This window comes from Bos grunniens, chromosome X, assembly GCF_055505025.1.
Source record: "Bos grunniens cultivar Pamir isolate PY7600 chromosome X, Bosgru_T2T1.0, whole genome shotgun sequence".
Lineage (NCBI taxonomy): Eukaryota > Metazoa > Chordata > Mammalia > Artiodactyla > Bovidae > Bos > Bos grunniens.
Window position 1 is genome coordinate 92931026 of NC_141194.1, and position 72089 is coordinate 93003114.

Sequence of the window (72089 nt, forward strand, 5' to 3'; positions counted from 1 at the left end):
AGCTTTTATCATGTTAATAATGCACCCCTGATTCCTATTTCTTCAGTTTTCTCTTTTTTAACATGAATGCCTATTGAAGTTTCCCAAAGATTGGTTTGGCATCTGTGATGATAGTCATATGATTATTGTTCAGTTGCTGTTGTCACGTCTGACTCTTTGCAACCCAGGCTCCTCTGTCCTCCCCTATCTCCCAGAGTTTGCTCAGATTCATGTGTATTGAGTCAGTGATGCTGTCTAACCATCTCATTCTCTGCTGCTCCCTACTCCTTTCGACTTCAATCTCTCCCAACATCAGGGTCTTTGTCTTTAAATATGTTACCGTGGTGAATGATATGAATGAAATTCCTAATACAGAGCCAGCCTTGTATTAATGGAATAAGTCCCACTTTATCACAGTATCAGATCAGATCAGATCAGTCGCTCAGTCGTGTCCGACTCTTTGCGACCCCGTGAATCGAGGCACGCCAGGCCTCCCTGTCCATCACCAACTCCCGGAGTTCACCGAGACTCATGTCCATCGAGTCAGTGATGCCCTCCAGCCATCTCATCCTCTGTCGTCCCCTTCTCCTCCTGCCCCCAGTCCCTCCCAGCACCAGAGTCTTTTCCAATGAGTCAACTCTTCGCATGAGGTGGCCAAAGTACTGGAGTTTCAGCTTTAGCATCATTCCTTCCAAAGAAATGCCAGGGCTGATCTCCTCCACAATGGACTGGTTGGATCTCCTTGCAGTCCAAGGGACTCTCAAGAGTCTTCTCCAACACCAGAGTTCAAAAGCATCAATTCTTCGGCGCCCAGCCTTCTTCACAGTCCAACTCTCACATCCATACATGACCACAGGAAAAACCATAGCCTTGACTAGAGGAACCTTTGTTGGCAAAGTAATGTCTCTGTACTACTTTCTAAATGTATTGTTGGATGTTTGCTAATATTCTATTCAGAGTTTTGGTATCTATGTTTATGTGTTAGTATCCTACTTGCTTCCTAAAAGAAATTAGGGACGTTTCCTTGCTTTCAAATGTTCTTAAACAAGTCACAAAGCTTTGGGACTATTTGCTCTTTGATGGTTTACTAGAATTCACCAATAAATATATCTGAGCAAGGTGCTTCTTGGGTGTAATTCTTGTAATAACTGTATTCATTTCTTCTGTGAAAATTGGCTCATTTAAACTTTCTAACACTAGATTTAAACTTTCGAAGCAAAGGAGAAAAGAAAAGATATAAGCGTCTGAATGCAGAGTTCCAAAGAAGAGCAAGAAGAGGTAAGAAAGCCTTCTTCAGTGATCAATGCAAAGAAATAGAGGAAAACAACAGAATGGGAAAGACTAGAGATCTCGTCAAGAAAATTAGAGGTACTAAGGGAACATCTCGTGCAAAGATGGGCTCGATAAAGGACAGAAATGGTATGGACCTAACAGAAGCAGAAGATACTAAGAAGAGATGGCAAGAATACACAGAAGAACTGTACAAGAAAGATCTTCACGAGCAAGATAATCACGACGGTGATTATCTAGGTGATAATCTAGGTGATATCTATCTAGGTGATAATCTAGGTGATCACTCACCTAGAGCCAGGTATCCTGGAATGTGAAATCAAGTGGGCCTTAGAAAGCATCACCAGGAACAAAGCTGGTGGGCGTGATGGAATTGCAGTTGAGCTATTTCAAATCCTGAAAGATGATGCTGTGGAAGTGCTGCACTCAATATGCCAGCAAATTTGGAAAACTCAGCAGTGGCCACAGGACTGGAAAAGGTCAGTTTTCATTCCAATCCCAAAGAAAGGCAACTCCAAAGAATGTTCAAACTACTGCATAACTGCACTCATCTCACACGCTAGTAAAGTAATGGTCAAAATTCTCCAAGCCAGGCTTCAGCAATACGTGAACGGTGAACTTCCAGATGTTCAAGCTGGTTTTAGAAAAGGCAGAGGAACCAGAGACCAAATTGCCAACATCTGCTGGATCATGGAAAAAGCAAGAGAGTTCCAGGAAAACATCTATTTCTGCTTTATTGACTATGCCAAAGCCTTTGACTGTGTGGATCACAATCAACTGTGGAAAATTCTTCAAGAGATGGGAATACCAGACCACCTGACCTGCCTCTTGAGAAACCTGTATGCAGGTCAGAAAGCAACAGTTAGAACTGGACATGGAACAACAGACTGTTTCCAAATAGGAAAAGGAGTACGGCAAGGCTGTATATTGTCACCGTGCTTGTTCAACTTATATGCAGAGTACATCTTGAGAAACGCTGGGCTGGAGGAAGCACAAGCTGGAATCAAGATTACCGGGAGAAATATCAATAACGTCAGATATGCAGATGACACCACCCTTATGGCAGAAAGTGAAAAAGAACTAAAGAGCCTCTTGATGAAAGTGAAAGAGGAGAGCGAAAACGTTGGCTTAAAGAAAGCTCAACATTCAGAAAACGACGATCATGGCATCTGGTCTCATCCATGGCAAATAGATGGGGAAACAGTGGAAATAGTGGCTGACTTTGTTTTTCTGGGCTCCAAAATCACTGCAGATGGTGACTGCAGCCATGAAATTAAAAGACGCTGACTCCTTGGAAGGAAAGTTATGACCAACCTAGACAGCATATTGAAAAGCAGAGACATTAGTTTGTCAACAATGGTCCGTCTAGTCAAGGCTATGGTTTTTCCAGTGGTCATGTATGGATGTGAGATTTGGACTATAAAGAAAGCTAAGCACTGAAGAATTGATGCTTTTGAACCGTGGTGTTGGAGAAAACTCTTGAGAGTCCCTTGGACTTCAAGGAGATCCAACCAGTCCATCCTAAAGGAGGTCAGTCCTGGGTGTTCATTGGAACGACTGATGCTGAAGCCGAACGTCCAATACTTTGGCCACCTCATGCGAAGAGTTGACTCATTGGAAAAGACCCTGATGCTGGGAGGGATTGGGGGCAGGAGGAGAAGGGGACGACAGAGGATGAGATGGCTGGATGGCATCACTGACTCGGTGGACGTGAGTCTGAGTGAACTCCGGGAGTTGGTGATGGACAGGGAGGCCTGGCGTGCCTCGATTCACGGGGTCGCAAAGAGTCGGACACGACTGAGCGACTGATCTGATCTGATCTGAAGTGGTAAAGTCATGAAACCAGGGATCCAGTTTAAGATATTTAATGCCATTACCCCCATCTACTGAAAGATGGCATTATATGGCAAAAATTAAAACAGTCATGGATGGTTTACTTCTTTAGCGGCAATTAAAAGAGTATAAGAAAGAAATGTTGAGAAAAGAAAACAGAAAAACAGCAAACCTAAACTAAAGCAAAGTAGAAACAGCAACAAATCAGAGAAACGAAACATACTCAGAAAAACTAGGATCAAATGCTAGGTGTCATGAAGAAAAGTAAGCCTTGGCTAATGAGGTGAGCAGAGAAGTGAACCTAGTAAGGATGGTGGTTATAGGAACATCTGTGGGCAAGTTGTTACAGGAAAATACATAGTGGTGTGAAAACATGCTTGCTGAGTTAGAGTTAGGGTCAGAGGCACAAAAAATAGGCTAGTATGGCTGGAGAACAATTCATTGAACAAATGTTGAAGTATACATTATACCAAGCATTACTATAAGGATATGTTAATGAACAAATAAACAAAGATTCCCGCCCTCCAGGAATTTATATTTTTCCACCAGAAGGAGATGGCCAAATTAGAAAAAGAGCATATAAATAAAATGTATTGTATTCTGAAAAGTTTTAAACAACTGGGAAGAGAATAAGAAACCAACAGTGGAATCAGGATTTCAGGGAGAAAGTGAAAGTGAAAGTTGCTCAGTTGTGTGCGACTCTCCGTGACCCCATGGACTACACAGTCCATGGAATTCTCCAGGCCAGAATGCAGGAGTGGGCAGCCTTTCCCTTCTCCAGGGGATCCTCTTAACCCAGGGATCGAACCCAGGTCTCCCACATTGTTGGGCAGATTCTTTAGCGGCTGAGCCACAAGGAAAGCCCAAGAATACTGGACTGGGTAGCCTATCCCTTCTCCAGTGGATCTTCCCAACCCAGGAATCGAACCAAGGTCTCCCACATTGCAGGCTGAGAAGGTTGGACACAAATACCCTGAATGCCCCTTGCTATTAAAGGGGCGGCAGTTTTCTCCTTCCCCAGAGAAGGGCATGGCCTCTCACTCCAGCTGTCTTGCCTGGAGAATCCCCTGGACAGAGGGACCTGATGGGCTTCACAGTTCATGGGGTCACAAAGAGTCGGACAAGACTGAAGCAACTTAGAATGCATGCAGTTTTCTCCTTTATGCTGCTTTTGTCAAATGTCAATGTCACTGCTATGCTGGCTTTACTGCACAGAGGCCAGAATACATTCTTCCCTATCTGGTGTGGACTCAACACCTTATGTACCGTAGGAGAGCCCTGTGGACACTAAAGTTTGATGGCTTTTTTCATCAAGTGCTAAGTCGCCCACCAGGCCCCTCGTCCATGGGATTCTCCAGGCAAGAATACTGGACTGAAAAACAAAAACAAAGGATACTGGAGTGGGTTGCCGTGACCTCCTCCAGGGGATCGTCCTGACCCAGGGATCGAACCTGGACCCTGACATCTCCTGCATTGGCAGGCGGGTTCTTTACCACTAGCGCCACCCGAGAAGCTTCTTTTTCGTTAAGGGGCCAATTGTTTTTAAGTTCAGTCTCTGTTGCAAAGCCCATCGATGTGGACATCAGTTCTCTGAGTTTGAGCCCTGGCCTGGCAGAAACCCTGGCCAGGCGGTATCTAGGCCACACAGAGAGACCTTGTGCCCAGCTTTCCACCCAAGGGGTTCTAGAGCCGAGGCGCTGGCGCCTGAGGGGAACCTTCTCACCCATAAGCCTCTCTGCTATGTGGGCGGGTCTAGAACTTGGCCCCGCCTCCCGGTACCTAGCTGATTGAGTGAGTGGGTGGCATGTGACCTGAGCTACACCAATCCAAGTGCTCTTCTGGCGAGGACCCGTTAGGACGCCAGTAGCCTCCAGCGCTGCGGCTTGTTGGCAGCGGCCTGTGGAGAGGGAGGGACGCGCTGCCACTGCTCGGGTCTTGGACGTCTCAACTGTTTTCCGACTCTTCTTCCAGTCAGGTATCTCAACGGTATTCTTTCTACAAACTCTGTCTCTACTGATATAAATGAAATTACCTAGGACCAAAGTTTGGGGATTAATAAGAAAGGCAATGGATTGAATTGCTCGCCGGCCAACTCTCCTGTCCACCCTCTGAGTAACCCTCTTTCCTCACCTGTGATTAGCTTCAATTTTGTGGTTAATCATTTCTTGCTCTCTTTAAAATCCCTCGATCCAAAAAAAATGAAATAAAATCCCTCGATCATGTTGCGCTCCTCTAAAAAAATCATATTTGTTTGCATCTAATTATTTTTGTGGTTCGTATTGATAATGCCCAGAAATCGAACCCAGGTCTCCTTGATTGTAGGCAGATTCTTTACCGTCTGAGCCACCAGGAGCAGATAAATATTCATCTACACCTTGGAAATGGTTGCACTTTCCTTTATATTAATGGGCCCTCTAGACAGGACATGACAATCCACTCCAGTATTCTTGCCGGGAGAATCCCATGGACAGAGGAGCCTGGCAGGCTACAGTCCATGGAAGCACAAAGAGTCAGACATGACTGAGAAACTAACACTCTCACTTTCAAACCACTTTGAAATAGTTTTTTAATGGATCACGAGACACGAACATTTATCCATCTTTATATCCATCCTCCTAACCGTATTTCAATTGGTTAAACTAAAATTACCTTACTAAAAGGTAAGATTTATAGTATAACCGTGGGGCTTCCCCTGTGGCTCAGCTGGTAAAGGCCCCACCTGCCAATGCAGGGAACCTAAGAGACTTGAGTTTGATCCCTGGGTCAAGAAGATCCCGTGGAGGAGGACATGGAAACCCACTCCAGCATTCTTCCCTGGACAATGCCCTGGACAGAGGGACCTGATGGGCTACAGTTCATGGGGTCACAAAGAGTCGGACAAGACTGAAGCAACTTAGAATGCATGCAGTTTTCTCCTTTATGCTGCTTTTGTCAAATGTCAATGTCACTGCTTTGCTGGCTTTACTGCACAGAGGCCAGGATACTTTCTTCCCTATCTGGTGTGGACTCAACACCTTATTTACCATAGGAGAGCCCTGTGGACACTAAAGTTTGATGGCTTTTTTCATCAAGTGCTAAGTCGCCCACCAGGCCCCTCGTCCATGGGATTCTCCAGGCAAGAATGCTGGACTGAAAAACAAACAAAAACAAAGGATACTGGAGTGGGTTGCCGTGACCTCCTCCAGGGGATCGTCCTGACCCAGGGATCGAACCTGGACCCTGACATCTCCTGCATTGGCAGGCGGGTTCTTTACCACTAGCGCCACCCGAGAAGCCTCTTTTTCGTTAAGGGGCCAATTGTTTTTAAGTTCAGTCTCTGTTGCAAAGCCCATCGATGTGGACATCAGTTCTCTGAGTTTGAGTCCTGGCCTGGCAGAAACCCTGACCAGGCGGTATCTAGGCCACACAGAGAGACCTTGTGCCCAGCTTTCCACCCAAGGGGTTCTAGAGCCGAGGCGCTGGCGCCTGAGGGGAACCTTCTCACCCATAAGCCTCTCTGCTATGTGGGCGGGTCTAGAACTTGGCCCCGCCTCCCGGTACCTAGCTGATTGAGTGAGTGGGTGGCATGTGACCTGAGCTACACCAATCCAAGTGCTCTTCTGGCGAGGACCCGTTAGGACGCCAGTAGCCTCCAGCGCTGCGGCTTGTTGGCAGCGGCCTGTGGAGAGGGAGGGACGCGCTGCCACTGCTCGGGTCTTGGACGTCTCGACTGTTTTCCGACTCTTCTTCCAGTCAGGTATCTCAACAGTATTCTTTCTACAAACTCTGTCTCTACTGATATAAATGAAATTACCTAGGACCAAAGTTTCGGGATTAGTAAGAAAGGCAATGGATTGAATTGCTCGCCGGCCAACTCTCCTGTCCACCCTCTGAGTAACCCTCTTTCCTCACCTGTGATTAGCTTCAATTTTGTGGTTAATCATTTCTTGCTCTCTTTAAAATCCCTCGATCCAATAAAATAAAATAAAATCCCTCGATCGTGTTGCGCTCCTCTAAAAAAATCGTATTTGTTTGCATCTAATTATTTTTGTGGTTCGTATTGATAATGCCCAGAAATCGAACCCAGGTCTCCTTGATTGTAGGCAGATTCTTTACCGTCTGAGCCACCAGGAGCAGATAAATATTCATCTACACCTTGGAAATGGTTGCACTTTCCTTTATATTAATGGGCCCTCTAGACAGGACATGACAATCCACTCCAATATTCTTGCCGGGAGAATCCCATGGACAGAGGAGCCTGGCAGGCTACAGTCCATGGAAGCACAAAGAGTCAGACATGACTGAGAAACTAACACTCTCACTTTCAAACCACTTTGAAATAGTTTTTTAATGGATCACGAGGCACGGACATTTATCCATCTTTATATCCATCCTCCTGACCGTATTTCAATTGGTTGAACTATTACTAAAAGGTAAGATTTATAGTATAACCGTGGGGCTTCCCCTGTGGCTCAGCTGGTAAAGGCCCCACCTGCCAGCGCAGGAAACCTAAGAGACTTGGGTTTGATCCCTGGGTCAGGAAGATCCGGTGGAGGAGGACATGGAAACCCACTCCAGCATTCTTCCCTGGAGAATCCAGTGGACAGAAGAACCTGGTAGCTTACAGTCCATAGGGTGGCAAAGAGTCGGACCATACTGAAGCAATTTATCACACAGATATCGTTATGTTTCCTTTTAGCAGTGAGTGAATCTGTCAAAAAATGTTTTTTTGAAGTAACTTTAGACCTAACAAAAGTTTGCAAAAAACAGTATAGAAAACCTTCATCCAGATTTCCCTAATGTTAACATCTTCCATAGGCATATAAAAATTATGAAAATTGAAAATTAATATTGATGCAGTACTATTAACTAATTTACATACTTTATTTGAATTCTATCATTTATCCCGGTAATCTCCTTTTTCTGTCCCAGCGTCCCATTCCGGATACCACATTTGGCCATCATTTCTCTTTAGTCTCCCCCACGCTGAGAATTCCTCAAGCTTTCTGGGTCTTTCCCAACGGTGACAGTTTTGGAGATACTGCTCAGGTATTTTATACAATGTCTGTCAGTTTGGGTTTGTCTGGTGTTTTCTTAGGATTAGATGAAAGTTACACATTTTTGGCAATAATACCTGTTTTATTTCCTCTCCTTCGTTCTAATGGTGATGGAGTGATTTCTACCATAGGGATCTGGGGGTGGCTGCTGAACATACACACCTGACACTGGACAGGTGCTACCCACAGCAGCTTCTCAGTACTGTTCACTCACTGCCTGAGGGAAGAGGATACTACTGGCTAGGTCGAGCCTCAGGGGAGTCATGCTCCGGAAGAGAATGAACAAGCAGGGCTGTGGGAGGTTACCTGTGGTAACAAGAGATGGTGGTGACCCTTGGTTCTCAAGGAAGGATGTGATTAGCTTGTTTGAATACTTCTGTGGACTGGTGGGGAACCAAAACCTGATAGGGGCAAGCAGACCCTGTCGCCGGTTCCTATGATAAGGCTGCTCTTGGGCTAGGGGAATTCTTGCTCGGAGCCAAAAAGAGGGATAGGATTCTTCTCAGACTTTTATTCACTGCTTTTAAAATTCATCTGTTGATTTGGCCTACAACAAATATGACTAAAAGGTGACTTTCTGTTTCCTTATTCCTACCATATTTGTTCGTTGGAATTCTGTAGAGCTGTCTTTTCTCCCTCATATTTTTATAAATTTTCAAATTACAAAATTTTATAGAATGCATTTCTAATTACCAAATCAAATAAGTAATCAAATTCTTTATGTCAATATTGAGTCGTGAATAACTTTGTTATATTCTGACTTATAATCAAATTATATCATTATTTAGTTTCTTGCATTTTTCCGGCTTTGGTGATTAGGAACTCCTTCTTGTGGGGTGTGTGTTCTTTGAGCATGACATGGTTCTTTTCTGTGTACTTCCTTGCTGGCATCATAAGGTATTCCTGTTCATCTTGTGTTTTTCTTTCCCCACCATGACCCTGAAATCAGAACACTTCTGCCAAAACCCATGTTTCCTTTCGTTGGAAAATGACATTTAGTAACTGATATCTCCCTGCATGTTCATTGCTGCTACTGGGGTTTCCTTGCAGCTAGGTCTTCCTTTTCCATTGGTAAATGAAGGAAATATATTGTCTGTATATACTTATGCTCCCAGATACATTGGAATTTCTCTAGATATTTCTGTAGATAGTGAAAGCCAGGAGCTCACACTGGTACTTCTTTTTTTTAAATTAATTAATTAATTAATTTTAACTGGAGGATAATGAGTTTACAATATTGTGATGGTTTATGCGATACATCAACCATCCACTCTAGTCTTTTTTGTAACCTCTTTGTCTCACCTGGCTCTCCTTATCTTCAGTATCTACTTATTTGTTCACACCTGATTATACATGATGTAGTTACAGAAATGCTACCAAATGGTTAGATAGTATGACCGACCTAATGGACATGAATTTGAGCAAACTCTAGGAGATAGTGAAGGATGGGGAGACCTGGTGTGCTACAGAGACAGGGATCGCAAAAAGTCGGGTACAACTTAATGACTGAACACAAAACACGCACCTGTTGGAAGCAGTTCTGATGACTTGTGTTTGTGTACACTTGTTTATATCTTAAGCCTCAAAGGATGCAATCAAAGTACTGTTTGCCCAAGTTGCTTAGCTTAGCTATTTTCCTCCTCACTCCTTCTCTTGTGGTTAAGACATTCATTTGTAATATATTTAGGCTAATTTGTTGGTGTTTCTAATTTGAGTTTGCCCTCTCCCCCCATATCCTAGTTCATTTTAATGTTTCACTTAATCTTGGGGTATGTGAAACACTACTGTGATTCAGACTCAGGGCTACACAAACACACATACTGTAGGAGTATGATTCTTTCCCCATGTCTTCCACCCCCTTCGCATTCCCCATTTCTTTTCCACAATCCCCCTCTAGATAACCAATCTGGTTATCTGGTTGAATTTTTCCTGTATGTACTCTACACGAATGAATAGATACATATGGGTTTTCTTATGTTCCATTGATTATTAAATGAAAGATAGCATTTTCTAAAGCTTCTTTGCACTTTTCCTTTTTCAATAAACAGCATTTCATTAAAAAAAACTCCTTATTCTGTACTCCTTCATTCTTTTTTATAGCTACATTAGATTACACTGGCTTCTATAGGGGCATTTCCGGAGAAGGCAATGGCAACCCACTCCAGCACTCTTGTCTGGCAAATCCCATGGACCGAGGAGCCTGGTGGGCTGCGGTCCCTGGGGTCCCTAGGAGTCGGACACGGCTGAGTGACTTCACTTTCACTTTTCACTGTCATGCCTTGTAGAAGGAAATGGCAACCCACTCCAGTGTTCTTGCCTGGAGAATCCCAGGGACCGGGGACCCTGGTGGGCTGCCGTCTTTGGGGTGGCACAGAGTCGGACACGACTGAAGCGACTTAGCAGCAGCAGCAGCAGCAGCAGCATAGGGGCATTTCAGTTGTTTTCAACATTTCGTAATGATTAATACAAACAATGCTGCAGTGAATAACCCTGTGTACACGCATTTTTGTGTTGGTGGTAATGTCTCTTCCAGTTTCATTTCCAGCAATAGGATTGTTGGCCCAAATGTTAAATGCATCTGTAGTTACGTTGTGTTATGGCTGAGCCACTTTCACCTTCACTTCAGTTCAGTTCAGTCGCTCAGTCGTGTCCAGCTCTTTGCGACCCCATGAACCGCAGCACGCCAGGCCTCCCTGTCCGTCACCAACTCCCGGAGTTCACTCAGACTCACGTCCATCGAGTCAGAGATGCCATCCAGCCATCTCATCCTCTGTCGTCCCCTTCTCCTCCTGCCCCCAATCCCTCCCAGCATCAGAGTCTTTTCCAATGAGTCCACTCTTCGCATGAGGTGGCCAAAGTACTGGAGTTTCAGCTTTAGCATCATTCCTTCCAAAGAAATGCCAGGGCTGATCTCCTCCACAATGGACTGGTTGGATCTCCTTGCAGTCCAAGGGACTCTCAAGAGTCTTCTCCAACACCAGAGTTCAAAAGCATCAATTCTTCGGCGCCCAGCCTTCTTCACAGTCCAACTCTCACATCCATACATGACCACAGGAAAAACCATAGCCTTGACTAGAGGAACCTTTGTTGGCAAAGTAATGTCTCTGTACTACTTTCTAAATGTATTGTTGGATGTTTGCTAATATTCTATTCAGAGTTTTGGTATCTATGTTTATGTGTTAGTATCCTACTTGCTTCCTAAAAGAAATTAGGGACGTTTCCTTGCTTTCAAATGTTCTTAAACAAGTCACAAAGCTTTGGGACTATTTGCTCTTTGATGGTTTACTAGAATTCACCAATAAATATATCTGAGCAAGGTGCTTCTTGGGTGTAATTCTTGTAATAACTGTATTCATTTCTTCTGTGAAAATTGGCTCATTTAAACTTTCTAACACTAGATTTAAACTTTCGAAGCAAAGGAGAAAAGAAAAGATATAAGCGTCTGAATGCAGAGTTCCAAAGAAGAGCAAGAAGAGGTAAGAAAGCCTTCTTCAGTGATCAATGCAAAGAAATAGAGGAAAACAACAGAATGGGAAAGACTAGAGATCTCGTCAAGAAAATTAGAGGTACTAAGGGAACATCTCGTGCAAAGATGGGCTCGATAAAGGACAGAAATGGTATGGACCTAACAGAAGCAGAAGATACTAAGAAGAGATGGCAAGAATACACAGAAGAACTGTACAAGAAAGATCTTCACGAGCAAGATAATCACGACGGTGATTATCTAGGTGATAATCTAGGTGATATCTATCTAGGTGATAATCTAGGTGATCACTCACCTAGAGCCAGGTATCCTGGAATGTGAAATCAAGTGGGCCTTAGAAAGCATCACCAGGAACAAAGCTGGTGGGCGTGATGGAATTGCAGTTGAGCTATTTCAAATCCTGAAAGATGATGCTGTGGAAGTGCTGCACTCAATATGCCAGCAAATTTGGAAAACTCAGCAGTGGCCACAGGACTGGAAAAGGTCAGTTTTCATTCCAATCCCAAAGAAAGGCAACTCCAAAGAATGTTCAAACTACTGCATAACTGCACTCATCTCACACGCTAGTAAAGTAATGGTCAAAATTCTCCAAGCCAGGCTTCAGCAATACGTGAACCGTGAACTTCCAGATGTTCAAGCTGGTTTTAGAAAAGGCAGAGGAACCAGAGACCAAATTGCCAACATCTGCTGGATCATGGAAAAAGCAAGAGAGTTCCAGGAAAACATCTATTTCTGCTTTATTGACTATGCCAAAGCCTTTGACTGTGTGGATCACAATCAACTGTGGAAAATTCTTCAAGAGATGGGAATACCAGACCACCTGACCTGCCTCTTGAGAAACCTGTATGCAGGTCAGAAAGCAACAGTTAGAACTGGACATGGAACAACAGACTGTTTCCAAATAGGAAAAGGAGTACGGCAAGGCTGTATATTGTCACCGTGCTTGTTCAACTTATATGCAGAGTACATCTTGAGAAACGCTGGGCTGGAGGAAGCACAAGCTGGAATCAAGATTACCGGGAGAAATATCAATAACGTCAGATATGCAGATGACACCACCCTTATGGCAGAAAGTGAAAAAGAACTAAAGAGCCTCTTGATGAAAGTGAAAGAGGAGAGCGAAAACGTTGGCTTAAAGAAAGCTCAACATTCAGAAAACGACGATCATGGCATCTGGTCTCATCCATGGCAAATAGATGGGGAAACAGTGGAAATAGTGGCTGACTTTGTTTTTCTGGGCTCCAAAATCACTGCAGATGGTGACTGCAGCCATGAAATTAAAAGACGCTGACTCCTTGGAAGGAAAGTTATGACCAACCTAGACAGCATATTGAAAAGCAGAGACATTAGTTTGTCAACAATGGTCCGTCTAGTCAAGGCTATGGTTTTTCCAGTGGTCATGTATGGATGTGAGATTTGGACTATAAAGAAAGCTAAGCACTGAAGAATTGATGCTTTTGAACCGTGGTGTTGGAGAAAACTCTTGAGAGTCCCTTGGACTTCAAGGAGATCCAACCAGTCCATCCTAAAGGAGGTCAGTCCTGGGTGTTCATTGGAACGACTGATGCTGAAGCCGAACGTCCAATACTTTGGCCACCTCATGCGAAGAGTTGACTCATTGGAAAAGACCCTGATGCTGGGAGGGATTGGGGGCAGGAGGAGAAGGGGACGACAGAGGATGAGATGGCTGGATGGCATCACTGACTCGGTGGACGTGAGTCTGAGTGAACTCCGGGAGTTGGTGATGGACAGGGAGGCCTGGCGTGCCTCGATTCACGGGGTCGCAAAGAGTCGGACACGACTGAGCGACTGATCTGATCTGATCTGAAGTGGTAAAGTCATGAAACCAGGGATCCAGTTTAAGATATTTAATGCCATTACCCCCATCTACTGAAAGATGGCATTATATGGCAAAAATTAAAACAGTCATGGATGGTTTACTTCTTTAGCGGCAATTAAAAGAGTATAAGAAAGAAATGTTGAGAAAAGAAAACAGAAAAACAGCAAACCTAAACTAAAGCAAAGTAGAAACAGCAACAAATCAGAGAAACGAAACATACTCAGAAAAACTAGGATCAAATGCTAGGTGTCATGAAGAAAAGTAAGCCTTGGCTAATGAGGTGAGCAGAGAAGTGAACCTAGTAAGGATGGTGGTTATAGGAACATCTGTGGGCAAGTTGTTACAGGAAAATACATAGTGGTGTGAAAACATGCTTGCTGAGTTAGAGTTAGGGTCAGAGGCACAAAAAATAGGCTAGTATGGCTGGAGAACAATTCATTGAACAAATGTTGAAGTATACATTATACCAAGCATTACTATAAGGATATGTTAATGAACAAATAAACAAAGATTCCCGCCCTCCAGGAATTTATATTTTTCCACCAGAAGGAGATGGCCAAATTAGAAAAAGAGCATATAAATAAAATGTATTGTATTCTGAAAAGTTTTAAACAACTGGGAAGAGAATAAGAAACCAACAGTGGAATCAGGATTTCAGGGAGAAAGTGAAAGTGAAAGTTGCTCAGTTGTGTGCGACTCTCCGTGACCCCATGGACTACACAGTCCATGGAATTCTCCAGGCCAGAATGCAGGAGTGGGCAGCCTTTCCCTTCTCCAGGGGATCCTCTTAACCCAGGGATCGAACCCAGGTCTCCCACATTGTTGGGCAGATTCTTTAGCGGCTGAGCCACAAGGAAAGCCCAAGAATACTGGACTGGGTAGCCTATCCCTTCTCCAGTGGATCTTCCCAACCCAGGAATCGAACCAAGGTCTCCCACATTGCAGGCTGAGAAGGTTGGACACAAATACCCTGAATGCCCCTTGCTATTAAAGGGGCGGCAGTTTTCTCCTTCCCCAGAGAAGGGCATGGCCTCTCACTCCAGCTGTCTTGCCTGGAGAATCCCCTGGACAGAGGGACCTGATGGGCTTCACAGTTCATGGGGTCACAAAGAGTCGGACAAGACTGAAGCAACTTAGAATGCATGCAGTTTTCTCCTTTATGCTGCTTTTGTCAAATGTCAATGTCACTGCTATGCTGGCTTTACTGCACAGAGGCCAGAATACATTCTTCCCTATCTGGTGTGGACTCAACACCTTATGTACCGTAGGAGAGCCCTGTGGACACTAAAGTTTGATGGCTTTTTTCATCAAGTGCTAAGTCGCCCACCAGGCCCCTCGTCCATGGGATTCTCCAGGCAAGAATACTGGACTGAAAAACAAAAACAAAGGATACTGGAGTGGGTTGCCGTGACCTCCTCCAGGGGATCGTCCTGACCCAGGGATCGAACCTGGACCCTGACATCTCCTGCATTGGCAGGCGGGTTCTTTACCACTAGCGCCACCCGAGAAGCTTCTTTTTCGTTAAGGGGCCAATTGTTTTTAAGTTCAGTCTCTGTTGCAAAGCCCATCGATGTGGACATCAGTTCTCTGAGTTTGAGCCCTGGCCTGGCAGAAACCCTGGCCAGGCGGTATCTAGGCCACACAGAGAGACCTTGTGCCCAGCTTTCCACCCAAGGGGTTCTAGAGCCGAGGCGCTGGCGCCTGAGGGGAACCTTCTCACCCATAAGCCTCTCTGCTATGTGGGCGGGTCTAGAACTTGGCCCCGCCTCCCGGTACCTAGCTGATTGAGTGAGTGGGTGGCATGTGACCTGAGCTACACCAATCCAAGTGCTCTTCTGGCGAGGACCCGTTAGGACGCCAGTAGCCTCCAGCGCTGCGGCTTGTTGGCAGCGGCCTGTGGAGAGGGAGGGACGCGCTGCCACTGCTCGGGTCTTGGACGTCTCAACTGTTTTCCGACTCTTCTTCCAGTCAGGTATCTCAACGGTATTCTTTCTACAAACTCTGTCTCTACTGATATAAATGAAATTACCTAGGACCAAAGTTTCGGGATTAATAAGAAAGGCAATGGATTGAATTGCTCGCCGGCCAACTCTCCTGTCCACCCTCTGAGTAACCCTCTTTCCTCACCTGTGATTAGCTTCAATTTTGTGGTTAATCATTTCTTGCTCTCTTTAAAATCCCTCGATCCAAAAAAAATGAAATAAAATCCCTCGATCATGTTGCGCTCCTCTAAAAAAATCATATTTGTTTGCATCTAATTATTTTTGTGGTTCGTATTGATAATGCCCAGAAATCGAACCCAGGTCTCCTTGATTGTAGGCAGATTCTTTACCGTCTGAGCCACCAGGAGCAGATAAATATTCATCTACACCTTGGAAATGGTTGCACTTTCCTTTATATTAATGGGCCCTCTAGACAGGACATGACAATCCACTCCAGTATTCTTGCCGGGAGAATCCCATGGACAGAGGAGCCTGGCAGGCTACAGTCCATGGAAGCACAAAGAGTCAGACATGACTGAGAAACTAACACTCTCACTTTCAAACCACTTTGAAATAGTTTTTTAATGGATCACGAGACACGAACATTTATCCATCTTTATATCCATCCTCCTAACCGTATTTCAATTGGTTAAACTAAAATTACCTTACTAAAAGGTAAGATTTATAGTATAACCGTGGGGCTTCCCCTGTGGCTCAGCTGGTAAAGGCCCCACCTGCCAATGCAGGGAACCTAAGAGACTTGAGTTTGATCCCTGGGTCAAGAAGATCCCGTGGAGGAGGACATGGAAACCCACTCCAGCATTCTTCCCTGGACAATGCCCTGGACAGAGGGACCTGATGGGCTACAGTTCATGGGGTCACAAAGAGTCGGACAAGACTGAAGCAACTTAGAATGCATGCAGTTTTCTCCTTTATGCTGCTTTTGTCAAATGTCAATGTCACTGCTTTGCTGGCTTTACTGCACAGAGGCCAGGATACTTTCTTCCCTATCTGGTGTGGACTCAACACCTTATTTACCATAGGAGAGCCCTGTGGACACTAAAGTTTGATGGCTTTTTTCATCAAGTGCTAAGTCGCCCACCAGGCCCCTCGTCCATGGGATTCTCCAGGCAAGAATGCTGGACTGAAAAACAAACAAAAACAAAGGATACTGGAGTGGGTTGCCGTGACCTCCTCCAGGGGATCGTCCTGACCCAGGGATCGAACCTGGACCCTGACATCTCCTGCATTGGCAGGCGGGTTCTTTACCACTAGCGCCACCCGAGAAGCCTCTTTTTCGTTAAGGGGCCAATTGTTTTTAAGTTCAGTCTCTGTTGCAAAGCCCATCGATGTGGACATCAGTTCTCTGAGTTTGAGTCCTGGCCTGGCAGAAACCCTGACCAGGCGGTATCTAGGCCACACAGAGAGACCTTGTGCCCAGCTTTCCACCCAAGGGGTTCTAGAGCCGAGGCGCTGGCGCCTGAGGGGAACCTTCTCACCCATAAGCCTCTCTGCTATGTGGGCGGGTCTAGAACTTGGCCCCGCCTCCCGGTACCTAGCTGATTGAGTGAGTGGGTGGCATGTGACCTGAGCTACACCAATCCAAGTGCTCTTCTGGCGAGGACCCGTTAGGACGCCAGTAGCCTCCAGCGCTGCGGCTTGTTGGCAGCGGCCTGTGGAGAGGGAGGGACGCGCTGCCACTGCTCGGGTCTTGGACGTCTCGACTGTTTTCCGACTCTTCTTCCAGTCAGGTATCTCAACAGTATTCTTTCTACAAACTCTGTCTCTACTGATATAAATGAAATTACCTAGGACCAAAGTTTCGGGATTAGTAAGAAAGGCAATGGATTGAATTGCTCGCCGGCCAACTCTCCTGTCCACCCTCTGAGTAACCCTCTTTCCTCACCTGTGATTAGCTTCAATTTTGTGGTTAATCATTTCTTGCTCTCTTTAAAATCCCTCGATCCAATAAAATAAAATAAAATCCCTCGATCGTGTTGCGCTCCTCTAAAAAAATCGTATTTGTTTGCATCTAATTATTTTTGTGGTTCGTATTGATAATGCCCAGAAATCGAACCCAGGTCTCCTTGATTGTAGGCAGATTCTTTACCGTCTGAGCCACCAGGAGCAGATAAATATTCATCTACACCTTGGAAATGGTTGCACTTTCCTTTATATTAATGGGCCCTCTAGACAGGACATGACAATCCACTCCAATATTCTTGCCGGGAGAATCCCATGGACAGAGGAGCCTGGCAGGCTACAGTCCATGGAAGCACAAAGAGTCAGACATGACTGAGAAACTAACACTCTCACTTTCAAACCACTTTGAAATAGTTTTTTAATGGATCACGAGGCACGGACATTTATCCATCTTTATATCCATCCTCCTGACCGTATTTCAATTGGTTGAACTATTACTAAAAGGTAAGATTTATAGTATAACCGTGGGGCTTCCCCTGTGGCTCAGCTGGTAAAGGCCCCACCTGCCAGCGCAGGAAACCTAAGAGACTTGGGTTTGATCCCTGGGTCAGGAAGATCCGGTGGAGGAGGACATGGAAACCCACTCCAGCATTCTTCCCTGGAGAATCCAGTGGACAGAAGAACCTGGTAGCTTACAGTCCATAGGGTGGCAAAGAGTCGGACCATACTGAAGCAATTTATCACACAGATATCGTTATGTTTCCTTTTAGCAGTGAGTGAATCTGTCAAAAAATGTTTTTTTGAAGTAACTTTAGACCTAACAAAAGTTTGCAAAAAACAGTATAGAAAACCTTCATCCAGATTTCCCTAATGTTAACATCTTCCATAGGCATATAAAAATTATGAAAATTGAAAATTAATATTGATGCAGTACTATTAACTAATTTACATACTTTATTTGAATTCTATCATTTATCCCGGTAATCTCCTTTTTCTGTCCCAGCGTCCCATTCCGGATACCACATTTGGCCATCATTTCTCTTTAGTCTCCCCCACGCTGAGAATTCCTCAAGCTTTCTGGGTCTTTCCCAACGGTGACAGTTTTGGAGATACTGCTCAGGTATTTTATACAATGTCTGTCAGTTTGGGTTTGTCTGGTGTTTTCTTAGGATTAGATGAAAGTTACACATTTTTGGCAATAATACCTGTTTTATTTCCTCTCCTTCGTTCTAATGGTGATGGAGTGATTTCTACCATAGGGATCTGGGGGTGGCTGCTGAACATACACACCTGACACTGGACAGGTGCTACCCACAGCAGCTTCTCAGTACTGTTCACTCACTGCCTGAGGGAAGAGGATACTACTGGCTAGGTCGAGCCTCAGGGGAGTCATGCTCCGGAAGAGAATGAACAAGCAGGGCTGTGGGAGGTTACCTGTGGTAACAAGAGATGGTGGTGACCCTTGGTTCTCAAGGAAGGATGTGATTAGCTTGTTTGAATACTTCTGTGGACTGGTGGGGAACCAAAACCTGATAGGGGCAAGCAGACCCTGTCGCCGGTTCCTATGATAAGGCTGCTCTTGGGCTAGGGGAATTCTTGCTCGGAGCCAAAAAGAGGGATAGGATTCTTCTCAGACTTTTATTCACTGCTTTTAAAATTCATCTGTTGATTTGGCCTACAACAAATATGACTAAAAGGTGACTTTCTGTTTCCTTATTCCTACCATATTTGTTCGTTGGAATTCTGTAGAGCTGTCTTTTCTCCCTCATATTTTTATAAATTTTCAAATTACAAAATTTTATAGAATGCATTTCTAATTACCAAATCAAATAAGTAATCAAATTCTTTATGTCAATATTGAGTCGTGAATAACTTTGTTATATTCTGACTTATAATCAAATTATATCATTATTTAGTTTCTTGCATTTTTCCGGCTTTGGTGATTAGGAACTCCTTCTTGTGGGGTGTGTGTTCTTTGAGCATGACATGGTTCTTTTCTGTGTACTTCCTTGCTGGCATCATAAGGTATTCCTGTTCATCTTGTGTTTTTCTTTCCCCACCATGACCCTGAAATCAGAACACTTCTGCCAAAACCCATGTTTCCTTTCGTTGGAAAATGACATTTAGTAACTGATATCTCCCTGCATGTTCATTGCTGCTACTGGGGTTTCCTTGCAGCTAGGTCTTCCTTTTCCATTGGTAAATGAAGGAAATATATTGTCTGTATATACTTATGCTCCCAGATACATTGGAATTTCTCTAGATATTTCTGTAGATAGTGAAAGCCAGGAGCTCACACTGGTACTTCTTTTTTTTAAATTAATTAATTAATTAATTTTAACTGGAGGATAATGAGTTTACAATATTGTGATGGTTTATGCGATACATCAACCATCCACTCTAGTCTTTTTTGTAACCTCTTTGTCTCACCTGGCTCTCCTTATCTTCAGTATCTACTTATTTGTTCACACCTGATTATACATGATGTAGTTACAGAAATGCTACCAAATGGTTAGATAGTATGACCGACCTAATGGACATGAATTTGAGCAAACTCTAGGAGATAGTGAAGGATGGGGAGACCTGGTGTGCTACAGAGACAGGGATCGCAAAAAGTCGGGTACAACTTAATGACTGAACACAAAACACGCACCTGTTGGAAGCAGTTCTGATGACTTGTGTTTGTGTACACTTGTTTATATCTTAAGCCTCAAAGGATGCAATCAAAGTACTGTTTGCCCAAGTTGCTTAGCTTAGCTATTTTCCTCCTCACTCCTTCTCTTGTGGTTAAGACATTCATTTGTAATATATTTAGGCTAATTTGTTGGTGTTTCTAATTTGAGTTTGCCCTCTCCCCCCATATCCTAGTTCATTTTAATGTTTCACTTAATCTTGGGGTATGTGAAACACTACTGTGATTCAGACTCAGGGCTACACAAACACACATACTGTAGGAGTATGATTCTTTCCCCATGTCTTCCACCCCCTTCGCATTCCCCATTTCTTTTCCACAATCCCCCTCTAGATAACCAATCTGGTTATCTGGTTGAATTTTTCCTGTATGTACTCTACACGAATGAATAGATACATATGGGTTTTCTTATGTTCCATTGATTATTAAATGAAAGATAGCATTTTCTAAAGCTTCTTTGCACTTTTCCTTTTTCAATAAACAGCATTTCATTAAAAAAAACTCCTTATTCTGTACTCCTTCATTCTTTTTTATAGCTACATTAGATTACACTGGCTTCTATAGGGGCATTTCCGGAGAAGGCAATGGCAACCCACTCCAGCACTCTTGTCTGGCAAATCCCATGGACCGAGGAGCCTGGTGGGCTGCGGTCCCTGGGGTCCCTAGGAGTCGGACACGGCTGAGTGACTTCACTTTCACTTTTCACTGTCATGCCTTGTAGAAGGAAATGGCAACCCACTCCAGTGTTCTTGCCTGGAGAATCCCAGGGACCGGGGACCCTGGTGGGCTGCCGTCTTTGGGGTGGCACAGAGTCGGACACGACTGAAGCGACTTAGCAGCAGCAGCAGCAGCAGCAGCATAGGGGCATTTCAGTTGTTTTCAACATTTCGTAATGATTAATACAAACAATGCTGCAGTGAATAACCCTGTGTACACGCATTTTTGTGTTGGTGGTAATGTCTCTTCCAGTTTCATTTCCAGCAATAGGATTGTTGGCCCAAATGTTAAATGCATCTGTAGTTACGTTGTGTTATGGCTGAGCCACTTTCACCTTCACTTCAGTTCAGTTCAGTCGCTCAGTCGTGTCCAGCTCTTTGCGACCCCATGAACCGCAGCACGCCAGGCCTCCCTGTCCGTCACCAACTCCCGGAGTTCACTCAGACTCACGTCCATCGAGTCAGAGATGCCATCCAGCCATCTCATCCTCTGTCGTCCCCTTCTCCTCCTGCCCCCAATCCCTCCCAGCATCAGAGTCTTTTCCAATGAGTCCACTCTTCGCAACTTGCCATACATTAACAAAAAATCTTTTTAGTCACATAGAATGTTCTTTTCTTTAATCACCTCTGGAAGTTTCAGTCACAGTTAGAAAGCCTTTCCCAATGCTGATATTGAAGAAAAATTCTGCCATATTTTCTTCAAGGTTTTGTTATGGTTGCATTTTTTTGTTTAGATTCCTAAACCCATTTACAGTTTATTTTTGTGGATGGTATGTCATGGATCTGCACTGATTTTTTTTTTTTAATGTCTCAATTGTTCCAGCCTCATTTATTGAATGTTCATCTTTGCCTCAGTGATTTTACATGCCTTTGGATCATATACTAAAATCCCCAACTATAATTGGTGTTATTCTGAGATTTTTATTCTATGCCACTGGCCTATTAGTCTATTCCTGTACTGGTACCCAAGTGGTATAAATTTAGAGCTTTATAGTGTGCTTTTATGTCTGATATGATTACTATTCACTCATGCTGCTGCTGCTGCTGCTAAGTGGCTTCAGTCGTGTCCGACTCCGTGTGACCCCATGGACTGCAGCCCACCAGGCTTCTCCGTCCATGGGATTGTCCAGGCAAGGAACACTGGAGTGGGTTGCCATTTCCTTCTCCAATGCATGAAAGTGGAAAGTGAAAGTGAAGTTGCTCAGTCCTGTCTTGACTCTTAGCGACCCCATGGACTGCAGCCTACCAGGATGCCTACCATCCATGGGATTTTCCGGGCAACAGTACTGGAGTGGGGTGCCATTGCCTTCTCCCTATTCACTCATAGGTTTTCCTTTTTCACTTGTATCCTGGCTATTCTTGCATGTTTTTTTTTTTTTTTTAAATATGAACTAAATTATCCATTGGTCTAACTCCATGCAAATGTTCGCCGATATTTTTGACATTATATTCAACGTATACATAACTTTAGAGGGAATCAATATCTTTTTAGTGCTGAGTTATTCTATCTAAGGTCTTTGAAAATCTTCCTACTTATTCAAGTTTCCTTCTATGTTGTTCAAGAGTGTTTACAAATTATCCTTGTATAGATGCTCTCATTAAGTTTATTTCTATACGCTTACTCTTTGTTATTGCCATTGTATATGGGATTTTCTCTCCTAAACATGTCCTCCAGCTGTGTGTGTGTGTGTGTGTGTGTATGTAAAACAAAGACTAATAATATTTGTATGTAACTTTATATCCTACTACCTTGCTGAATTCTCTTTGTTTTAGTTAATTTGTCATGGTTTCTATAAGACTCTTCAGGTGTGCGATGATATCACCTGGACATAGAGGTGGCTTTACATCTTCTTATCCATTCTTAAAAATCTTATTGGTTTCTCTAGTCAACTGACTAGTGCTTGCTGTTGAAGACTGAACAGGAGTGATATAGTGGGCATACTTTTGTTATTCCTGATCTTACTGGAAAACCTCTGGTACTCCCCCACTAAATAAAGTATTTGCATGAGGAACTACTTATATAGCTTTTATCATGTTAATAATGCACCCCTGATTCCTATTTCTTCAGTTTTCTCTTTTTTAACATGAATGCCTATTGAAGTTTCCCAAAGATTGGTTTGGCATCTGTGATGATAGTCATATGATTATTGTTCAGTTGCTGTTGTCACGTCTGACTCTTTGCAACCCAGGCTCCTCTGTCCTCCCCTATCTCCCAGAGTTTGCTCAGATTCATGTGTATTGAGTCAGTGATGCTGTCTAACCATCTCATTCTCTGCTGCTCCCTACTCCTTTCGACTTCAATCTCTCCCAACATCAGGGTCTTTGTCTTTAAATATGTTACCGTGGTGAATGATATGAATGAAATTCCTAATACAGAGCCAGCCTTGTATTAATGGAATAAGTCCCACTTTATCACAGTATCAGATCAGATCAGATCAGTCGCTCAGTCGTGTCCGACTCTTTGCGACCCCGTGAATCGAGGCACGCCAGGCCTCCCTGTCCATCACCAACTCCCGGAGTTCACCGAGACTCATGTCCATCGAGTCAGTGATGCCCTCCAGCCATCTCATCCTCTGTCGTCCCCTTCTCCTCCTGCCCCCAGTCCCTCCCAGCACCAGAGTCTTTTCCAATGAGTCAACTCTTCGCATGAGGTGGCCAAAGTACTGGAGTTTCAGCTTTAGCATCATTCCTTCCAAAGAAATGCCAGGGCTGATCTCCTCCACAATGGACTGGTTGGATCTCCTTGCAGTCCAAGGGACTCTCAAGAGTCTTCTCCAACACCAGAGTTCAAAAGCATCAATTCTTCGGCGCCCAGCCTTCTTCACAGTCCAACTCTCACATCCATACATGACCACAGGAAAAACCATAGCCTTGACTAGAGGAACCTTTGTTGGCAAAGTAATGTCTCTGTACTACTTTCTAAATGTATTGTTGGATGTTTGCTAATATTCTATTCAGAGTTTTGGTATCTATGTTTATGTGTTAGTATCCTACTTGCTTCCTAAAAGAAATTAGGGACGTTTCCTTGCTTTCAAATGTTCTTAAACAAGTCACAAAGCTTTGGGACTATTTGCTCTTTGATGGTTTACTAGAATTCACCAATAAATATATCTGAGCAAGGTGCTTCTTGGGTGTAATTCTTGTAATAACTGTATTCATTTCTTCTGTGAAAATTGGCTCATTTAAACTTTCTAACACTAGATTTAAACTTTCGAAGCAAAGGAGAAAAGAAAAGATATAAGCGTCTGAATGCAGAGTTCCAAAGAAGAGCAAGAAGAGGTAAGAAAGCCTTCTTCAGTGATCAATGCAAAGAAATAGAGGAAAACAACAGAATGGGAAAGACTAGAGATCTCGTCAAGAAAATTAGAGGTACTAAGGGAACATCTCGTGCAAAGATGGGCTCGATAAAGGACAGAAATGGTATGGACCTAACAGAAGCAGAAGATACTAAGAAGAGATGGCAAGAATACACAGAAGAACTGTACAAGAAAGATCTTCACGAGCAAGATAATCACGACGGTGATTATCTAGGTGATAATCTAGGTGATATCTATCTAGGTGATAATCTAGGTGATCACTCACCTAGAGCCAGGTATCCTGGAATGTGAAATCAAGTGGGCCTTAGAAAGCATCACCAGGAACAAAGCTGGTGGGCGTGATGGAATTGCAGTTGAGCTATTTCAAATCCTGAAAGATGATGCTGTGGAAGTGCTGCACTCAATATGCCAGCAAATTTGGAAAACTCAGCAGTGGCCACAGGACTGGAAAAGGTCAGTTTTCATTCCAATCCCAAAGAAAGGCAACTCCAAAGAATGTTCAAACTACTGCATAACTGCACTCATCTCACACGCTAGTAAAGTAATGGTCAAAATTCTCCAAGCCAGGCTTCAGCAATACGTGAACGGTGAACTTCCAGATGTTCAAGCTGGTTTTAGAAAAGGCAGAGGAACCAGAGACCAAATTGCCAACATCTGCTGGATCATGGAAAAAGCAAGAGAGTTCCAGGAAAACATCTATTTCTGCTTTATTGACTATGCCAAAGCCTTTGACTGTGTGGATCACAATCAACTGTGGAAAATTCTTCAAGAGATGGGAATACCAGACCACCTGACCTGCCTCTTGAGAAACCTGTATGCAGGTCAGAAAGCAACAGTTAGAACTGGACATGGAACAACAGACTGTTTCCAAATAGGAAAAGGAGTACGGCAAGGCTGTATATTGTCACCGTGCTTGTTCAACTTATATGCAGAGTACATCTTGAGAAACGCTGGGCTGGAGGAAGCACAAGCTGGAATCAAGATTACCGGGAGAAATATCAATAACGTCAGATATGCAGATGACACCACCCTTATGGCAGAAAGTGAAAAAGAACTAAAGAGCCTCTTGATGAAAGTGAAAGAGGAGAGTGAAAACGTTGGCTTAAAGAAAGCTCAACATTCAGAAAATGACGATCATGGCATCTGGTCTCATCCATGGCAAATAGATGGGGAAACAGTGGAAATAGTGGCTGACTTTGTTTTTCTGGGCTCCAAAATCACTGCAGATGGTGACTGCAGCCATGAAATTAAAAGACGCTGACTCCTTGGAAGGAAAGTTATGACCAACCTAGACAGCATATTGAAAAGCAGAGACATTAGTTTGTCAACAACGGTCCGTCTAGTCAAGGCTATGGTTTTTCCAGTGGTCATGTATGGATGTGAGATTTGGACTATAAAGAAAGCTAAGCACTGAAGAATTGATGCTTTTGAACCATGGTGTTGGAGAAAACTCTTGAGAGTCCCTTGGACTTCAAGGAGATCCAACCAGTCCATCCTAAAGGAGGTCAGTCCTGGGTGTTCATTGGAACGACTGATGCTGAAGCCGAACGTCCAATACTTTGGCCACCTCATGCGAAGAGTTGACTCATTGGAAAAGACCCTGATGCTGGGAGGGATTGGGGGCAGGAGGAGAAGGGGACGACAGAGGATGAGATGGCTGGATGGCATCACTGACTCGGTGGACGTGAGTCTGAGTGAACTCCGAGAGTTGGTGATGGACAGGGAGGCCTGGCGTGCCGCGATTCACGGGGTCTCAAAGAGTCGGACACGACTGAGCGACTGACCTGAACTGAATTTTGCCCTCTGAGATTCCAAAACTCCCCATAGACATGCCTGTGAGAGGGTTTCCTACTATGTGGAAAATTCTTCTTCACAACTCCCTCACTAGGGACAGGTGTCCATCCCTAAATCTTTTTTCTCTGTTTTCGTCTTTTGTATGTTGTCCTACCTCCTCTTGAAGAGTTTGAGGTGCCTTTCTGGGTGCCTTGTGTCCTCAACCAATGTTCAGAAGTTGTTTTGTGGGAGTTGCTCAACATTCAAATGATCTTTTGTTGAATTTTTGGAGGAGAGGCTGGTTTCCCCATCCTATTCCTCTGCCATCTCAGGACCACCGTATTCTGTAATCTCATACAATCTGATTAGCCTTAGACTGAGTCTGATGTATTAAATCTTCTATTGTTAGTGTTTTCTCTTATTACTGTTATTTTATCTACATATCCTTCCCTTTTTACTTTTGAAGGTGTTTGCAGTACTCCTGGTGCATAAATATTCCTAACGATTACATCTCCATTTTGAGTTTTTGCTTTTATCATTAAGACATATTCTTCATCATGTTTAATGCATTGTTAAAACTCATCCTGAACCACCTATTTCCTTAACACTTTACTCTCTAGTCTATGCATTTTTTCCGCCAATATCATTTAACACTCCCCTATTGCATCATGATAAAAAGGTTGTTCTATTTTCTTATACTCTTCTCCCTTCTCTCATTTTACTTGCACATTTTCTGTTTTTTCACAACATAAAACTTCTGTACATTAGTCTTCTCCCCTTTCCTCCATGTTGATTTTAGTATTACATGTAAAATACTCACTTTTAGATAGTTTGGTGAAGTTTTCCTTCTCATCACCTGTTGGAACACCATCTCAGTTCCTCTTTTAGACGATTACTTGGCAAATATTCTGTAAAGAGATGTGTAGGGAATGTTGTAAGTTTCTGGGTCACAGTGTTCCTGTCACTCTACTCACCTTTGCAACTGTAGTGCCAAAGCATTCAGAGACAATGCATAAATGATATATCGTGGCTTTGTTCCAATAAAACTTTATATATAAAATCAAGCAGTGGGCTTGATTTGGGTTAGTGGGCCAGTCTGAAGACTGACCCTTACTCTAGTAGCTTCCTTAGTTGAATATAAAATCTTTATGTCAACCTTTCATTTTGTTTGTTTGTTTTGGAGATTGGGGGAGAAGTCATGAGTACTCTGATTTGTGGTTTTCTTATGTATTGCAAGATCCTTAATTTTCCCTTCTGTTTATTTTTCCCATCATTACCCAAGTGCCAACAGAGGCTTCTCCCTTCTTCATTGCCTTATTCTTCCCTAAAAGCTGTATCTTTCAAAAACTGCACTTTTAAGTCATCTGTGTCCCTTAAAAAACTCCTATTAGGAATTCCTCCCCTGTAGTCCCATATTCTAGTCCCCTGTAGTCTCATATTCTAGGACACCTTTTCAGTAATTTTAGATTTATTCTGTGCTTAGTCATTCTGCTGTAGTTTTAGATCTGCTTTAAGCCCTTTCCCATCTTCCTTTCTCTCTATCTCTTGGAAGATTTCTATGTCTGTCTTTTTTCTTGCCACAAAGCCTAGTCATGGGAGTATGAAAAATCATGCTGAGATTTTATGATTTTTGTTTTATTCACAATTACTTTGAATTTTTGGCATTCTCCATTTTAAAGGAATTGTGAGGCTTTTATGTTGATGCACATTTTCCTTCTTATTGATTTGTGTCTTTTTGGGAAGAAATAATTTGAGGAAGGTCATGATTGGCTTCTGCTAACTTACCTATGACTTATAATGGCATTTTATCTTATGTAAATGTGTGTATGTGTGCATGTATATAATTAAATACACACACAAGTCTATTTTCATTCTATTCCCAGAGGAGAGGTCACTTGAGTTGGCCATATAATTTGCCCATATATTTATTCAATAAGCATTTTGTCCATAGCTATCCCTGGAAACAAACAAGAGACTATAGATTTTTTCTCAGAACTTCTAAATATTCTCCACTCTGAAGCAGGTTTGTGAAGATGGACCAAAAGATCACAGCCACACTCTTCGAGCTTGCTGCAAAGAGTCTGCTGAGTAGTGAGCCTATAGTGATGCATGCTCTGGAGAAAATCCCAGGAGGTCTCTTTGTTCCATTGTTCAGCACTGCCTTCTTGGGTGGGCATAAGAAGATCCTAAAGGCAATGGTGAGGGTCTGGCCTTTTCACTGTCTCCATCTTGGGTCACTGAAGGCACAGGAGTCATACTATGACATCTTGGAAGCCATGATTGATGGTCTGCCAATCCCCCCAGCCCAGAACTCTTCCTCTAGGTAAGTCTATGACCAGAAGATTTATAGGGAGTCAGCAGGAGGGTACGCTGTAGCCTGGGGCAGGGGAGTATCTAACCTTCTCCCAACACTAGCCAATGAATTCAGCAGTTGGGGTCACCTTCAGTATTTCATTGTCTTATAGAGTTGATTAAAGAATAGAGGTGATTGAGGGTACTATGAATGAGTTTGACTGTGATTACATAGAAGTGGGATAGGGGCATTGAGACAGGGCAAGACCAGAGGTGAAGGAAGTGTGGGGAAAGGATGAAAGATGCTCAGTTTGTGTGGAAAGAACTTCTTGGTGAATGGTGATGAAGTGAAAACCAGGATTCAGGTGTTCTCTCCGTTTCCCACCATTGATCTTGCTGGGTTATGTTCCAATCAACCACATTTCATGTGTTCTGTCTTCTTTCCTTACAGGGGCCACAAACTGAGGATCCTAGATTTAAGGCACAGGTCAAACTGTAAGATAACATGCTCTCACGTCAGGATCACATTCCCTTTCTGTTTACAGTCATGCAAATACTCTCGGCATGCTGTCCGTAACTTAGAAAACACTCAGCATCGTGCCAGGTGCCTTGAGATTGGTAATTCTGGGTCTGAGGTTGAGTCAGCTCAGGAAACCATGGAATTACTAGTGAATATTTCCCTCAGTAATACCTTGAGAGCACAGCAGTTTCTCACTTTCCTCTGTAATAAAGTTGAGCAGAGTTCTGGGTTCTTGCACCTCTGCTGCAGAGATTTGCGAATCAATAGAATGTCTACCAACAGACATATCCTTCAGATTCTGGATCTGGGGTGCATTAATCATCTGGAAATGGATCAGGCTTATCTGAATGAGATCATCACCCTTTTTGCTGGAATGATCCACCTGCACAGCCTTAGTTTGTCTAACATCCCCTTTAGGTCTTATAAGGGAAGGAATTTCAGGTTTTTTCTCATCCTGCTTGGGCAGCTGGAAAACCTCCAGGAGCTCAGGTTGTCTTTCTTCTACCTCAGAGATCAACTGCACAAACTGCTCAGGTGAGGGGATTGGGAGAAATCTGGGTTCCCTGAAAACCTCATTGTTAAGACAGAAGGGACCATTCTTACATCTTCTTCCTATGCTCCTAGTAACCTACTTTTCCTTTCACCTCAGCATAGGCATTGCTAGGAGTTTGAACCTAGCTGGGGGAGAATGGGGTACCTTATGGTGAGAGGTAGATGAGGTTAGTGAAGGAAGCTGTGCTTATTCATTCATTCAGTGACCACAGGCAGACAGAACATGTTTGTACATAGATTTCTGAAAAAGACTCAGTCCTTCTGCTCCTGGACTTTATAGCTCTCTAGAGAGGAAGGGGAGGCACTCAAAGAGAAACGTTAAGTTGTAGTTCTAATGCACATGCCCGTGGATGGGTCACAAGAGTTAACACTGCCAGATAATTTTGCTCCTGTATTTTCCCGAAGGCTTAGACCCTTGAATGGAGAGCTTGTCATCTGGAAAGTAAAGGAAACCCTCAGTTGGCTGCTTTCCTAGACCCAGCCTCACCAAATAAGTGAACCAGATCCAATCCTTATTATTTTATATATACTGAGTGCATGTGAATTTTTTCACTTAATCCTTCTCGTAACTCTGTATAATAATTACTGGTGTGCACATTTCAAGGTTAAAACCCTCTTCCTCAGAGTGGTAAAGTAACTTTCTCAGTGTCCAAAATTTATAATCTCTGATCCTAAAGTCCACATTGATAACCACCTATTGGAAACTAGTATATAGCAGTTTATTGTAGAGGAATATGTTCCTGTAATTTGGGGGTCTTTGCTGTCATTCTTCTGAAATAAACTTACTTTTTCTCTCTTTAGAGTCCTGCCACCTCATATGGATACATTGTGTCTCCCTTTCTGTGGCCTTTCTATCAGAGATGTCTCTTTCCTGTCCCAGAGCTCTCAGGCCACCCAGCTCAGGGTATTGAATCTCAATAACAATAATTTCTTTTCAGAAGCTTATGAGCCCTTCCAGGTTCTGCTGGAAAAGGTTTCAGGCACCATACAACGTCTGGAGATAAATAATTGTATGATGACTGATTCTACTCTCTTGGCCATCATCCCAACCCTGAACCGATGTGTCCACCTTCGTGTTTTTAACTTTGCCTTCAACCCCATTACGATGCCTGTGCTCAAGAGCCTTCTGCAGCGCTTGACATCCTTACCGAGGCTGAGGCATGTGATTTATCCTGTTCCTGTCCATTGTTACCAGGAGCAGAATTTTTATCACAGCTTGAACCGACAGAAACTTGCCGAAGTTCAGGCCCAGGTCAAGGCGATGCTGCACATGTTACACCAGGATCACGTGCAATGGGCCACTTATTCTGATTGATTTCCACTATATAAGAAGTGTTTCACCACTGATGCATGGCTGTTAAGTGTTCATAGTTTTGCCTGAAGCCCAAGTTTGTAGAGATACATATACAAAGTTCTACTGTTCCAGAAAACGGGTTTAAGAATGTTGGATATGTAACTGACCTCTATAAAAGAGAAACTTTAAAAAGGAAATAGAGGAATTTGAAAGGTCCTCTGGATCTCTTGTTCACTGCCCTCTACATCTTCTTCTCATTACTAACCAAGTTATGGCTATGTGATATAAGCTGACTGAGGCATAATATATCATATCATTTTCTTCTCCACACTGATTGGTCCATTTATCAATCTATGGGCACTTGACACAATTCAGATCTGTTGAAACTCTTCCTAGAGGTGGTAGTTGTTGAGTAATTTTGCCCTCTAGGTACCTGCAAATTTCCTCTGTTTCTGATTCGCTCAGGTTGTTTATCAGGACACATACGCAGGTAAAAAGAAACAGACTATGCCCACTACCTAGTGGTACCTTCATCAGCATGTTACTGCCTGATTTCTCAGGTCTCAGAACCCTGGCTTTGTTATTGGCTATTTCACACACATTCACCAAGTATCTGTTATGATTTAGGTACTTTTCCACATGTTAAAAAAAAAAAAAGTCCCTGATCTCACCAAAGTGTAGATACTCCTATTGTTTACTAGTTTGTCTGTTTTCCCTAGAGCACTTGAGAACTTATTTATCCCCCATAAACCTCCCCCCCGCTTTTTTTTGCATTTTCCCTTACATGATTGGCTCAAATGATATTGGCCTCTTTTGTCCTGTTGGATAGCTGCTCAGTCCTCACATCATGGCTTGAATGTTACCTCATCAGATAGGTTTTCTGTTGTCTCTTATTTCCCCATTTAAGTAGATTTATTCTGATGTTTCTTTGTCTTAATGTACCATGTACAGTTCCTTCATGGTACACATTGTTCCATATGTATTTATTCTGTCTGCTCTTCCACTAGAGTTGCACTGTTCAGTATGGTGCACACTAACCATATGTGAATATTGAAGTCTAGAAATTTGGCTATTCTCGAATGTGATGTACCCTAAGTGTTAAATGCACACTGTGTATCCAAGAGTTAATAAGAAACAAAAGATGTAGAATAACTGATTAATCATTTATGTATACTGTTTACATGTTGAAATGATAACATACTGCATATCAAAAACAGTAAAGACAAGAGAATGTAAATTCTTTATATTGTTATATGTTAAAATGATAGCATTGTATTTCAAAGAATTAGTAAGAAAAATGTTAAAGTAGTTACCTGCTCATATGTTTACAAGTCAATGTGATAAAACAATGCATTTCAACACTTACTGAGAAAAAATACCGTTAATTAATAGATTGTTCCTAGTGTTTATATGTTGAAAGGGTAACACAGAAAATATCAACAATTTGGTAACAAAAAAAGAATAGAAAAATAATTAGTAGTTTGTGTATGGTGTTTCCTTGTTTAAATGAAAACAGATTGTATTTTAAAGACTTAGTAAGAAAGAAAAATGTAATAGTAATTAATGATGTGTTCATTGTTTCCACGTTGAAGTAATAAAACAATTTTTTAAATTCAGTAAAAAAATTTATTTTTCCTACATGTTGAAATGATAAACCATTTCAAAGACTTGAGAAAATATAAAAATTAATTCATAATTAATAAAAATAGTGAATAGCTTGTTCCTAACTGCATGTGAAGTTGCTCAGTCGTGTCTGACTCTTTGGAACCCCATGGACTGTAGCCTATCAGGTTCCATCCATGGGATTTTCCAGGCAAGAATATAGGAGTGGGTTGCCATTTCCTTCTCCAGAGGATCTTCCTGACCCAGGGATTGAAGCCGGGTCTCCCGCATTGCAGGCAGACGCTTTACCATCTGAGCCAGCATGTTGTTGCTTTTTTTGAAATGATAACAAATGGCATTTCAAAGAAATGAGAATCATATGAGAATCATAAGAAAATTAGAATGCAACAAGGTCACCATTACCCTGATACTAAAACCAGAGAAAGACACTACAGAAAAAAAAAAAAAAATGACATGGCAACAGCTTTGATGTATATAAATAGAAAAATCCTAGACAAAATATTAGCAAAACAAATTCAACAATATATAAAAAGGACCATACACCATAATCACATAGCATTTATTTCAGTGTCACAAGGATGATACATTTGCAAATCAATGTGTGATGCACCATTATAATATAACAAAAGTTAAAACTCAGATAATTATCTCAGTAGATGCAGAAAAACTGTTTGACACAATTGAACATCCGTTCATGAAAACAACTCTCAACAAAGTTTAGAGGGAATATGTCTCAAAATAATAAAGGCATCTATGAGAAACTCACAGCCAGCATCTCAGAGAGCAGTGAAAAGCTGAAAGACTTCCTGCAGAATTCAGGTACAAGACAGGATACCACTCACACCACTTCTATTTAACATAGTATTGAAAGTCCTACTAGCCACAGCAATAAAATGAAAAATATAAATAAATAAAGTCATCCATACTGGAAGGGAAGAGATAAAACACACCCTTTGCAGACATGATACTTTGTATTGAAAGCTCTAAAGACCACCTAAAAACTACTACAATTCATGAATGAATCTATTAAAGTTGAAGGGTGGAAAATTAACATACAGAAATCTGTTACATTTCTATACACTAATAATGGAATATCACAAAGAGAAAGATTTTTAAAAATTCTGTTTAAATTGCATCAAAAAGAATAAAATATCTAGGAGTACACATAACCAAGGAGATGAAAACCCTATACTCTAAAAACTGGTGAAAGAAATCGAAGGTGAATAAAGAAATAGGCATCCTGTGCTCTTGGGTTGAAAGAATTAATACTGTTAAAATGTCCATACCACCCAAAGCAATGTACAGCTTTAATGCAATTTCTATCCAAATACCCATGCCATTTTTCACAAAACTAGAACCAATAATCCAAAATTCCTATGGAACCACAAAAGACCTCAAATTGCTAAAGCCATCTTGAGCAAAAAACAAAGATGGAGGTATAACCTTCTCAAAATCCAGACCATACAACAAAGCTACAGTAATCAAAACAGCATAATGCTGATACAGAACACAGACATAGATCAATGATGTAGAATAAACAGTCCAGAAATAAACCCATGCACCTATGGTCAGTTAACCTATGAAAAAGGAGGCAAGATATACAATGGAGAAAAGACAGTTTTCAATAAGTGGTGCTGGGAAAACTGGTCATGTACTTGCAAAACAAAGATTAGAACTTTCTCTCACACCATATACAAAAATAAACTCTAAATGTTTTAAAGACCCACGTTTAAGACCTCAAACCACAAAGCTCCTAGAAGAGAACATAAGCAGAACACTCATTGACAAAAATAGCAGTATTTTTTTTTTGATGAGTCTTCTAAGGCAAAAGAAATAAAAGCAAAAATAGTTAAACGAGATGTAATTAAACTTAAGAGTTTTTGCACAGGAAAGAAAACCATAAAAAATGAAAACCTAAGGATTGGGATAAAATATTTGCAAACAATGTGATCAACAAGGGTTTTTAATTCAAAATATATAAACAACTCATAGAACTAAGTATCAAAACAAAAAACAATTCAGTAAAAAAATGGGCAGGAAGCCTGAATAGACATTTTTCCAGAGAAGATGTACACATGGTTAATAGGCACATGAAAAGATGGTCAACATGGCTAATAAGAAGGATGCAAATCAAAACAACCATGAGGTACCACTGCATTCCAGTCAAAATGGATATCATAATAAGGTCTACAAATAATAAGTGTTCGAAAGACTGTGGAGAAAAAGGAGTTCTTTCACCCTTCTGGTGGGAATGGAAATTGGAGCAGCCACTATGGAAAACCATATGGAACTCCTTCAAAAACTAAAAACTACCATATGATCCAACAATTCACTCCTGGATATATATCCAGAACAATAACAAAAACAATGAAAAGATACATAACCCCATTGTTCATAGCAGCACTACAGTAGCAAATGTATGACAGCAACCTAAGTGTCCATCACCAGATGAATGGGTAGAATAATGTGGTGCATGCACGTACATATGCACACACACACACGCATATGCACACACACAAACACAGAAATATTACTCAGCCATGAAAAGAATGAAATTCTGCTATTTGCTGCAATATGGATGGATCTAGGCAATATTGTGTTTAGTTAAATGTCAAGTATAGAAGGATACATACTGTACGATACCACTTGCATGTGGAATCTAAACAAAAAAAACACAAATGAATGCATACACAAAATGTAAACAGACTCACAGATAATGAAAACAAAATTTTGGTTACAAACAGGCAAGGGAAGGGACAAGGGACAAACTAGTGGAATGGGATTAAGAGATACAACTACTAAGTATAAAATAGATAAGCAACAATCATATACTCTATAGCACAGTGAATTATAAGTATCATAATAACTAACAGTGGGGTATAACCTGGAAAACTACTGGATCACTATGCCATACACTGGAAACTAATATAATATTGCAAATTAACTATTGTTGTTGTTTTGTCGATAAATCGTGTCCAACTCTTTGTGACCCTATGTATTAATCATTTACCACCAGGCTCCTCTGTCCATGGGGTTTCCCAGGTAAGGATACTGGAGTGAGTTGCCATTTCCTTCTCCATGGGATCTTCCTGACCTAGGGATCAAACCCGCATCTTATTCTTGGTAGGCAGCTTCTTTACTGCTAAGCCACCAGAAGAGTCCAAATCAACTGTACTTCAATTAAAAAGAAAAAGCATGCAAAATTATTTAATAAATTATTCACCCTGCTACTATGATGAAATAATATGCTACATTTCAAAGACTTACCAAAAACAAAACCCTAATTAATTAATAATGCTAGTTACCACCATTCTTACATGAAAGATATTTAATTATACCAGTCTGATTTAAGATACTAATAATGCAGCTTAACTTTGATTGCATGGGAAAACTCTATGGTTTTACTTCTTCCCATCTCATTTTGTGTTACTGATGTCCTGGTTTACATGTTTTGATATTGTGAGCACTAACAAATTATTGCAACTCTATTTTTTAAATAATTAAATTAATTAATTTATTTTAATTGAAGGCTAATTACTTTACAATATTGTGGTGGTTTTTGCTGTATATTGACATGAATCAGCCACGGGTGTACATGTGTCCCCCCATCCCGAACCCCCTTCCACCTCCCTCCCCATCCCATCCTTTTTGGTTATCCCAGTGAACTGGCTTTGAGTGACCTGTTTCATACATCGAACTTGGACTGGTCATCTATTTCACATATGGTAAAATATGTGTTTTGATGCTATTCTCTCAAATCATCCCACCCTCGCCTTCTCCCACATGGTCCAAAAGTGTGTACTTTATACCCATGTCTCTTTTACTGTCTTGCATATAGGGACATTGTTACCATCTTTCTAAATTCCATGTATATGCATTAATATACTGCATTGGTGTTTTTCTTTCTCACTTACTGTACATTGTGTAATAGGCTCCAGTTTCATCCACCTCGTTAGAATTCACTCAAATGAATTTTTTAAATAGCTGAGTAATACTCCATTGTGTATCTGTACCACAACTTTCTTGTCCATTCTTCTGCTGATGGACATCTAGGTTGCTTCCATATCCTAGTAAACAGTCCTGCAATGAACAATGGGGTACATGTGTCTCTTTCAATTCCAGTTTCCTGGATGTGTATGCTCAGCAGTGGGATTGCTGGGTTGTATGGCAGTTCTATTTTCTGTTTTTTAAGGAATCTCCACACTGTTCTCCATAGCGGCTGTAGTAGTTTGCATTCCCACCAACAATGGAAGAGGGTTCCTTTTTCTCCACACCCTCTCCAGCATTTATTGTAAATTTCCTGATGGGACCTATCTGGCCAGCATGAGATGGTACCTCATTGTGGTTTTGCTTTTCATTTCTCTGAAAATGAGTGATGTTGAACATCTTTTCATGTGTTTGTCAGCCATCCATTTGTTTTCTTTGGAGAAATGTCTGTTTAATTTTTTGGCCCACTTTTTTGATTGGGTTGTTTATTTTTAATACATTTCACTTTTATACAGAAGTTTAAACATTCTGAATTTGACTATTTGCTTTACTTTTTCTTGTGAGTTACATCATTTCCAAGGTTTTTATGTTATTAATTGGTGTATTTTTGTTTCCACTTAAAGAACTCCCTTGAGCATTTTGTTTAAGGCAAGTCTATCGGTGAAAAACTCCCTCAGCTTTGGTTTCTCTGGGAATGTCATTATCTTTCTTTTCTTAAGAACAGCTTTTCTGAATAGAGTATTCTTTGTTGTTAGTTGTTTTCTTTCAGCACTTTGAATATATCATCCCACTCTCTCCAGGATTGCAAGGTTTCTTTTCAGAAATCTCCTGATAGCCTTATGCTGTTCCCTTTTATGTGACAAGTCGCATTTCTCTCACAAACTTAAAAATTCTCTCTTTGAAAAGGGAGACATCTTATAGTATCGGTGGTAATGTAACTTGATATTGCCACTATGGAGAACAGTATGGAGGTTCCTTAAAAAAGCTAAGCATAGAACTACCATATCACCCAGCAATCTCACTCTTGGACATACACCCAGAGAAAACAATAATTGAAAAAGACACATGGCCCCACTGTTCATTGCAGCACTATTTGCAATACCCTGCACATAGAATCAATGTAAATCTCCATCATAGAAGAATGGATAAAGAAAACGTGGTACATATATACAAATATATACAACAGAATGTTACTCAGACACTGAAAGGAATGACATAGATACTGTCATACAGAGTGAAATAATTCAAAATGAGAAAAAGAAATATATAGTAACAATTGTGGAATCTAGAAAAAAGACATGGATCAACTTATTTGTAAAGCAGAAATAGAGACAGACATAAAGAATGGACTCATTGATACTGAGGGTGGGGTAGGGTGTGGGATGCACTGGGGGATTGGGATTGACACACACCCTACTACATATAAAACAAATAACTAATGAAAACCCACGTATAGCACAGGAAACTACTCAGTGCTCTGTGGTGACCTAAATAGGCAGGAAAACCAAAAAAGAGGGGATATATGTAGATGTATAGCGGACTAACTTTGCTGGATACCAAACTAACACAATATTGTAAAGCAACGATACTCCAAGAAAAACTGATCTTAAAAAAGTTGAAATGAAATTCTAGATTGTAAGAATTCAAAATCAGTAAAATATCAAGACAGATAGAAAAAAAAAAACACAATTCTTTTCCTGTCTTCAACTTTTGAGGTTTTTATTAAAATGTGTCTTCATATAACCTACTATGAGATGATATTGTTTTGGAAATTGTTTTATGAATTCGGATGTCGATGTTTCTCCCATAAATTGAGAGTTTTCAGCCATTATTTCCATAAATAAAAATTTCCCTTTTCTCTCTTTCTTCCTCCTTCTGTCTCCTCTTCCTCCTTCTCTTTTGCCTCCTTACCTAGGGTCCCCCATTACGGGTCCATGTAATAGTGTTCAAAAAATCTCATAGGTTTCCCCCACTCTTTTTCATTTTTTTCAAGTCTGATTAGATAATTTCAAACGAAGTCTTTTTTAGTTCATAAATTCTTTCTTCTGCTTGATGCAGTCTGCTGTTGAAGGTCTCTAGAATATTTCTACTCTCATCCATTGTATTCTTTGGCTCCAAAAATATCTTTTTGGCTCCCTTTTATGATTTCTGTCTCCTTGTTGACTTTCCATTTTATTCAAGTATTGCTTTCCTGATCTCATTGAGTTGTCTTGTAGCTGTCTGAGCATCTTTAAAGCAATCATTCTGAATTTTTTGCCAGGCACTTCATGGACCTGAGTTTCTATGGGGTCAATTACTGGGATATTATCTTGTTCACTAGTGGGGTGTTGCACTTCCTAGATTTTTCCCATTACTGGAAATCTCATGTTGGTGTCTTCACATTTTAGGAATCAATCTCCTCCACCAGTCTTTAGGAACTTTCTTCAGGAGATAAGCACATGCACCAGTCAGCCAAGCTAGGTATACTGGGGGTCTCTTAGCCTTCTTCTATGTATTCACCTGACTAACCCTTCTTGTTCATCTTGTGAAGGAAGTGTTGGGATTATATACACCATCTGTCAATTGCATAAAGCTAGCATACATGATGATAGCCTCCAATTTATTTTCCATATCTCAGTCCCCAGAAGTGTTTAAGGTACAACTGTTCACCCCATCCAGCAGAGTGGTGTCAGTTCTCTTTATATGCCTATGCATGTTCAGTAGAGGTTTGAGTAGAGGGGGGTCTATGGAATGCCAGTTCTGAAGAGAAGGGCACAAGGAGTGCTGAGGGTGCTTGTAGGCCAATTGGGGCTTCCTTGGGTGATGTGTTCTGTGATGTTTGTGAGGGACAGTCCATGAGGCAGTTAGTAGGAACAGCAGAGATTTGTTGAATTAGTGCCCAATTGGCTGTCATTCTTTCCCCAAGTCATTGCTTGCTGTTGTTCAATTGGTCAGTCGTGTCCAATGTTTTGCAAAACATGGACTTCAGCATGCCAGGCTTCCCTGTCCTTCACTATCCACTGGAGTTTGCTCAAAATCAGGTCTATCGAGTTGATGTCATCAAACCATCTCATCCTCTGTGGCCCCCTTCTCCTCCTGCCCTCAAGTTTTCAGAGCATCAGGGTCTTTTTCAATGAGTTGGCTCTTTGCATGAAGTAGCAAGAGTGCTGGAGCTTCAGGGTCAGCATCAATCCTTCCAATGAATATTCAGGGTTGATTTCCTTTAGCACTGACTGGTTTGATCATCGTGCTATTCAAGGGACTCTCAAGACTATTCTGCAGCACCACAGTTCAAAAACATTAATTCTTTGGCACTCAGCCTTCTTTATGCTCCACCTCTCACATCCATACATGACTACTGGCAAAACTATAGCTTTGACTATATGGACATTTATCCGCAAAGTATAAATGTCTCTGATGTCTCTGCTTTTTAATATAATGTCTAAGTTTGTCACAGCTATTTTTCAAGGAGAAAGCATCTTTTAATTTCATGGCTGCAGTCACTGGTCTGCAGTGATTTTGGAGCCAAAGCAAATAAAATCTCATACTCTTTCCATTTCCCCACCTATTTGCCATCAAGTGATGGGACCAGAGGCCATGATCTTGGTTTTCTGAATACTGAGTTTTAAGCCAACACTTTCACTCTCCTTCCCCTTAATCAAGGGGCTCTTTAGTTACTATTCTCTTTCTGCCATTAGGGTGGTGTCATCTGCTTATCTGAGGTTACTGATACTTCTTCAGCCAATCTTGATTCCAGTTTTAGTTTCATCCACCCTGGCATTTTGCATGATGTACTCTGCATATAAGTTAAATAAGCAGGGTGACCATATATAGTCTTGAGGTACTCCTGTCCCAATTTGGAACCAGTCCGTTGCTCCATGTCTGGTTCTAACTGTTGCTTATTGACCTGCATACAGGTCTCTCAGGAGACAGGTAAAGTGGTCTGGTATGTCGTCTCTTTAAGAATCCACAGTTTGTTGTGATTCATACACTCAGTGGATTTAGTATAGTCAATGAAGGAGAAGTAGATGTTTTTCTGGGATTCTCTTGCTTTTTCTATGATCCAACAGATGCTCTCAATTGGATCTCTGATTCCTCTACCCTTTCTGAATCCAGCTTGTACATTTGGAAGTTTTCAGTTCACATACTGTTGAAGCCTAGCTTGAAGGATTTTGAGCTTTACTTTGCTAGCCTGTGAAATGAGTGCAGTTGTGGGGTAGTTTGAATATTCTTTGGCATTGCCCTTCTTTGAGATTGCAATGAAAACTGACCTTTCCCTGTCCTGTGGCCTGTGCTGAGGTTTTGTGTGTATTTTTGCTTCCCTTGTAGCTCAGTTGGTAAAGAATCTGCCTGCAGTGCAGGAGACCCAGGTTCGATCCCTGGGTTGGGAAGATCCCCTGGAGAAGGAAATGGCAACCCACTCCAGTATCCTTGCCTGGAAAATCTCATGGACACAGGAGCCTGGTGGGCTGCAGTCCATGGTGTCACAAAGAGTTGGGCATAACTGAGCGACTAACACTTACTTACTTACACTTCTTAGTATTTTCTGTTTCTGTCAGGTCTATACACTTTCTGTCTCTTATTGTGCCCATGAAATAGGCCAAGCATCCAAACCAAAAACAGCCCTCATACCAATAAATTATCAAACCCACACAAGCAATGCAAGGAGACTTTTGCATATAACTGGTCCTCCAAGACTACAGTAGATATTTGTTTCTCCTAACCTGAGGGGAAGAGAATCATGAACCAAATAAAGAAGCAGAGGAATCACTCTTAGTTAAAAGACCAAGAGAATTCCCCTGAAAGAGCAAACAATGAAACAGAGCTTTCAGTGTAACAGACACTGAGTTCAGAAAGCAGGTGATGAAATATTAAAGGAATTAAGAAAGGCTATTACCATAAGTGCCCATCACTGTAAAAATGAATTAGAAACTATAAGGAGGAGCCAAGAAAAATTAAAAACTTCACTTGCCAAGACAAAAGCTGAGCTCAAGGCAATGAATAGCAGAATGAATAATACAGAAGAATGAATAATTCAGAAGAAAGAATAAGTGACCTGGAAGATATAATAATGGAAAGAGGTCAATCAAAAGAGCAGAGAGAAAGCCAGATTTTATTAAAAATGAAAACAATGTAAGAGACCTATGGGATAATGTAAAGCAGGCCAATCTAAGCAGAACAGGGATTCCAGAAGGAGAAAGGAAAGGGATTGAAAATGTATTTGAAGAAATTATGGCTGAAAAGTCCCCAAACCTAAAGATGGAAACAGATATCAAGATATAAGAAGTACAGAGGGTCCCAAACAAGAGGAACTCAAGCAGACTTACACCAAAACATATAATTTTTTAAAAATGGCAAGATTTTTAAAGATAAAGTCAAGATTCTAAAGGCTGCAAGAGAAAAACAAAGTGCTGATTAAAAGGGAACCCCCATAAGTCTATCAGTTAATTTTTCTACAGAAACACTGCAGGTCAGATGGGAAATGTCTATTAAGATCTGCCCATTTCTCTATTGGGTTATTCCCACGGACAGAGGAGCCTGACAGGCTACAGGCCACTGGGACCTAAAGAGTCAGACACAACTGAGAAACTGGGCATGGGGACATGGCATACTCTCTCCCATTGGTGAATTCACGAAGGATATTTTATTTTTACCACATCCCAGTGAAGCACTGAACCAGCAGGTAAGCGTAGCAGTGGTTTGTGGGGAGGGCAGATTGTGGTAATTATACTGCTAGAAACCATCTTCCTTTGGGTTGTAATACTTGAGGTTCTGTAGGTTTGTGTGTTGTGCATTTTGTACATGAATTGTTCCATGTTGTCTTGGGTCAGGCTTGTGAGAAATGATCTGTGCACTTCCGATCACTCCATGATGGAGGAACTCTTCTGGGGAGTCACTGCTTTCCCTGTGTGGCCCGCTGTCAGGAAAGTCCTGCTACTCACAGACTTGGCACTTTTCCTGTGTGGCACTGGAAGAGAAATTAAACACAGACAGAGCATTTGACCCACAAATGCTACTTGCTCAGTCCGCAAAACTCAGAGAGAGCCTGGCAGGCTCTCTTTCTCACACACCCCACATCCAATGGGTCAGGAAATTCTTTCAGCTCCTCTGTCAAAGTATGTCCAGAATCCAGCCACTTCTCACCACCTCATGACCACCACCCTGGCCAAGACATGAACATCTATCTCCTGGGCTGGACTGCCGTCCAACTGGCCCCTCTGCTTTCAGCCTGGCTGCCTTACCTGTCTGTTCTCAACATGGCAGCACAGCGCAAGTCAAATCATTTCAGTGCTCTGCTCAACACCATATAACAATGGCTTGAAGCCCACAAACATGTTAAAAAACCAGGAGTTCCTAATGATCAACAAGTACAACAACAAAGAGAGATTTTATTGCTGACCTTTGGCAAATGCCAGCAACCAACCTGCCTTCAAGAAAATCCAGCAATGAAAGGGGGGGAAAAAACCCACTTATGAACGGGTGGAGTGAGGGCATGTGGTCTTCGTACTGTGTATCAGAAGAGTCAGTCATTTTCGAGAACCAGCATTACTTCAGAAATAACGCTGCTGAGGGAAAAGTGTAAAAGTGAACTAGCTAACAGCTATGACAGACAGTCCCAAGGCTGCCCAACTAAGTCAGGCGCCGAAACAGGGCCAGAGCCCTTTTTCGTGAAGGTGATTCAGACACAAGCAATCTCAAGCATCATCTTGTCTCGGGACCCTTCCGCAAGAGACACCATGGATGAATAGCCACAGAGGGGCCATCACACTCACGTGCATCCCCCTGCCACCACGGGGCATCCCACAAACACACACACATACATTCACTTAGTGAACATTTGCATCTCAGTCTCTTCCCTGTCTCACAGTTATGCTGCCAGAATCATAGGTGATCACAGGAATATTATAGAGCAACCAGCACCTCCCACTCAGGCTGCCTGGGTTGCCCCTCAATCTCCACCACCTAGTATAGGTGATGGTCCTATGAAGAAATAGTATCTTTATGACCTCATGTTTGTTCATATGGCGACTTCCTGTGTCATTCTGGAATTCTGCCTTCATCATCACTATGCCACTGAGTATATGGTAAGGGCATTCTTGCCATGGTAGGGAGAAAACAGGGTGAGAAGCAAGCCAACACTTGTCCAGTAGCAAATGACATGTTCTCAGTGCTGGGTAGACTCACTACATTTCTTTGACCTCTTCACAGATACCTTGAGATGATGGCATCCACAGTCAATCCTTTCTCAAATCAGGGATGTGAGGCTCACAGAGGTGAGCTACATCTTCCAGGATTCTCAGCCAAGTTAAGTGGCTGAAGCGGGATTGTGCCCCACCTACATGAGTCTCCTTCCACAACCTAAGTATTCCTCAAGCTACTGCACTGGTTCTCTTTTAATGATGAGCTTTCAGGTCTCCGAGACAGACTTCTGTAAGCAGACCTGAGATGGTGCTTGGTGACCACGTGCTAGTCACTCTTTCTTGGGCGGGTCCAGGTGCCTTGAACCAAGTGGACACATATGTCTTGAACTAGAGGAGAAATTTGCTTCTATCACAGGCTTTGCACATTACAAATTCCTTTCGGTTGATAATGCCTGGCATAGCATAACAACTAATTAATATTTGTCAAATGAATGTGTATAATAGCAATTTGGGGTCATTGACAAAGTAACATTTGAGAATCCACACATCTTAACCATTTCTACCCATATTTATGTATTTCAGAAAAAAAAAAAAAACCTGTGCAGAAGAACTGTTTCATAGCCCGCTTGTAAAATTAGCATGTGTTCAATCTTGCCTTTGCAAAATTAATATTTTTCATTTGTGTACACTGAGAAATACAGCTAAGCCCCTCCCTGTTGACCAATATTAAAATGACCGCTTTCCTCATCACGGGAAGGAGGACTTTGCAAACAGTGGGTTCAGAAACAAGGGAAATTTTTCCTGGAATCCAGCAGACATAGCTTCTTCCTAGACATCTGGTGTGGGGCGGTGGGGGAAGAAAGCTCTGGATGCACTGGCATGTCTCTGGTGCTCAGCTTCGTGACAGACTTCAAGCATGGCCACTGTCTCAGAGAAAGAGAGAAGTGTGCGTGTGCATGGGCATGTGTTAATATCCCACATTATAAGCGTTCATAACTAGCTTATAACTAAGCTTTTACAGATACACATATTCTAACTCATTTTGGCAAATGCTCTGCCTCCCAAACTGAATCCTACTCTACTCTGGATTCCACTGTATTACACCTTTAACTTGAACACCAGGAAAACAGTTCCCACACGGTCTGAGCAAGGAGAGGCAATACAGTGGAGCAGCGTGCAATGGTATGTCTCTTGCCAGAACACTGGAGTTCAGGGCATCTTGGTCACAGACCCTACACCCACCACTGCCCCACCAGACTTTGTCAGTCCCATCCCAGTGCTCATTTCAGTATGAACACAGAATCACCCCTTACTGATTATGGGCAAAGGGTGTGAGGTCAGATTGATGAGGGTTTCAATCCTGGTGCTAAATCCTATGATCCAATCCAAGCAACTTTTACCTTGCAGTGGCTCAGTTCCTGCCTGCCACCAAGCTGAAGACAGTGATAGTTCTTATTTCATAAGGTAATTGTGACCTTAAGTTAGTATATGGAAATACATGGAAAGCCCCTGAAGCCCCCAGAGTGCCTGTGAACTAATGAGGACTACAAATAAGTTAGCTGTTACTAAATCAGATACTTATTACCATATCTGGTGTTTACTAAGGAATGAATGTGTGTTAGTGGCATTTGATGTTACAAAAAGGAAAACAGATGGTTGTATGGGGGCAGATGCTGTGGCAGCTAATAGTGTACAAAAGTCTCAATTGTAACACAGGGCAGTCCCAGAGGGAAACAATGTGACAAACTGTTTAAGGGAACCAAAATGAAAACTTCAGAGCCTGAAACAGGCATATGGAAAAACGAATACAATTATGTAAAGTTTAAAAATAAAATAAAATTAAATTAAAAAAAAGAGTTAAGTGTGTGTGTGTTGGGGGTGGGTGGGAGCTGCACAAACTCTGTGCAAAAAAAGAAAAAGTATCATTATTCAAGACATACTTTGGGCTTAAGAGGTAGATTACAAAAAGCAGGACAGAATATTCCTGACACCATATGATATAATGGGAGAAAAATTCAAGCTATAATGCTATATATTACAATAGGGTTCCTCAGAAAAAATATAGTAATGAATTTTTATGTTTTTTATGGTTCCTCAGACATAATTAATATTTATGTTTTATGTGTAAATACAAAGATTAAAAAGTCAAGGTAAAGGAACACATGAGAATGTCAACTCTGTTTATAAATGGCTGGTTGGAACACATGATAGTTACTCATTCACATCTATTAATACGTTTGTATGAATGTGAGCCTTGGACCATACAGAAGCCTGAGCACCTGAAGAATTGCTGCTTTTAAATGTGGTGCTGGAGAAGACTGTTGAGAGTCCCTTGGACAGCCAGGAGCTCAAACCAGTCCATCCTATAGGAAATCAACCCTGAATATTCACTGGTGGACTGACACTGAAGCTGAAGCTCCAATATTTTGGCCACCTGATGGGAAGAGCCGACTCATTGGAAAAGACCCTTATGTTGGAAAAGTTTGAAGGCAGGAGGATAAGGGGATGACAGAAGGAAGGAAGAGGGAACTAGCAGAATGAAGTAATAGGATCTCTACTATAGTGTTGATCCTTGAACAGCTGAGTTTGAACTGTATGAGCTGCTCATATGTGCATTTCCCCTCCAACAAATACATAAGAAATACATGGGTGAAACATCATGTACAAGACAGGTACTGGAGTGGATGGTCATTCCTTACACAGGCATGGAGTGAGTGATATCTGATATAAAATTAATCACATGTTAGCTTTCTTACTATTCTCTGACTTTGCTCTCAAAGAATTACATGATCATACAATATGTTTCTCCCTCCCTCCCTTCCTCTTTCTCTCTCTGCTGTTTCTCTATCTCTCATAATTGGAGAAACTGCCCATCAGCCTATCATCACCACAGGTCTGTGTATGTTTTAACAAAACAATGTTTCCATTGTGGTACTATGTACATGACTGTGACACTCTATGACATAAAAGTTTTATAATGACTCATTCATTAGTTTATAGGCTAGGCTATCATGAAGAAATGGTATCCATCACACTAGACAACCATAAAGCAATCATATTGCTGCTTCTTTGATATCAATGCATGAATCCTCATACCTGTAAATCAAACATGAATTTCTTTTTCACGTGATCTTCCTACTTTTGAGGGCTTCCCTGTAGCTCAGTTGGTAAAGAATCTGCCTACAATGAGGGAGACCCAAGTTCGATCCCTGGCTGAAGATGATCCCCTGGAGAAGGAAATGGCTACCCACAGCAATATTCTTGCCTGAGTGTATTCCATGGACGGGGGAGCCTGGTGGCTACAGTCCACGGGGTCCCAAAGAGTTGGACACAACTGAGCAACTAGCAGTTTCACTTCTACTTCTGATGTCCACTGTTAGGTAGGTATAAAATCTATGTGTACTGTATCATAGAAGAGGGTATTGATGCAGGTACTGAAAGACTGATGATTCATTTTGTAAACAGAAGATGTAAACTTTAGGTATTGATAAATACAGTAAAGTAGCATAGAATGTATTTTCTCTTCCTTATGCTATTCTAATAACATCATCTTTTCTCTGGCTTCTTTATTGCAATAAAATATTTATTATATAACACATATAACCCAGAAAATATGTGTTAATCCATGCTTTATGTTATGGAGAAGGCTTCCAGTCAACAGTAAGCTATTAGTAGTTATGTTTTGGGGGAATCAAAAGTTATCTACAAAGTTTCAACTGTGCAAGGGGGTTGGCACCACCAAGCCCTATGTTGTTCCAGGGTCAAGAGTGTGTATATATATATAATATATATCATAGATTTATGTATTTTATTAAGAGAATAACATACAATGATGTAGAAAAGGGTATAGAAGAACATCGACTGGAAGACATACCTGCCTAGATTCAAATCCTGCTCTGTCCCTTACTATGTGATTTTACGGAGGTACTCAACCTCTCAGAGTTTCCGCTGCATCACGCAGTAGTCAGTGTTGCTGTGTGCCAAGTGTTTCTATTTCTTTCCTATTCTAAGCTTGTGGCAGAACTGCACTTCTTGCTTTATCCCCTTTGTTTGGGCGGGGCCATAAATGTGACTAGTTTTCCTTCTTCGTTTGAGTGATACATGTTACTTCTGGGCAATATCATGTGATTGTTGGCTTGAGATCTTCCTCACAGCCCCAGGGCCCTCTTTCCTTCAGGCACAGTCATCTGACAACTTTCTAGATGGTGACAGCTCTGTCGGTTTCAGTCTCCAAGTCATTCCACTAAAAGTACATCAGATCTCTGAATCCACCATCCTGTGATGGCCATGCATGAGTCATGGACATGTACCAGGGAGTGAGGGATAAGCCACTGAGGTTTGGAGAATGTTTATGACCTCAGCATAGCCCAGCCTCTCCTGACTCATGTATCTCGTCTGTCAACTGAAATAGCACCCTTTCAGGACTTTTCTGAGGGTTAAATGACTTAATGTACAAGATGAGGTTATCACAGAGCTTGACCCATAATAGGCACTCAAAACAGGGAAGCTGAAGTTATTAAAGGATAATGGCAAAAGAGTTTTGGAAAAGTATGGGATATTTGTATTAAACGACAGGTATTCAGTCTGCTCATCCTGAGGGGTCAGTTGTTTCTTGTTTTCCAGAAGAGGGCACTACATTTCTTGCTATAGATAAGACTGCTGAATGATTTGCATTTCTGCACTTATCTTTGCTATCATGTTATCAGACATATGCTCAGAAAGAGAGGCTATCTCTGAAGACTAAAAAACAACAACAACAAAACTGTGAAGATTTCAGCAGGAGAGAGACTGGCTGATGAGACAAGACAAAATGAATTTCATAGCAATAAGTAATTTCTGAAAGAGAAGAACAGGTCATAATGATTATAAACATACATTCCATTGCTCTTAATAAACAAAAGGCACAAAGTTTTAAAGTGGTGGGAAATTCGGTTTGGACAGGTATTCACAGAATATTTCCTGTGCACACTAGTTCTTCAGATGCTCTTTGGAAAGCTGTTTCCTTCCCACACAGGTTGGGGAAACTATCCCTGCCTAAGAAACATCTTACAGCATGGAAATTCATTTACCTTTAGTCTTGTATGTTCTACACTTCACTAGAGTAGAGTACATTTGTGTTGTTGCTGGTTTTTGGTCCTCGGCTTTTGCAAAACAAGCTTGGAAATGCTGAAAATGAGGGGAAAATAAAGCGGATTATTTACGCTACATGTAAGGTAAACTATCACAAGTGATGATATTGAGCCATGAATCAAGAAGTATTTACTCCCATAAATGTAAACACAATCTTGTTATCTTCTCAACTTTACTCCTTCTATACCATTTTCATGATGGCTCAGAGTCCTGCTGCTTAGAGATGACTTCCAAGTCCATGTACCCCAGCTGGCCGGTCTACCGCTACCCCCACCCACCCAGCCAGGACATTCTTCTCCTCCGTTTCACTCTTCGCCAACAACAGCTCCTCTGAGTCCAGGTTCAGGACGCACACACCCACAGGTTTACTCTGCCAGGTCTACAACAGTTGGGCCACATTCAGAAGCCCTCCACCTACCTCTGTCCAACCCTCTTGGACCCTCTGCTCTTTGCGCGATCTCAGTCTGACAGTCTGATGTTGCTTGGGTGCCTCTAAAAGCCCACTTCTCTGAGGAAACTTCCAGTACCGGCGGGCACCTCTGCTCGCTGATTCCCACCCACTGTGTTAGGGTATAAAAGTTGGTGGCAAGTTGGGAATGAGCCACAGTCTCCTCAATGTCTCCCCTGAGCTAGAGCACCCACCGCAGGTGTAAAGGTCTTCTGCACCTATGGGTCTGACTTCTCTGAATGGTAACCTCTCCACTCTTAAAGGGCAGACCCTCTTGCAGGACCACAGACAATCACATGACCTTGCAGACCACTAGAACCCCAGAAATGAAACCCCTCAATTCTCGTGTGATGACATCCTGGTATGTGACCATGTCCTGGCAAGTTACAAAATCCTGGCATGTGACCAGAAGAGCCACATGACCAGCTGTGGTCTGGAAGGTGCACTGCTCACATGAGAGGAAGGGCTTTGTGTGCCACGTGTGGTAGGAGCCACATTGTTGCACATAAGTGGATCTACAGAGTTTAGCAGCCCAAAACCTTCATGTGATGGCGGCTGCTGAACTTGACACGTACCATGCTGAGAAGGGTTCCAGACCATAGCATCCACATAACCCTAAGCAGTAGATCAAGTCCAGGAATGAGAGGACCACGTGCTGGTAGCTAGTGAGGGTCGCATGAGAGTAGGAACCATGTGAAAGGCAAGGTTTAGGAATCCACCATGCTCTAGAGACTTGAAGGACTGAATCTACCACAGGGTCATAGTTGCATAGGGCCAACGTGACAATCTGATGTTTGGGTTTAATAGCCCACAGTTCTGACAGGGCAAGAAGGGCTAAGCCTGTCATGTAACTATTGTCCACAGGATGGCAGCATCTAGGTGAGCTGCAGCCTTAGGAACCCACAAGGTTCATGTGCCTGGGAGGGCTGAGTCAAATTTCTGACAGTAGGGTCCAATGACAGTGATGTTCTCCTTGATTTGCATGTTTCAGGAGAATATTACCTTCAGGAGAATTGGAAATCTGAGACTGCCAACATTCCTCTGAAATGTTGGTATCCCCAGGTGACCTTCCTCTAAGCCCCCAAGCTTGAGCTTTACCTATTCCCATTCCTCTCTAATGCGCTTTTCCCCTTACTAGCACAAGTTTCAGTTCAATTCAGTCACTCAGTCATATCTGACTCTTTGCAACCCCACGGACTGCAGCATGCCAGGCTTCTCTGTCCATCACCAACTCCCAAAGCTTACTCAAACTCATGTCCATCGAGTTGGTGATGCCATCCAACTATCTCATCCTCTGTCATTCCCTTCTCCTCTTTCCTTCAATCTTTCCCAGCCTCAGGATCTTTTCCAAGAAGTCAGTTCTTCGCATCAGGTGGCTAAAGTACTGCAGTTTCAGCTTCAGCATCAGTCCTTCCAATGAATATTCAGGGTTGATTTCCTTTAGGATTGACTGGTTGGATCTCCTTGCAGTCCAAGGGACTCTCAAGAGTCTTCTCCAACACCACAGTTCAAAAGCATCAATTCTTCAGCACTCAACTTTCTTTGTAGTCCAACTCTCAACTCCATACATGACTACTGAAAAAACCATAGTTTTGAGTAGACGGACATTTGTCGGCCATGTTGCTGCTTTTCAATATGCTGTCTAGGTTGGTCATAGCTTTTCTTCCAAGGAGAAAGCGCCTTTTAATTTCATGACTGTAGTCACTATCTGCAGTGATTTCAGTACCCAAAAAGATAAAGTCTCTCACTGTTTCCATTGTTTCCCCATCTATTTGTCATGAAGTGATGGGACTGGATGTCATGATCTTAGTTTTTTGAAAGTTGAGTTTTAAGCCAACTTTTTCACACTCCTCTTTCACTTTTCATCAAGAGGCTCCTTATTTCTTCTTCGGTTTCTGCCATTAATGGTTTTGTAATCTGCATATCTGAGGTTATTGATATTTCTCCTGGCAATCTTGATTCCAGCTTGTGCTTCATGAGGCCCAGCATTCTGCATGATATATTCTGTATATAAGTTGAATAAGCAGTGTGACAATATATAACCCTGACGTACTCCTTTCCCAATTTGGAACCAGTTTGTTATTCCATGTCTGGTTCTAACTGTTGCTTCTTGGCCTGCATACGGGTTTCTCAGGAGGCGGGTAAGGTGGTCTGGCATTCCCATTTCTTGAAGAATTTCCCACAGTTTGTTGTGATCCACACAGTCAAAGACTTTGGCATAGTCAATAAAGCAGAAGTACATATTTTCCTGGAACTCTCTTGGTTTTTCGATGACCCATTGGATGTTGGCAATTTGATCTCTGGTTCCTCTACCTTTTCTAAATCCAGCTTGAGCATCTGGAGGTTCACGGTTCACATAGTGCTGAAGCTTGGCTTGGAGAATTTTGAGCATTACTTTACTAGCACGTGAGATGAGTGCAATTGTGCGGTAGTTTGAGCATTCTTTGGCATTGGCTTTCTTTGGGATTGGAATGAAAACTGACCTTTTCCAATCCTGTGGCCACTGCTGAGTTTTCCAAATTTGCTGGTATATTGAGTGCAGCACTTTCACAGCATCATCTTCCAGGATTTGAAATAGCTCAACTGAAATTCCATCACCTCCACTAGCTTTGTTCGTACTGATGCTTCCAAAGGCCCACTGGAGTTTGCATTCCAGGATGTCTGGCTCTAGGTTAGTGATCATACCATCATGGTTATCTGGGTCACGAAGATCATTTTTGTATACTTCTGTGTATTCTTGCCACCTCTTCTTAATATCTTCTGCTTCTGTTTGGTCCATACCATATCTTTCCATTATTGTGCCCAACTTTACATGAAATATTCCCTTGGTATCTCTAATATTCTTGAAGATATCTCTAGTCTTTCCCATTCTGTTGTTTTCTTCTATTTTTTTGCATTGATCGCTGAGGAAGGTTTTCTTATCTCTCCTTGCTGCTCTTTGGAACTTTGTATTCAAATGAGTATATCTTTCCTTTCCTTCTTTGCCTTTGGCTTCTCTTCTTTTCTCAGCTATTTGTGAGGCCTCCTCAGACAACCATTTTGCCTTTTTGCATTTCTTTTTCTTGGTGATGGTCTTGATCACTACCTTCTGTCCAATGGCACAAAACTCGATCCATAGTTCTTCAGGTACTCTATCAGATCTAATCCCTTGTGTCTATTCGAAACTTCCACTGTATAATTGCAAGGGATTTGATTTAGGTCATACCAGAATGGCCTAGTGGTTTTCCCTACTTTCTTCAATTTAAGTCTGAATTTTCTGAATAGGAGTTGATGATCTGAGCCACAGTCATCTCCTGGTCTTCTTTTTGCTGACTGTATAGGGCTTCTCCATCTTTGGCTGCAAAGAATATCATCAATCTGATTTCGGTATTGACCATCTGGTGATGTCCATACATTCAGTATTCTTTTGTGTTGTTGGAAGAGGGTGTTTGCTATGACCTGTGCGTTTTCTTGGCCAAACTCTGTTAGCCTTTGCCCTGCTTCATTTTGTACTCCAAGGCCAAATTTGCCTGTTACTCCAGGTACCTCTTGATTTCCTACTTTTGCATTCTAGTCCCCTATGATGAAAAGGACATCCTCATGCAGGTCTAAATGATTAAAACAAATCTACTGAATTGCAGTTCTTAATTTTGGGGGAAAATTTGTATACTTATTACTTAGGCCATATACTTTAAAAAGATAACTCATTTAAAACAGGTAACACTATAGATTGGTGTTGTTACAGAAGTTTATGATGAAGACACCGAAGTCCAGGGGTATGAAATCAGTCTATTGACCAAGAGGTCATGGATATTGTAGGTGGCCAACCAAGAATGGTATGTAGTCAGCAGATTGGCTCCAGACTCTCTGTTCTGGCCACCCACTAGGTTCCTCACTGGAAAGTAACACTGGGTTCAACTTTACGAATTGAGAAAATCTGGCAAATCAGCCTCACTTACTGAAAAGATGAGATCATGAGAGATTTCTTTTGAATGCCACGTAAGACAATTCTAGTACAACTGCTAATTAGATCCAGTCACAGTTGAATCTATTTCATGGCCTCTGTCTAAGGTTTGTGTATAGAAAGAAAGCTGTCTCTAATAGGTGAAATACATATATTCCATGTATATATATATATATATATATATATATATATATATATGTGTGTGTGTTTGTGGTTTATGAATAGCTTCATGTTAGCTGAAAACATCTTCTTCTTTTAAATAAACCCAGAAAAGAAGCTATCATAACATTTAATCACCATACTCCTCGCTCCTCAATTACACCAGTTACAAATGAGTGGAATCTGAATTTATTAGATCTTATAGTGCATATTCTGTTCTTGTCTCCCCAGAAAGGAGAGAGAAAGAGTAGGAAACATATCTTTGGGTTGAACTTTTTGTTAAACAGCACATCGAGAAACACCTATTTTTCTGGTTTGTGTGGGAAACTGTAGGATCATCAGTATGTCCAAAATAAGCTTGATCTGATCTTTCTGGTTTGCTGGCTTTGGTAAACAATGCTATACATCACTGGGATTGTTTTGCTAGGTTTATGCAATATGACATGGCTATAAATATGAGCTGAGGAAAATGCAACAGATCAAATTTTCCACTGTGGTTAAAGTTGAGGAATTTATTTTTTTTTATTTAAAGCAAATTTTATTAAAATAGTTTTGCTTTGAAAGTTGAATATTTTTTTAAATTTAAATTTATTTGTTTTAATTGGAGGCTAATTACTTTACAATATTGTATTGGTTTTGCCATACATCAACATGAATCTGCCATGGGTGTAGACGTGATCCCCATACTAAACCCCCCTCCCACCTCCCTCCCCGTACCATCCTTCTGGGTCATCCCAGTGCACCAGCCCCAAGTTGAGGAATTTAGAAAAGACAAGAGACTCTGTTTGTGGTTCTAGGCTTACTGAAAAATGTCCTAAGGTTTGGAGTGAAGAACAGTAAGTGAAGACAGTTACTTGTGCAAGTCACTGTGTCTCATCTAACTGTGGAGAATTACTTGTGGGACACAGAAAATTAACAGACAAAAAAAATGAGGCTTAACTTTATTTAAAATAGAGCTTACTATGAAACTATAAGCAAGATGTGGGAAGCATCTCTATATAGTCATAGGATGGAATCTGACATCACAACCAAATATATTTCTTATAATTAGATACAGACAAATGGATCAGCATAGTAATATGCAAAACAATATTATCTATCCCAACTATGCTCACCTGAGGGTGACTGGGCTCAATTTTTTTCACCAAAAGACAAATTCTGTCCTTCTCCTTATCCCTCTTCAAGTCAGATTTTGCTTCTGTCAGACCTGATACTCCAATCAGACATTCTTTCTCTGAGATGATTACCAGGGGTTTCTAGGACCTTTTAAAAACACTGAGTTAATACTACCCAAAGCAGTCTATAGATTCAATGCAATCCCTATCAAGCTACCAACGGTATTTTTCACAGAGCTAGAACAAATAATTTCACAATTTGTATGGAAATACAAAAAACCTCAAATAGCCAAAGCAATCTTGAGAAAGAAGAATGGAACTGGAGGAATCAACCTGCCTGACTTCAGGCTCTACTACAAAGCCACAGTCATCAAGACAGTATGGTACTGGCACAAAGACAGAAATATAGATGAATGGAACAAAATAGAAAGCCCAGGGATAAATCCACGCACCTATGGACACCTCATCTTTGACAAAGGAGGCAAGAATATACAATGGAGAAAAGACAATCTCTATAACAAGTGGTGCTGGGAAAACTGGTCAACCACTTGTAAAAGAATGAAGCTAGAACACTTTCTAACACCATACACAAAAATAAACTCAAAATGGATTAAATATCTCAACGTAAGACCAGAAACTATAAAACTCCTAGAGGAGAACATAGGCAAAACACTCTCTGACTTAAATCACAGCAGGATCCTCTATGACCCATCTCCCAGAATATTGGAAATAAAAGCAAAAGTAAACAAATGGGACCTAATTAAAATTAAAAGCTTCTGGGCAACAAAAGAAACTATAAGCAAGGTGAAAAGACAGCCTTCAGAATGGGAGAAAATAATAGCAAATGAAGCAACTGACAACTAATCTCAAAAATATACAAGCAACTCCTGCAGCTCAATTCCAGAAAAGTAAATGACCCAATCAAAAAATAGGCCAAAGAGCTAAATAGACATTTCTCCAAAGAAGACATACAGATGGCTAACAAACACATGAAAGATGCTCAACATCACTCATTATCAGAGAAATGCAAATCAAAACCACAATGAGGTAGCATTTCACGCCAGTCAGAATGGCTGCGATCCAAAAGTCTACAAGCAATAAATGCTGGAGAGGATGTGGAGAAAAGGAAAGCCTCTTACACTGTTGGTAGGAATGCAAACTAGTACAACCACTATGGAGAACAGTGTGGAGATTCCTTAAAAAACTAGAAATGGAACTGCCTTATGACCCAGCAATCCCACTGCTGGGCATACACACCAAGGAAACCAGAATTGAAAGAGACACATGTACCCCAGTGTTCATCACAGCACTGTTTATAATAGCCAGGACATGGAAGCAACCTAGATGTCCATCAGCAGATTAATGGATAAGAAAGCTGTGGTACATATACACAATGGAGTATTACTCAGCCATTAAAAAGAATACATTTGAATCAGTTATAATGAGATGGATGAAACTGGAGCCTATTATACAGAATGAAGTAAACCAGAAGAAAAACACCTATACAGTATACTAACACATATATATGGAATTTAGGAAGATGGTAATGATAACCCTGTATGCAAGACAGCAAAAGAGACACAGATGTATAGAACAGTCTTTTGGACTCTGTGGGAGAGGGAGAGGGTGGGATGATTTGGGAGAATGGTGTTGAAACATGTATATTATCATATATGAAACGAATTTCCAGTCCAGGTTTGATGCATGATACAGGAGGCTTGGGGCTGGTGCACTGGGATGACCCAGAGGGATGGGCTGGGGAGGGAGGTGGGAGGGGGGTTCAGGATGGGGAACACATGTACACCCGTGGTGGATTCATGTTAATGTATGGCAAAACCAATATAATATTGTAAAGTAAAAAAAAAAAAAGCCACTGATTAATAGCAACTGACAGAAAAATTAAAAACATAGCCTAACAGGGAGTAAAGCTGCATCTAGTATGGGAATCATCACTGGACCACACTCAAAAAAGAGTTGGCAAGAGGAAGGAAAACAAACAATGCATACCCACTACAGTGGTGAAGAAACCAGCATGGACAAACAGAATGAAAACCACAGCAGCTATCCAGTGATTCGCTGGGGGCCTACAGCTTCCTCTTTTGATGGAGCAAGGAAAGAACACACTGATCTATGGCAATAGGTTTCTTAGAGTCAGACGGTCCAGAGTAAACTAGAGGTGATATCTTGTTTTTTTTTTTTGTAACTGTATCTTTCTAATTAAAGGATAATTGCTTTACAAAAAAAATAAAAACATTGAGTTATATTAGTGGGGAACTGCCAGCAGTTAAAGATGGAGAAGTGGGAAATGAGACCAACAGAACAGTTGTGATGCTGTTAACCTAAAGGTAAATACTGAAATTCTGGTTCTAACACAAATATGTACAACTAAACTAGATACCCTATCTGAATTTACTTTCAAGAAGCAAAGCTGACTTACCTAGAAACGGTACACAGATATTACTAGCATCAGATGAAACTGTGTTATTTCTATGGAAATTGCATTTAGAACCTGTTTTTGTTTGTATCTTTAAAAATAAGGGATTATTTGTCAACATCTATTCAAAGTAACTTGAAAATCTACATAAAATAGGTAATTTTCTAGATAAACACAGATTTCCAAAATTTTAACTCTAGTGTTAGAAAGTTTAAATCAGCCAATTTTCACAGAAGAAATGAAGAAAGTTATTTCAGGAATTATCCCCAAGAAAGACCTTTCTCAGATGTATTTATAGGTAAATTCTAGTAAACCATCAAATATCTAGTAGTACCAAAGCTTTATGAGTTGAGTAAGAACGTTTGAAAGGAAGGAAACTTGCTTAACTTTTTTTAGGAAGCAAGTAGGATACTAACATAAAACATAAATACCACAACACTAAATAGAATATTAGCAAACATCCAACAATGCGTTTAGACCAATATACTGTGATAAAGTGGTATTGATTCCATTAATACAAAGTTGGCTCTGTATTAGGAATTCCATTGAGATCATTCACCATGGTAATATATTTAACGATAAAGACCTGATGTTAGGAAAGATTGAAGGCAAAAGGAGAAGGGGGCAGCAGACAATGAGATGGTTGGACAGCATCATGGATTCAACAGACATAAATATGAGCATCTCTGAGAGACAGTGAGGGACAGATGACCTTTGCATGCTGTAGTCCATGGGGCTGTAAAGAGTTTGATATGACTTACCAATTGAAGAACAACAATCATATGACTATCACCATAGATGCCAAGCCAATCTTTGGGAAATGTTAAATACCCATTCATCTGAAAAAAGAGGAAACTCAAGAAATAGGAATCGGGGATGCATTATTAACATGATAAAAGAATATAAGTAATTCCTCATGCAAAAAATACTTTATATAGTGGGGGAGTACCAGACATTTTTGGGCTTCCCTGGTGGCTCAGATGGTAAAGAATCTGCCTTCGAATGCGGGAGACCCGAGTTGGATCCCTGGGTCCGGACAACCCTCTGGAGAAAGAAACAGCAACCCACTCTAGTACTTTGCCTGGAGAATCTCATAGACAGAGGAGCCCAGTGAGCTACAGTCCATGGGGTTGCAAAGAGACAGATATGACTAAGCAACTAACACTTTCACTTTCACCAGAGGTTTTCAGTAACAACAAAAGTATGCCCACTATATCACTCCTGTTCAATCTTCAACAATAAGCACTAGCCAGTTGACTAGAGAAACCAATAAGATTTTTAGTAATGGATAAGAAGATGTAAAGCCACCTCTATGTCCAGGTGATATCATCGCACACCTGAAGAGTCTTATACAAACCAGGACAAATTAAGTAAAACAAAGGGAATTCAGCAAGGTAGTAGGATATAAAGGCTCCCCTGGTGGCTCAGACGGTAAAGAATCTGCCCATAATGCTGGAGACCTGGGTTCGATCATGGGTTGGGAAGATCCCGTGGAGGAGGACATGGCAATCCACTCCAGTATTCTTGTCTGGAGAATCCCCACACACGTAGGAGCCTGACAGGCTACAGTCCATGGGATCACAAAGAGTTGGATATGACTGAGTGACTAAGCATAGCACAGCACAGTAGGATATAAAGTTACATACAAAAGTCAATACTCTTTGTTTTTGCATACACATACAGCTGGTGGACACACTAGTAGAGAAAACCCCCTATACAATAGCAATAACAAAGATTAAATACATAGAAATAAACTTAATGAGAGCATCTATACAAGGATAATTAGTAGACACACTATAAAGACTTACTAATTATAACACTGGGGTACATGAATAGACAAATAGTCCAGTGGTATAGAATAGAAAACCCAGAAAAATATGAATTATAGTTGGGAATTTTAGTATATGATCCAAGGGCATGAACAATCATGGGGGGCAAAGATGGACATTCAGTAAATGATGGCTGAAACAACTGAGACATTTGGGAAAAAAAAATCAGTGCAGATCCATGACATACCATCCACAAAAATAAACTGTAAATGGGTTTAGGAATCTAAACAAAAAAAATGAAACCATAACAAAATCTTGAAGAAAATATGGCAGCATTCTTTAATTTCAGCAATGGGAAAAACTTTCTAACTGTGACTGAAATTTCCAGAGGTGATTAAAGAAAAGAATAATCTATGCAACTAAAAAAGAATTTTTTTAATGTATAGCAAGTGAAAGTGAAAGTGGCTCAATCGTGTCCGACTCTTTGGGACTCCATGAAGTATAAAGTCTATCAAATTCTCCAGCCCAGAATACTGGAATGAGTAAACATTCCCTTCTTCAGAGGATCTTCCCAACTGAGGGATCAAGCCCAGATCCCGCACATTGCAGGCAGATTCTTTATCAGCTGAGCCACCAGGGAAATCCAAGAGTACTGGAGTGGACAGCCTATCCCTTCTCCAGTGGATCTTCCCAACCCAAGAATCGAACTGGGGTTTCCTGCCTTGCAGGCAGATTCTTTACCAGCTAAACTAGTCAAAAGGCAATGGACAGACTGGGATAAAGTATTTGCTGCATGCCCAATGGACAAATGAATAATAGTCCAAGTATACATACAGAAGTCAAGTACTGCAGGACAAAGGGCTAATATTTCTTAAGAAGAATAGGAAAAGGTATAAACAGATAATTCACAAAAAAATATATAAAACAGTCCTCAAAGTATAATGTGTCAAACTTTCTCATAATTAGACAAATACAAACTAAAACAAGGGCTTCCTTGGTGGCTCAGTGGTAAACAATTCACCTGCAATGCAGGAGATGCAAGATACTCGGGTTCAATCCCTGGCTGGGGAAGATCCCCTGCAGAAGGAATTGGCAACCAATTCCAGTATTCCTGCCTGGAGAATCCCATGGACAAAGGAGCCTGGCATGCTCCAGTCCACGGGATTGCAAGAGTCAGACATGCCTGAGGAACTAAACCCCAGCATACTAAAACAACACTGAGATATCATTTCTCACCTACCATATCAACAAAGGTCACAATGATAGGGCAACATGTTCTGATAGTGAGGTTTTGAGGAAACAATCCCAGTGGCCAGTGGCAATGAAAACCAGTACAACTCTTCTGGTGAGAAATTTGAAAATACCTTATAGAACTATAGATGCATTTAACTTTTGGCCCAACTTCTGTGAGGAAAACTTGAAGATACATTTCCATCAACATAAAAATAATACCCAGGTTATTTCCTGCAGCATTCTTTGTATTAATAATTACAAAATGTTGAAAACAATTGAAATGCCCATATAGAGGCCAGTGTAATCCAATGAAGCTGTAAAAAAGAAAGAAGCCCTCCAGGGAATAAAGAGTTTTTTTAATGGAATGCTGTTTAGTGCAAAAGGAAAAGGGCAAAGAAGCATGAGAAAATGCTGTCCATTTAATAAACATTGGAACATAAGAAAGCACACATGTATCTGTTCATTTGTGTAGAGTAAATACAGGAAAGATTCAACTAGCAATTAAAGAGATTAGTGATCTATAGGGGGACTGTGCAAAAGAAATGGGGAATGGAAGGGGATAGAAGGCATGTGGAAAGAGTGACACTCCTATAGTAGATGTTTTTTGTAGCCTTGACTCTGAATCACAGTAGTATTTCACATACCCCAGGATTAAATGAAAAATTAAAATCAACTGGGCTGTGGCAGGGGGTGGTGCAAACTCAAATTAGAAACACCAACAAATTAACCTAAATATATTACAAATGAATGTCTTAACCACAAGAGATGGCGTGAGGAAGAAAATCGCTAAGCTAAGCAACTTGGGGAAACAATATTTTGACTGCATCCTCTGAGGCTTAAAACATAAAGAACTGTACACAAACACAAGGCATCAGATCTGCTTCTATCTGGTGTGTGTTGTGTGTTCAGTTGCTAAGTCGTGCCCAACTTTTTGCGACCCCAGGCTCTGTAGCACTTGAGGTTTCCCTGTCAATCAGTGTCTCCTGGAGTTTGCTCAATCATGTTCATTGAGTCGGTCATACTATCTAACCATTGAGTAGCATTTCTGCAACTACTTCATGTATAATCAGGAGTGAACAAGTAAGTAAATACTGAAAATAAGGAGAGCCAGGAGAGACAAAGAAGTTACAAATAAGCCTAGAATGGATTGTTGATATATGGCAAAAACCATCACAATATTTTAAACTCACTATCCTCCAAAAAAGTTAATTAAATAATTTTTTTAAAAAAAGAAGTATTAGTAGGAGCTCGTGGCTTTCACTATCTATAGAAATAGGTAGGATGCTTGGGGCTGGTGCACTGGGATGACCCAGAGGGATGGTATGGGGAGGGAGGAGAGAGGAGGGTTCAGGATGGGGAACGCATTTATACCTGTGGCAAATTCATTTTGATATATGGCAAAACCAATACAATATTGTAAAGTTCAAAAAAAAAAAAAAAAAAGAAATCAGTAGAGAAATTCAGATGTATCTGGAAGTGTAAGTATATACATACAATATATTTCCTTCATTTGTGAATGAAGGAGGAGGACCTAGCTGCAATGAAATCCCAGTAGCAATGAACACACAGGGAGATATCAGTTACTAAATGTCATTTTCCAAGGAAAGGAAACATGGGTTTTTGCAGAAGTGTTTTGGTTTCAGGGCCATGGTGCGGAAAGAAAAACACAAGAATAGGAATACCGTATAACACCAGCAAGGAAGTACACAGAAAAGGACCAGGTCATGCTGAAAGAGTACAAACCCCTCAAAAGGAGTTCCTAATCACCAAAGCCGGAGAAATGCAAGAAACTAAATAATGATATAATTTGATTATGTCACAATATAACAAAGTTATTGACATAAATAATTTGATCACTTGACTTGATAATTAGAAATATATTTCATAAAATAATTTTATAATTAGAAAATTTATAAATAAACGAGGGAGAAAACACAGCTCTACAGAATTCCAATGAACAAATATGGTAGGAATAAGGAAATAGAATGTCACCTTTCAGTCATAATTTTTGTAGGCAAAAATCAACAGATGAATTTTAAAAGTAGTGACTAAAAGTCTAAGAAGAATGCTATCCCTCTTTGTGGCTCCCAGCAAGAACTCCCCTAGCCCCAAAGCAGCCTTATCATAGGAACTAGCCGCAGTGTCTGTGTTCCGCTGACTATCAGGTTTCAATTCTCCACCAGCCCACAGAAGTATTCAAACAAGTTAATCACATCCTCCATGGGAACCAAGGGTTATCTCCTCCTCTTATTACTACAGATGGCGTCCCACAGCCCTGCTTGTTCACTCTCTTCCAGAGCATGACTCCCCTGAGGCTTGACCTGACCAGTAGTGTCCTCCACCCCCAGGCAGTGAATCAATGTTACTGAGAAGCTGCTGTGGGTAGTGCCTATCCAGTGTCAGGGGTGTGTGTTCAGCAGCCACCCCCAGATCCCTATGGTGGAAATCACTCCATCACCATTAGGATGAAGGAGAGGAGAATAAAACAGGTATTATTGCCAAAAATGTGTAACTTCCACCTAATCCTAAGAAAATAGCAGACAAACCCAATTGATAGACATTCTGTAAAATACCTGACCAGTATTTTCAGAAGAGTCACTGCTGGGAAAGGCCCAGAAAGCTTGAGGAATTCTAAGCCTGGAGGAGACTAAAGAGAAATGATGGCCAAATGTGGTATCCAGAATGGGATGCTGGGACAGAAAAAGGAGATTACTATGATAAATGGTGAAATTCAAATAAAGTAGGTAAATTAGTTAACATTATTGCATCAATATTAATTTTTAATTTTCTTAATTTTTCTATGCATATGTAAGATGTTAACATTAGGGAAATTTGCGTGAGGGCTTTCTATACTGTTTTTTTGAAACCTTTCTGTGGGTATAAAATTATTTCAAAAAAACCCCTTGTTTTTAAAGATTCACTCCTGAAAGGAACCATAATTCTATCTGCGGCCTAAATTGCTTCCATCTTCTCTGACTCTTTTCCATTCTATGAACCGAAATCTGCCAGGCTCTTCTGTCCATTGGACTTTCTATGCAAGAATGCTGGAGTGGGTTGCCATGCTCTCCTCCAGGGGATCATCTCAACCCAGGGATAGAACCCGAGTCTCTTACCTCTCCTGCATTGACAGGCGGGTTCTTTATCAGCTGAGCCACAGGGGAAGCCCCACGGTTATGCTATAAATCCCACTGTTTAATAATAGTTTAATCAAATGAAATACAGTTAGGAGGATGGATATAAAGATGAATAAATTCTCGTGCTGTATCATCCATTAAAAAACTTTCAAACTGGTTTGAAAGTGAGAGTGTTAGTTGCTCATTCGTGTCCAACTCTTTGTGATTCCATGGACTGTAGGCCACCAGGCTCCTCTGTCCATGGGATTCTCCAGGCAACAGTACTGGAGTGGATTGCCATTTCCTGTTTAGAGAGCCCATTAAAAATAAATGAGAGTGCAACCATTTGCAGGGCATAGATTAGTATTTTTCTGCTTCTGGTGACTCAGATGGTAAAAAATCTGCCTACAATGCAGGAGATCTGGGTTCGATTCCTGGGTAGGGAATACCCCTGGAGAAGGAAATGGCAATCAACTCTAGTAGTCTTGCCTGGAGGATCCCATGGACAGAGGAGCCTGGCAGGCCACCATCCATAGGGTCACAGAGTTGGCCAAGAATGTGCAACCTAGCACAGCATATAGATAGATATAGATACATAGGTATACACCTCCACACACATATACAAATATGCACTTCAACACTTAGAATTTAAAGTTTGGCATATCAATACGAACCACAAAAATAATCAGATGCAAAGAAATAACGATTCTTTAAAGAAGCACAAGGCTGACCGAGGGATTTCTTTCTTTCTTTCTTTTTGATTGATGGATTTTAAAGAGAGCATGAAATGGTTAGCCACACAATTGAAGCGAATCACAGGTTAGGAAAGAGAGGTGCCCAGTGGATGGACAGGATTGTGGGCTGGCGCACAATCCATTAGATCTCTTTTCTTATTAATCCCTGAACTTTGGTCCTAGGTACTTTCATTTACATCAGTAGAGATGTAATTTATAGAAGGAATACTGTTGTGCCTTACCTGACTAAAATAAGAGTTGCAAAACAGTTGAGACGTCCAAGACCCCAGCAGTGGAAGCACGTTCCTCCCTCTTGCTGCCGACAAGCAGCAGTGCTGGAGGTGACTGGCGTCTTAACGGTTGCCGCTCCAAGTTAAACCGCCACAGAAGAGGACTTGGATTGGCGCAGCTCAGGTCAGGTGCCACAAGCTCACTCAATCAGCTCTGTACTGGGAGGCGGGGCCAGATTCCAGACCCAACCACAGGGGCTGAAGGCAAAGAGGCTTATCCGTGAGAGGGTTCCAACCAGGCGTAGGCTCCGCACCTCTAGAACCAGTTGGCTGGGAAGCCCAGCACAACGTCTTTCCCTGTGGCCTAGGCACCGCCTGGCCAGGGTTTCTGCCAGGCCAGGACTCAAACCCAGGGAACTGATGTCCACATCGATGGGCTTTCGCAACAGAGACTGAACTTCAAAACGATTGGACCCTTGATGAAAAGGGGGTTTCCCAGGTGGCTCTAGTGTAAAGAACCCGCCTGCCAATGCAGGAGACTGCAGAGTTGCAGGTTCCATCACTGGGTCAGGAAAATCCCCTGGAGGAGGGCACAGTAACCAGTATTCTTGCCTGGAGAATCCCATGGACAGAGAAGCCTGGCAGGCTTCAGGCTACCGCCTGGCGAGCAACTTCGGTTGAGTTCAGTTCAGTTCAGTCGCTCAGTCGTGTCCGACTCTTTGCGACCCCATGGACTGTAGCCCGCCAGGCTCCTCCGTCCATGGGATTCTCCAGGCAAAAATACTGGAGTGGGTTGCCATTTCCTTCTCCAGGGGATCTTCCCAACCCAGGGATCGAACCCAGGTCTCCCTCACTGCAGGCAGATGCTTTAACCTCTGAGATACCCGACTTAGCTTTTGATTAAAAAAAGCTGTCAGACTTAAATGTCCACGAGGGCACTCCTATGTTACATGAGGGGTCGAGTCCACACCAAACATAGGGAAAATGTATTCTGGCCTCTGTGCAGTAAAACCAGCATACCACTGACATTGACAATTGACAAAAGCAGCGTAAAGGAGAAAACTGTGTACAAGTTAAGTCACTTCAGTCGCGTCTGACTGCTTGTGACCTACAAGGTGGCTACAGTGACCCCATGAACTGTAGCCCTCCAGGCCCTTCTGTCCAGAGAGTTCTCCAGGCAAGAATACTGCAGTGCATGGCCACGCCCTCCTCCGGGGAAGGAGAAAAATGCCACCCCTTTAATAACACTCCTATCAACTGCAAGGATCGCTCAGGGTATTTGTTTCCAACCTTCTCCCTGAAATCCGGATTCCACTGTTTCCATTTGTTTCCTATTCTCTTCCCAATTGTTTATCAACTTTCGGAATACAACACATTTCATTTATCTGCTATTTTGTAAATTCGCCATCTCCCTCCGGTGGAAAAATTTAAATTCCTGGAGGGCAGGCATCTTTATTTGTTCATTAACATATCCTTGTAGTAAAGCCTGGTAGGATGCATGCTGCTGCTGCTGCTAAGTCGCTTCAGTCGTGTCTGACTATGTGCGACCCCATAGATGGCAGCCCACCAGGCTCCCCCGTCCCTGGGGTTCTCCAAGCAAGAACACTGGAGTGGGTTGCCATTTCCTTCTCCAATGCATGAAAGTGAAAAAATAAAGTGAAGTCGCTCAGTCGTGTCCAACTCCTAGCGACCCCATGCACTGCAGCCCACCAGGCCCCTCCCTCCATGGGATTTTCCAGGCAAGAGTACTGGAGTGGGTTGCCATTGCCTTCTCTGGTAGGATGCATACTTGAATATTTTTTCAATGAATTGTTCTCCAGCTACTCTAGCCTCTTTTTTGTGCCTCTAACCCTGGCTCACCAAACATGTTCTCATACCATTATGTATTTTCCTGTAACAACCTGCCCACAGATGTTCCTATAACCACCATCCTTACTAAGTTCACGTCTCTGCTCACCTTATCAGCCAAGGCTTACTTTTCTTCCTGACACTTAGCATTTGATCATAGCTTTTCTGAGTAGGTTTTGTTTCTTTGATTTGTTGTTGTTTTTTCTCTGCTTTAGTTTAGTTTTTGCTTTTTTCTGTTTACTTTCTTCAACATTTCTTTCTTATACCCTTTAATTGCTGATAAAGAAGTAAACCATCCATGCATGTTTTAATTTTTGCCCTATAATATCATCTTTCAGTAGATGGATGTAATGGCATTAAATATCCTAAGACTAGATCCCTGGTTTCATGGCTTTACCTCTTAGTAGGAGAAGGAAATGGCAACCCACTCCAGTGTTCTTGCTTGGAGAATCCCAGGGACCGGGAAGCCTGGTGGGCTGCCGTCTATGGGGTCGCACAGAGTCGGACATGACTGAAGCGACTTAGCAGCAGCAGCAGCAGTACCATAAGCTCCATGTCTTTGGCCTGGCACATTAACTCTTCCAAGATTTAATTATCCATCTTCAAAAGGAGAATGGCAATTGATGTCACTTCTTGACTGTTGACAGGCTTCATTCAGATAACACATAGGGCTTAGCAGAACACTTCAGAGTGTTGATAAAAGGATGTTTATGATCCTGATTATTGACTGTATGCTATGAGAATTGAAGGTCAAGAGGTCTAGACTTCTACCTAGGCTCTATTGCTTAAATATATTTTGCAATTTCCACAAAGTCACCTTAAAGTACACTGTGCTTTAGATTTTGCTTCAGTTGAAAAGAATAATAATGCCTGTCAATACTGTTTCCCATGAGTAGTTTAAGAAAAGTCTAAGTATTTAAATCATCTCAAACCCAATATTATTTTTTAATGGGTAATGATTGGTTGATGTGCTTCCAGTGTCCAGACAAATTTCTAAAGACCTCCAGACCAGGATAATGAAAAAGCTTGTTCTCCCTCGCTAAGAGGAACAGACAATAGCCCAACCTAATGTCAGGTTCTGCCCACAGAATCCTGAGCAGAAAACAACTGAGAGGTCCAATTGAGATGCCCCAAACTGGGCAGACTGCAATGAAAATGCACTTAACATCTTCCTCTAGGTGGACTACTCCTGGGTGAAAATAAGAACAACAGAATTTTCTCAAAAGGGGAGTTTCAGGGTAATTATTTTCCTTTCATATCCCCTATAAGAATTTTGAAAACTGGCTTCTCATATTTTTAATTTGCAATGGATGTAATTTCTAGAATATTGTAGATATACCAAATAGATGTGTTTTAGATATCCTTTTTCTAAATCTTGGTACTACTAGTTCACTCATTTTATGAAAAATGTTCAACATATGACTGAACAATTAGAAATTTAGTTCTCACTGAAAATTCTCAATTATTAATAGAATTATAGTTTATAAGTAAAAGTGTGACTTCATTTTTCAATTTCAGTAAATGTATGAATGACATTCTATGGTATCTTCCTCTGTACTGCAAATATAATACTGTTCAGTGGATAGATAGAAAGCAAGGTAGAAGCAGCCCACTTTTCTGTCTGAAATACATCTCCCAGGATCTGTGCAGTTTCAGTAAGAAATACACTATTTTTGTTTTGTATAATTTCCACTTGTTTATCTTCCACTTCTTTGCTGAGATTTTCAAATTTTTCATTTGTTTTAAAAGAATTTGTAACTACTTGATAATTACTTTTAGGATGATCACTTCAAACTTCTTGTCATTATTTCAACATTATTCACATCAATGTTTACATCTGTAGAATGTCTTTTAGTATTCAAGCTGTGATTTTCTTGATTCTGTGTTTTGTGATCTCTATCATACCCTGGGCATTTTGAATACCACATTCTAAGATTCTGGACCCTATTCATCTGTATTTTTGTATGATACTTGGGTATAACACACAATGATGTGGGCTGTATCTTCAGATTCCTGCTCTGATTCCACCTTAGCAAAAGTGGATTGCTGACTCATGCTGCTTCAGTGGTAGCAGACCACGCACTCCAGCCATGGATAATGTCCCAGTCAATGAGAGGCACCAATTCACAACCCTTTTGTAGCCTCAGAATGGGAGTATAAGCTCAGTTCCTCTCTATGCACTGCTGACCCTGGGGAAGGGGGAAGGGAATGGGAGACCGAACAATTTGTGAGTGGCTGCAGGGCTGGCAGATGAAGCCTGGCTAGCTTGTCTCTGGTCTCTGAGACATCAAGGGGAAAAGGAGAAAGTTGAATGCTAAGCAACTCTGCCTCCCAATACTGGGTTTGGTTTGGATGATGGGTGGGGGTGAAGTTCAGCTCTCAAGAGGGCTCAGAACACAAAGAGGGGTGAGGGAGAAACCAGAGTATTGAGTAGCCCTATCTCACACCACTTCATGAATGCCAGGTGGATATGGAGGTTCAGCTAACCACTGGCAACAGCGGCACCAGAAATGAGAATGGACGGAATGCTTACTAGTCACATCTGCACTGCCTCATTCAGTTTACTGTTGTTGAGTGGAGGTGGAGATCTGACTTGCCGCTGGACCCCTCTGACGTTACCCTGACAGGTGAATTGAAGGGTCATCACTGATTTTAGAGAAGCAGGACAGAAGATTAACACCCTTCCTTGCCTCTGAAACCTCAGAGCTTGGGGTGAGGGTTTCCACTGGTGTTTGTCTGGAGAGGAGTTGCAGTATTACCAAACAGGTTTTCTGTGTTCAGACTACCCTTTTCATAGACCTTTGGTTACAGGAGTCAACTTTTCTTACAGCTTTGTGTCTGTCATTGTTGGTGATTCTCAGTTGGAGGCTTCTTCAGTGCCTTAGAAAAGGCAATGGCACCCCACTCCAGTACTCTTGCCTGGAAAATCCCATGGATGGAGGAGCCTGGTAGGCTGCAGTCCATGGGGTTGCTAAGAGTCGGACACGACTGAGCAACTTCACTTTCACTTTTCACTTTCATGCATTGGAGAAGGAAATGGCAGCCTACTCCAATATTTTTGCCTGGAGAATCTCAGGGGCGGGGGAACCTGGTGGGCTGCCGTCTATGGGGTTGCACAGAGCTGGACATGACTGAAGTCAGTTAGCAGCAGCAGCAGCAGCAGTGCCTTAACTGGGACATTTGGGAGGAAATAAGAAAACTGAGGGAAGACTTCTCTGGTGATCCAGTGGTTAAGAGTCTGCCTTCCAATGCAGGGGACATGCGTTTGATCTCTGGTCAAGGAACTAAGATCCCACACACTTCGGGTCACTAAGCCGGCATGCTGAAACTTCCTGAGCCTGCAAGCCTCAACTAGAGAGCCCTTGTGCCACCAACTAGAGAGCCCACAGGCTCTGAATCCCTCCCACCACAACTAGAGAGGAGCCTGAGTGCCAGAACAAAGATATCTTGTGCTGCAACTAAGACCTGACATAGCTAAAAAAAAAAAAAGAAAACTAAGGGAACTCATTCTTGTGTCCTGATTCAAGTCCCGTGGACACTAACTAGTTCCTCTTCTCCTTTTCACTGTTTAGAATTATCTTTGCTTTTGTGCTGTATTATATCCAGGCTGTTCTGATGTAGAGAGATTACTCAAGCTTGGCCTGGACTGTAAGTTTCAAGGACCATGATTCTAATCATTATTTTTTGATGACTTTAGTGAGCTTACCAAACTCTGCTCTTGTTTTGATCATTCACTGGAATGGAGAGCATCTCCTTGATAAGAAAATGTAACATTAAGCTTGTCTTCGCAGTTTTTTGCTCCTCCTTGAACTTCCTGATGCCTGAGGTGCCATGGCCCGTTATGGGCTCTTTCTGAAATCTGGTGGATAAAGTTCATATTCTGTGTTTTTAGGTTTCCAAATATGATGCTCATTTAACTCTTCAAGTTATAGTTATCTTTTTAAATAGGTTTTCCTGAGTAATGAGACAATTCTAGTTGCAAACCACTGAGTTTTTTTTTTTTTTTTTTTTTATTCAAAAGTGTCTTTACCAGTGAGAATCTTAAAGATCTGGTCTGAATTGATGATGGGATTCATGAATGAAAATTTCAGCCACAGAGAAGAGACTGGTAAACTTTTCTTTTATCTTAGAGTCTGATGTCCGAGTTTTGGTAACAAGGTTCAGGACTGGAACCCTGTGAAACCTTCAAAATGTGAAAAAAGAGTACTTTTGTTTAATGGAGTCTATATGTTGCGAAGGGGGTTCTTGAAATCCCTGAGTATTTGGAAAAGAATGTAGAGAATACTATATGAAAAGCACAGAAAGTTTCTATATGAAAAAGTAGAAAGACCAAGTATCCATTCTCTGTCATCACCTTTCAATAATTATTACTTTTTTCCTGCAGAGTTTGTTTGTATATGTATTTGTGTCTGATTTTGCATTAGACTCCTTGGTCAGATTGCAGAGCCAAACCTGTGAGCCCTCTGAGTGTCTGTGAGTGTGTAAATGAAAATCCTTTTCTCCTAGTTTTGTGAAGATGTGATACTTTTATACTAGAAGGATTAAATACATCTGATTATTGTCTTAAAATGAATCACATTCTAGCTTGTTTGGCTTATTGCATCTGAAGATGTTTAAATACTTTTAATGAAAGGAAATACAATAAGTCCCAGAGAAGAAACTGATCTTCCACTACTTTAAATTTGCTGATTTTTCAATATAAGATCAGGATATAGAAGCCACTTGTCTTTCTACCACTTGCAATGAACAATATGAAATGAAATTAAAAACACATTTCTATTTACAATGGTATCAAAAATAAAATACTTATGAGTTAATTTAACAAAAAAATCACAAAATCCATATCTGAAAAAGACAAAATATTTTTGGAATTAATTAAATAAGATCTAAATAAATGGGAAAATATCCCCTGATCATGGTACAGAACACGAAATATTATTACAATGGCAATACTCTCCAAATTGATCTACAGATATAATGCAGTATCTATCAGAAACACAACAGATTGCTTTGTAGAAATGTACAAACTGATTTAAAAATGCATACATATGGAATTGCAAGGAACTCAGATTAGTTAAACAAACTTACAAAAAGACAAAGGGAGAGATTTTTATTTCAAAGATTATTTCCCAGTTCTCTATTCCAAAGCTTACCACAAAGCAATGATAATGAAGATACTGTGAGACTGCCATGGGGATGTACATACAGCTGAACAGAGTAGAATGGACAGTCCAGAAACAAAACCAAGCATCTTTAGTCAACGAATTTTTGACAAGGGTTTCAAGGACATTCAACGGGAAAAAAGAATAGCCTTTTCTGCAAATGCTGCTGGGATACCTAAAGAATCACATTTAAAAGAACAGAGTTCGAATTTTGTCTCACACCATGTACAAAAACTGACAGCAAATGAATCAGAAAAAGTAAGTGTGAAATCTAAAACCACAAAATTTCTAGAAGAAAACATAGGAGTAAATCTTTTAAAAATATTATTTGTTTATTTATTTTTGTCTGTGCTGGTGTTCTTTGCTGCACAGGCTTTCCCCTAGTTGTGGTGTGCTGGCTTCTCATTGCAGTGGCTTCTCTTCTTGAGGAGCACAGGCTCTAGGGCACATGGGCTCTTGAGCACAGGCTCCATCCATAGTTGCGCATGGGCTTAGTTGCTCCACAGCATGTGTGATCTTCTCGGATCAGGGATTGAACCTGTGTCTCCTGCATTGGCAGGTGGATTCTTTACCAATGAGCCACTGGGGAGCCCCTAGGAGTAAATCTTGATGATCTTGGATTTTGCAAAGAATTTGTCAATATGTGAACAAAAGCAGGAGCAAGAAAATATATAATAGACATGAAGGATTTTATAAAAATGAGGCTTTTCTGCTTCAAAAGGTGTCACCCAGAAAGTGAAAACTGCACCCACAGAATAGAGGGAACTATTTGCAAATCATATATCTGATAAGAGACTTGTGTCCTTAATATGTAAGGAACACTTGAAACTCAGTAATAAAAAGACAAACAGCTCAATTTTAAAAACTGGGCAAATGAGCTAAATAGACATTTTTCTAAGGAACATATAAAAATGGGCAATGGGATGCTCAACATCCTTAGTCATTGGGGAAATTTAAATCAAAACCATAATGTGATACCACTTGAAATGCACTTCAAACGTAGCTGGTAAGAAAAAGTCAGGTAACACGAAACATTAGTGAGGATATGGAGAAACTGGAACTCTCATTCACTTCTGGTGGGAATATAAAATGGTGCAGTCACTTTGTAAAAACAGCTGCAAGTTACTGAAATGAATAAATAGAGTTACCATATAATCCAGTAATTCCACTCTAGGTTTAAGAAATGAAAACATATTCACACAAAAATTATAGATTAAATTTTGTGGCAGCATTATTCATAATAGCCCAAAGTGGAAATAGTCCAATTGTCCATCCACTGACTGACAGATAAACAAACTGAGGTATAACCACACTACAGACTATTATTCAGAAACAAAAACAAACGTTTTACTGATATATCCTACAACATGAATCAACATTAAAACATTATGCTTAGTGAAAGAAGCCAGTCAAAAAAGGTCACATATTATGTAGTTTCATGACCCAGCAATCCCACTGCTGGGCATACGCACTGAAGAAACCAGAATTGAAAGAGACATGTGTACCCCAATGTTCAT

General features: G+C 41.3%; 2 protein-coding genes and 1 long non-coding RNA gene across 3 annotated transcripts; 2 read left to right on the forward strand and 1 right to left on the reverse strand.

The window, feature by feature from the left end:
• Positions 1-27854: 27854 nt before the first annotated feature.
• Positions 27855-32148, forward strand: LOC147340920 (melanoma antigen preferentially expressed in tumors-like). The gene is made up of 2 exons (XM_086388491.1): positions 27855-28188; positions 28609-32148. Exons 1-2 carry the CDS (start codon positions 27899-27901, stop codon positions 29213-29215), a joined length of 897 nt encoding a protein of 298 aa, XP_086244617.1. The 5' UTR covers positions 27855-27898; the 3' UTR covers positions 29216-32148.
• LOC147340921 (leucine-rich repeat-containing protein 14-like) lies at positions 30047-32148 on the forward strand. The gene has a single exon (XM_086388492.1). It carries the CDS (start codon positions 30047-30049, stop codon positions 30542-30544), a length of 498 nt encoding a protein of 165 aa, XP_086244618.1. The 3' UTR covers positions 30545-32148.
• An 11757-nt stretch (positions 32149-43905) lies between these two features.
• LOC147340922 (uncharacterized) lies at positions 43906-48421 on the reverse strand. The gene is made up of 2 exons (XR_015159218.1): positions 48324-48421; positions 43906-44177 (listed from the first exon to the last, which is right to left on the reverse strand). It is a non-coding gene; the product is annotated as an uncharacterized LOC147340922 (long non-coding RNA).
• Between the last annotated feature and the right edge of the window lie 23668 nt (positions 48422-72089).

Excerpts from the sequence above, each read along its gene's own strand:
- LOC147340920 (XM_086388491.1), top strand. The coding sequence starts at position 27,899 with ATGGACCAAAAGATCACAGCCACACTCTTCGAGCTTGCTGCAAAGAGT. Across the intron at positions 28,189-28,608 it reads GCCCAGAACTCTTCCTCTAG|GGGCCACAAACTGAGGATCC; the intron begins GTAAGTCTATGA and ends CTTTCCTTACAG.
- LOC147340921 (XM_086388492.1), top strand. The coding sequence starts at position 30,047 with ATGGATACATTGTGTCTCCCTTTCTGTGGCCTTTCTATCAGAGATGTC.